The sequence below is a fragment of the Ceratotherium simum genome, chromosome 9 (assembly GCF_057802395.1).
Source record: "Ceratotherium simum simum isolate JZ-2026a chromosome 9, ASM5780239v1, whole genome shotgun sequence".
Taxonomy (NCBI): Eukaryota; Metazoa; Chordata; class Mammalia; order Perissodactyla; family Rhinocerotidae; genus Ceratotherium; species Ceratotherium simum.
Window position 1 is genome coordinate 37,121,369 of NC_141908.1, and position 72,089 is coordinate 37,193,457.

The 72,089-nt window shown below is 34.0% G+C and overlaps 1 pseudogene; it reads left to right on the forward strand.

Annotated features, from left to right (window-relative positions):
- The first annotated feature begins 25,083 nt into the window (after window positions 1–25,083).
- On the forward strand, window positions 25,084–25,180 carry LOC147916267 (U6 spliceosomal RNA; annotated as a pseudogene).
- The last annotated feature ends 46,909 nt before the right edge of the window (window positions 25,181–72,089 follow it).

A 72,089-nucleotide genomic window follows, 5' to 3' on the forward strand; every position in this document is an offset into this window, starting at 1 on the left:
AACAATAACCAAACAGAGAGGAGATAAAAAGACCTATTTTTCCCTTGTCTTTTTCTATTCAACTCATTCTTTTGCACCAAATTCTACTATGATTTGGTGCCATCAGTAACACGTATCTTTGATATATACCATTGTATCCTTGGCTAATGACTGCTATCCTAGAATAAAGTAAATGCCCAGTAAGTATTTTTTTATTGGATGAATAGACAAATGATGAATGTGTAAGTGTTATACAAGATAATTTATTACCATAGAAAGCAGTTCATGATATATTAAATTAAAATGTAGGTTACAAAACAGTTTTTTTTAGTACAGTCCCATTTTGAGAGAAAAAATATATACGTCTACATGAAAGGACAAGTATTAATGAATCTACAGTTGTTTACAGCGTGGAGTTTTTTCTTAATTTTGTTTTATTTTTGGAAAAAGAGTGTGTATTTTTATAATAAAAGTAAGTGTTTTTATGTTTGTTTGTTTTTGTTTATTTTAAAAGTAGTTCCTTCTACTACATTTCCAGAGTACTTTCTGGAAACCAGTTGGAAAGTCTACATTACAATTAGTGTTCCAGGATTCCAATTTGAAATGTAGCCTTAATCTTCTTACTCAATAGCCTCCTCTCCTTATGTCGTTTACTCTCCACTGTTATTTGTGCACAAACTGTCTCTTCCTTTAAACTGAAAGTGTTTTAAGGACCAGAAGCCATATTTCATTTATCTCTGAGTTATCTCACCCCTATACCAACCCTAGTAATCAGCTTATACATAGCCAGTGCCCAAAAGATATATAATAAATATTTGGTTAATCTTAATTTAAATTATATTTAACTTAATTAAAACAATGAGTGCAGCAAAATTGTATAGTTGTACTACTGAGTATATAAGATAAGCATCCTTTTTGAAAATGAATTGAAAATTAAAAGGCAGTGAGTAGCCTAATTTGTTAATGAACTTATTTCTATTGGTCATACCATTTCATAAATATGCCATCGATCACAACGAAAACCAGACTAGAGCACATCAATCATGTCTGTTGGGAAAAAATTTAACACGAAAAGTAATATATTGATGGTTCATTCTGTCCCTGATCACAAATAAATCATTAATTCAAGACTTATGAAAGTAGTCATTTTCCTAAATACAAAACTTTTAAAGATTAGGCAAAAAATTATAGTGTAAGAAAAATATATGAATAAACCTGAAATCATGAAGGTGGTATAAGAATGAAGAAATCTCACTGAGTCGAAAGAACTCATATATTTTTCATTTTAGAATAACGAATATCTTCGTTAATTTTTTTTGTAAAAGTTGAATACTTGGGCTCACCCGCAAGAAAATTAGAATCATAACAAACTTTTATATCAGAGCTAAACCCTACATTGTTTATGCCACCCAAAATTACCCTTTCCAGAATAATTCATGAACTGAGGTTTTCCCATTCCAATTTACTAATTTTTTTTTTCCTTTCAGAGTACTCTCTAAGCTATATATTTGACAAGTTTGTAAGTGTTCCTAGGCTGATGTGCAGTAACAGTTTAACCTTCCAGGTAACAATTGTGATAATGTCTGAACCCAGAGGAATATCTCTAATTATAGACATTTCAGGCACCGTAGCAGAGAGTGGAAATAATATTCTAAGCCAGTTTGATCTATAAGTACTTCAGGCTATACTTACTGAATAGATGCTTTTTGGTAGCAGAAGCTCAAGTAATAGTCTTCATGATTCATTCTGTGTTTGCTTTAGCCCTTGGGGTTTAGCAACCTTAGTGCTAAACAAATGTGTAATCATAAGTCAGTCCAAAATTTTCCTGTAGCGGCAGAGCCAGTTTAATATTCTAAATTCTTGAAATTGCAGAGTAGTATAAAAATGAGTAGAAGGCTACGTAAATTGGAACTACAGAATAACTCTTTAAACAAGGTCAAAGCACATCATCATTATTCTTTTTCAATCCTTTATGTAATATTTATTATTTTACTTCCTTTACCAAGAATATATAACATAATCCAAATTTCAGTACAGTAAAGAACAAACGTCAGTTGTCTGTGATAATTTTTTGAGTAGTTTTTTCAGTAAATTCATTTGGAAAAAAATAAATTTTAAAATACAAACAAGTTCCATTTCTACTTTTGGCAGACTCTGTTTCAATTACCTATATGCCTAAGTAATTCATATAAATTTCTTCTCCTTCATTAATATTGAGCACCTGAGAAAAATCATATCAGGCTTTCAGAATCCAGATTTTCACTAGATAAATAGCAAAATGAAATGATTATTATTCATGATACCAGTTGGCTTCTTTAGATACATACCTAAGACTGTAGGTATGTAAATCCACCATGTTCAACTGAGTACATCAGCACTGAAGATTGAATTACCCACAACCCAAGGATAGAAATAATTATATTAGAGCTCATTTCAGACCGTGTAGCTCTCTATTAGTAATTGTATTGGGCTATTGAGACACAATCATTAGAGACATAAAATGGTCATTTTGTATATTAGTAGTTAAAGAAAAAATCGTAAACCTTTAAGGAGAATTCATAAAATATGTACTTTTGACTCACAGTTAAAACATTGATTAAATTGCACACTACAAAAGAGGCACTAAAAAATAGGAGGCATCGCCAAGGAGGCTGACTACCAACAACCACCTTAACTTTTTACAAGCATCCAGTCACCAATAATGTAAACTGCAGAGGACTTGGAAACACACTTTTACCAAATACACCTAGAATATGGAGATGTTCTCCAAGAAACCACTGAATGCCTTGTCTGAATAGCAACCTGACAGCCAAGGAGCAACCCTGAAGCATGTTGCCCATGGCCTCTCAATTTTTTCTTGAGAAACATCAGAGATTCCTAATTAACAGTGCCATGTTATGGACTTTGCATAACAGATATCCTTATTATAATTATTCTAAGAAAAACTTATCTAATTGGACAACGATTTTTAAAGGCTACATATTGTTTTGTTGTACTGTGACTGTCTCTATACCTTAGATTTAGATTGTATTATATTGGTTCTGTGTAAACCTACAAAAATAGGTAGATGTTTCAATGTATTAACTTGTTTACTCCCTGCAACGAAGTGTTGCGATTACTGTAATTAGTCCCATTTAAAGTAGAAACAACTGAAACACAAAAAGGTGTAGGAATTTGCCTAAGGTCACACAGCTAGGAAATAACAAATTTGGGATTCAAATCCAGGTATTCTGGCTCCAGGACCCGTGTGATTACTATCCTTAGTTCCAAAGTTCACTTTGAACAGTGTTAAGAAAAATTATCACTCCTTACTTCTACTTATGAAAGTTTAAATATTTAAATGTTTAATATTTTCTATTGTTCTCAAAGAAAATTGAGACAACATAAGAAGGCCAGTTATCAATAACCACTCAAACCCCCAACATTTCCTCATCCAACCCCTTAAAGTGGTGACTATGTTGACGTGAGTTAATAGAATTGACCACTTCTTTTTTAAGCTAAAAGAAAGTAAAAGGATACATGTTCCATTAGATAATAATTTTATTTTTTGCAAATACTCCCCCAACACGCATTGAAAGGGTTAAATGTGATCTCTACAAAAATTCCCAGTGACACTGTCACTAAAATTAAAAAAGAAAAATAAAAGCAGTTAAAATTAATTATACCACGTATCTTGTAGGCAAATTAGTTCTTAATATTGAGGACTTAATCTTATGAACCACCACCACAAACTGTAGACACATATCCTGGAGTCACAGTCAGACCTAGGCAGAACTTACACCTCAGGAATGGTGTCTCCGAAAAATCGAAGTATAAACCAATATAAGCATAAACAGGACAACTGACTCAAAGAAATCATGGTACAAGAGCTGAGCCCTGACAACATGTCAGCTTCATACAGTGAGTTCCAGAGTTCCCTACCATGGAAATATAGTGAACAGGCAATCACATATATCATATAATTTCAGAAATTCCAAAGAGTTTCACAGCCCCTGTTGGCCCCTCTTAAATAAAGTCATTGATGTTACCTGCAAGTTGACTTATCCAATTCCTGCTCTCATCCTGACCAGATTTGAATCAATTTTATTAAACACCTACCATTTTTGATAACAGACATTAGATCGAGAGTTCCATCAATATTATTTTATGATTATCCCCAACTTTATAAATGAGGAAACTGAGGTACAAAGAAATCGAAGAACCTGGCTATGGTACGGCCACCTAGCCAGTAAATGGCTCAAACTCACATCTGTTGACTTTATAATATAAAAGAGGATTTTAAAAGAGTACTTATTTCAGCTTATGTCTGAAATTAGCTGTGCTTCCAAAGGGCCACCATACTCTGCTCAGACGCTAATCCCAGCAAGAATAGCCTTATTTTTTTTTATAGTAGGGCTTAGGTCTCAGTTTTTCTGCCAAGAATTCCTTGCCCTGAGCCTCAGCCCACTTAGCTAGGGCCCTAAGCCCTATCTGGCTTCTGCTAGCCTTCTTTTCAAGAAAGCACATTTCTGTTGTCTCTCTCCCTAGACACTACCCAGGTCCTATTAAGTCCCTCCTGAGTTCAACAACTGCCTATCACTTGGACTAATCCTCTCTAACCCTATTCCCGGAAGAAGGGGCAGAGGGATCAATGTTAAGGAATAGAATGAGAAGGGAGGAACAGATTTTAACTATTTCATAGTTAAATCAGACTCGATCTAGATAAGGAAATAAAAATGCTTGCTATTTGGGTGGGACATGGTAGTTTACAAGTTACGTTCCTTTTAAGAGTTTAGCTTTACCATAATTATCCCCATTTGCTAGATAAGGAAACTTAGCCTCATGAGAATTAATTTAAGATTAATTTAATCTTAATTTAAGGCTTAATTTAAGATTGTTTGGTTTATAAAGTCAGAAATTCTGGACCATTCATAACCATTGCCATCTAATCTGAAATCTTAAATCATAAATCTACTTTTTAAATAGATTATTTTAATTTTAGTTTATGTCTAAATCTTCTTGGTGGTACTTTCTATCAGACTAAATTAATCATGTTGCATTTTTTTAAAATGATACTTAAAAAGGCAGTTGGATAATGTTCTCGGTGTCTACTACTTGCGGAAGAATGCTTCAAATGCAAAAATCCTCCTATTGGCTTTTTATTTTCAAAGAATATGTGAATCTGAAATAGGTTGCATTTGCATTCTGGAAAAAATTCTTAGAGTCAAGTTCTATCGCGTTTAATAAAGCTGATCTTGTGCTCTCTTCTTCACCACTACAGAGGGCAGCAACAGACAGCAAGCTCCTTAGCATCACAGAGGGAATGTTAAAAGTTCCTAGTAAACAGGAGGGTTGAAGACAAAGTCATGCTTTAATCACTCCAAATTTTCTTTTCCCTTTATGCGTTTTAAAATTAATCACATCTATAAACTTTCATATAAGTTAGCAGGTAAATGGATATGGAAAGTACCAGTAAAGATTAGATTTTTTTTCAAAAATTGAATCTAAGACATTTTGCAATTATGCCAAAACCAGCATTAAACAATAAACACAGACTATGTGCCATGTAATACTAAGACAAATGAAATTTAGTCTGCTTATTTTCTTGTTATTTTTCTTACTCATAGTTATTGTTTTCTTTAAATCTCTGTCTTAGCAAGTGAAAGTACATTATATAAAACATTTATTATTATTATTATAAATATTATTTTTTAAATGTATCCAAATTTGTTTTGAGTAGGTAAGAACTTTAGAAGCCAATGGTTTTACAATAGGAAGATTTACCTGCAAAGTGCCTTCGGGATAGACATGATTGTGAGTAGCAGTTTGCAAGGGTGAGGACTGCACTTGCTTAGTAGCTTGGTTGCATAGGCCTAAGACTGATTGTACATGCAAAGGAGGGAAGCAAAGGTCTTATGATCAAAAGGGAAGAAATGACTGACAACACAGAGCTAGTTCAAAGGAACTAATGGAATAATTAGTCCCAAAAAGACCAAAAAGACTGAAGAATTCATGATGTCATAAAAAGCAGAGCCACTTAAATTGGATTAGAAAATAAAAATGACATGAACATTGTAAATATTCACAGATCACATCATTGACGTGTAATGTGCCGTTAAATGATGTCAAATTAAAGGGGAAATTACATGTGTTAGAACTAGGATGAATAAAAAGAAGACATTTAAAGATACATGGTCCTTCAAGTGAAAATTTCTAACATATATTACATAGATGATCATCACCCAGACAGTGAAACTGAGTGAATGAAACGTGAAATAAAGTATGGGGGGAAAGATACTGGCTAAAAACAACTCATTTTCATATATCATAAATGGTAGTGAACTTTAGATTTCAGAGGAGTTATTTTGGGAATTTGTTTTATACAAAGAAAACCCAAACGTGGTTATAGTGTATAATTGATAATGTCATTAAACTCTTAAAATCTGTCCTAGTGTCAACCCTAAGTATTGAATTGGTATATAAATTTGTCAGAAAAGGAAAGAATCTCTAGGTCTATTTTAATTTGCATAGGCTCAGTTTTCTCTTGCTAATTGTATATGTTGTTCGAATCATTTCAATGATTTTGGACTTGTTTTGAAACTTGTATAAGTGATAAAAATAGAAACAACAAGAACAGTGTATGAGGCAAGTGTAACATCTGCCCTCTTCCTGGGACTGGCTAATATCTCTTGCTGATAATCACTTAAGTTATTAACACATAACTAACCTCAATTCAAATACTTCCAAAATGCAAACAAATACTTGAATAACTTTGGGGCAAAATACAAATGTTTAGTAAAGCAACATTTCCATTCCAGACACATCTCATTTTTGACAAATACTTTAAAAAGTATAAAATAAAAATCATTCACCTTATAACTGACTTATTTCTTCCATTTGTCTATTTTTACTGTCAGTAAGTTCAGCTTTACTTGAATATTCTGTCATATTAACCAGATAGCAAGTATCTTTCTTACATAGAGGCTTATTGTTAATAACATTCAGGATATTGTACTATAGCCTTAGTACCTCAAATTGACACAAGAGCAAAGTCCAGATAAACAGCAGATTATGACACTCCTTCAAACTGATCACATCTATTAATATTTGAAATATACTCTCAGTGCCCAATAGGACTTTTCTCCATTCTCAAAAGTTCCATGGGTCTCTTCATGATATATCTGAAAAGGTAAATGTGTTAAGGAAAAAAAAAGTAATCCAAGTTTCAGTGAAATATTCACAAGAGTGCTTTATCAATAGACACAATCTCCAGCTTTAAATGAGTTTATTTAAGCATTTCACAAAGCACGTGGAACTTGATCTAGCTACTTATGCTCCTCACAAAGGAAGAACAAACTTCCACAAAATACGATTTGGCAAGCAGTGGTTGTGAAATGGTGGAGAGTGTTTCTCCCTGTCTCATTTGTGGTTCTAGTGAAATCTGTACAATAAAACGATCATTCCTCAAAAGTCAGAGTAAAACACTGTGGAGCACAAAGGGTATGATGCTACTATTGTAGTGCAGGCTAACTAATTCATAGACAGAAAAATAACATGTTGAAATGCTTAAATATTGCAAATCAGTATATAAAATGCCCATTTCTCTTTCAGCCTGACCAAAGGGTATTAATCGTTTATTCCTTCAGGCTTCGCCTACATGGAGTAGCAGAGAAAAAAGAAAACAGATTATTTTTATCTTGTTGTAGGAAAAAGGGAGGCAGTCTGCTATGAACAGGTTTTGTGCTAGTCACTTCATATATATAATCTATATGTAATCTATTTTAATATTCATAATAATGAAGAGATGGGATCAGAGAAACTAGGAAAAATTTTCAAGATCAGTCATACAATGAGCTAATTATAAAAATAAGATTTCAAGCCCATTTTACCTGACTTCAAAGTTGATGATCATTCTCTAACAGACTTATCAAAATCTTGTATTCTGTAACCACTGCATTTAAGAATGAATTTTACAAACAGACAGAATAATTGGCCTGATTTGGGAATAAAATTTTGGCTCTGGCCCCAGAAATTCCAACTTTATAGAACTCCAATATTGTTCATGGTCAAGAGTATGGAAAGTGGGAGCTACGTGACTGAAAATTTGTATCTTTATCATCAACCAGCAATTTGATCTTGAGTAAGTCACTTATGCTCTCTGTGCCACAATTCCCAACTGTAAAAATGGGATAATGATAACAACAATATTGCATGGAGTTGTTCTGGGAATTAAAGCAATTATATATACAAAAAACGTACAGTAAGTTCATTTTAAGCAATTTTAAGCAATCTTAATCCACAATTGGAAGAATTAATAACATTTTCATTAACACATCTCAGAAATTTAAGGAAAACTACAATTGCAACTGCTGTGTGGAATTTAAGAATCTTAATTTTGGGTGGGATATATTCAAAAAGATCATTGATAAGAAAAATGGAGAAAAAATATATGGAAAAAGAAGAAAATGTGAGAGAATGTAAATCAAATGAATGAATTGGAATTGCTATAATATACTATTTAAAATTAGTTTTAGATGCTTAAATATGCATTAAATTTTTCTCTAAAGAAGAGAAAAAATCAGATTAGTTTTGTATTTCTGAAACTAAAAGGAAATTACAACACTAATATTATTTTTCTAGAACTAGTTTAAAGTTTCTGGGAACACTAGTTTGATTTTTTTTGAAGGAAGAAGCATAAAAGATTGAGTTCTCCATTCACTCCCCCACCCTCTACAGGGAAAGGGGAAAGAAAAGAGGGGAAATTCACTCTAGCAATGGTTAAGTTTTTTTCAAAGTGTTCTGAACATTTTAGATTATCAGTGTAGACTATACCACTGTGGAAGCTTTTGAAGGATTAATAAATCTGCTCTGAATATTCCTACTGCAAATGTGGCAGGTGGGAAGGGTATATATGGCCTAAGGTAAAACCCTTGACAAGACAGAGGGTATCTGAATTCTGAATCGGCCTAGAATATGACAAGTGATTGTAAATTTCCTTTTGCAGTCTATAATCTTGTCAGGAACTAATGCAGTTCTCTCTGTTGCAATTTTCATTAATATTTAGACTAACTTTAATGTAGAAAATGGACTGAATACTAGATATAAACTATTTTATTGACTCAACCAGTAGATAGCTTTGTAGTTTTACCAACATTTCTAAGCCAGTTGCAATGATTTCAAAGCTAATATTATACAAAGAATTTTTATATGCATACTCTTATTTACATTCTCTGAGGGTTATTTTCTGAGTTACATTAAATCTCAAAGAAAAACAGTCCTATAACATATCCGAATGTTCCTACATTTTATCAGGTACATCAATAACTAATGGAGCTAACTGGTGGTCCATAATGAAAGCAATCTATGAAGAATAACAATGTCACATTGTTTAAGTAAATTAACCTTTTCTAGACATGGTGTGAGGAGTATAACTCAATGAAGATATTTTCCTTTTAATTAATACAAACACATAAAGTAGAGGAAATGGTCACGATGTGGACTTAACTCTACAACATTGGGAAAATGCTGATAAATCCAGGATATCAACCATAAAAAGTAATTTTCCAATCATTTTTTTTGTCTTTAAGAAAAATGCAAGGAGGATGAATGCCCACTTATGTTCTAAAGCATTCCAACTCCAAACCGAGGAGAAATTTAGTCATAGGAGATTAATATGCAATCTATGTCATCACAATACCAAGAATAAAAATTCCAAATAATAAAAATGTTTGAATATTTTTCTCAAGGTCTTTTATCAATCTTGTTCCTGATTCCTTGACTCCATATTATCCTCATATACTATACCCTCAGACATACTAGTATGAATTCATCTAAATTGATAGAATAGAGTTCCATCAAAACAAAATAATTTTCATATAAATATGTACAAAACAGAAAGTCAGTCAAGCAATAGGTCTTTATTTATAAAATTCATAATAGTATTTAAGCTAAGAGTTATTTCTAAATATAGGTGTAGTTCTCTGAGGAGAAATAATGTGTGTTTTTCTCTCATTGATGAGGAAAGAAATTCAATGATATTAGAAGTTATTTAACAAAAGAAGATGTTTGGTCTGGAATCTTGAAAGCAAAGAAGAATGTGATAGCTTTTGACAAGAACTCCTAAAGAGGGAATTGTTTTTTTTGGATAGGTTAGCACCAGAGTTACAAATAAGAAGGTTTCAGTTTATCATAAGAAAAACCCCTACAAAGATGGCACAAGATGGTTTTAGAAACATTAACCCTGACACAGTGTTTAAAATTTTATCATAAGGATAAACACCAAGAAATGGAGGAACCAATTAGAAATTGCAAGCCTTACTCTAGTAGTTAGAGTATTTTGGAAATATAAATGTAAAATAATTCTACTAAACCACAGCCAGGCTCTCACCACTTCTTATGATTCTTTTTACATTTTTTGTGTGATTTCATTATTTTTTACAATTGTAACTCTGTGAAATAATCTCCATCTTGGTCAAGAGAATAGCCCCTTTACTTTGTGCAAATAGCCTTGGCTACTACTTCACGAGAAGATGGAGTTTATCTGCTGTGAGCACCCTTTTCCACTTGAGCACCTCAATTTTTTCCCCTTGCCTTCAGTCTCTTTGTTTACTGAAGAAAGTGATGCTTCTTTCATTTGAACTTGGTTGCCCTTCACTTTCCTAGAAGCTTCAAACCTAAGCATGAGTTCTCTGCCCTAGAAAATGTCTTCCCTTTTCCTTCTGAAGATGCAACCTTATCTTTGGTTTTCTCTTTATCACCAAACATCTACAATTGTCCTCTAGCATCTCTGCTGCACATTTCACCATCTGCCCACTTTTACTCTCCTGAAATGTAGATTTCTTCCCATGACTATGCCAAAACTATTCTCAGGCAGGGTAGCAACCATCCAGCCATAAGTTAAAGTAAGGTAGAATCAATCTTGCTTGATTATTTACAACTTTCTTCAAACATGCTCTTTCTGATTTCCTAATTCTGTTGTAGCACTACCGTCCTCTCAATCACTCTGGATTGTCTTGGATTCCTCATCCTCGCTTACTCCTTCTTCCTTGAGCAGGTTCTATGACCAACCTCTGACCAAGATCAGTAGATTCCACTTCCTTTCATTGTGGAATCAGGTTATTGTCCTGAGGAAAGCACAGAAAATCTGGGAGAGAAACTTGAAGACTTATGATGAGGTAGCTAAGGAATGAAATCTAAAACTGCCAAGAGACACTGAGACTTAACTGAAATGAGAAGGAACCACAGTCTAAGGATGCAGTCCTTCATGTTCCCATGAAAGTTTGCCATACTAGACTTAGAGGATATACTGATCACCAGAAGCCTGACACTACGTTTTGCTCTGCACAATGAAGGCTTTCTAGGAAAAATGAGGAGTGGACTCTAAAGTAATTAACTTATATGCTTACTTATGTAACGCCTTTCTTAGGGCAAACTCAGTTTCAGAATATGGCTCTTACACTTGGTATTGATTCCAGTCCTCAAACTTCTCTGTGTAGGAGGGTTACCTACTATGTTGCAAATCTTTCATCACAAAGCAAAATATGTGGAACTGAATTTGAACTTTCAGTTTCTGCTGGAGTGATTTGGGTTAGATGATATGAAGACTATGATTATCAACCAGGTTGTGTGATATTGGAAAGGCTGATCGGTTAAGGCAATGGAGCTTTTTTTTTTTAACTCCATTTTTGAGTTTTAGAAAAAAGTCAATTAAATTTCTAGGATATAGCCAGAGTCCAGTTTTTAAATAAAGCAAAGTACTAAATGTCGTGCCAACCTCATTCTACTTGTATGCAATATAGATAAAACATTCTTCTAAACATCTAAATATTTTGAGCATTAGACAACTTGGTGTATCACATCATTAGTTAGGTCATCTACTTTGTTGCTCATGTAAGTATTTCTACAATTTTAGCTTTCATTAGAATTTAGTCTTAAATTCAAAGTTGATTCGGCATTAAATATTTAGAAATAAGAAATTGATGTTGTTGGTAATTTATATATTATTGTTTTATTTCTCCCATTTTTTTCTTTTATACTAGTGCTTGAGGATACATCCTTCCAGTATTATACTCTTGCAGACTACCTGAAGAAAGGATATTAATATTTTTCACACAGAATTGAGTAACACAAAATAATAATTAGATAAAACTTAGTGTCTCCCAACACAATTGGTCTAGAGTCACTACATTATCTAATTCCATGATTAAGATATACTTCATAGATTTTTCTGAGTAACAAAAAGACATTGCTTTAAATCAGGAATATTTGCATCTAGTATAAACATAAAGTGTATTTAGAGTAGATATCATTCTTTGAAATATTTTAAAATTTTGGCATATTTTTATTGATTTTAGAATCTAAGTAAAGAAAAGCTTATTTGCAAAAGAAACAAAAACAATCAAACCAAAATAATAAACATAGTTTTTTTAAGGTTATAAATTTGGTTAAAATTAATTTCATTTGCTTAGTTTCTCATTATTGACATACAGAAAATTGATAGCATTTAATACTTGTCATTTGATTTGTTTAATATTACATAGATAACAGGGACAGAGTTAAGATAGCTCTTAAAAAAGGAATCTACTTACTTTCTACTCAGTAAAGGTTTGTTTATGGAAGAAAGCAGATGCTGAGCACTAACCTGGGAATTTAATTTACTCTACAATTAATTTGCATAATTTGGGAATGAAAAGGTGTTGATTTTCTTAGCTGCAAGGATTGTTCTCAGTTTCTCACTCAAGATCTCTACTTTGTATTATTGTCTTATTAAATGGAAAACAAGTATGGAATGCACTGGAAATTCTTTAAACACAAACATTGTCAGGGACATAATTTTATTTCAGAAGTTAAGATTGCTCTCAGCCTGTCTCTAGCAGTTGACTGCCTCAATCTGAAATTTCTCAATTTCTCTCTTCTCTTCCACTCTAATTGAGCTCTTGCAAAACTGCCAGAGTAGTCTTCCTGAAAGGGAAAGAAAAATTAGCAAAGAGAAGAAAAAAAGGTGAAAAAGAAAAAGAAGAAAAGAAATTAGAGCATATGTTGTCACTCTGCTGGTTAGACATACAAGGTGCTTCAAGCTCGGTTCCCATTCTTTTTTTTTTTTTTTTTTGTGAGAAAGATCTGCCCTGTGCTAACATCTGCCAATCCTTCTCTTTTTTTGCTGAGGAAGACTGGCCCTGGGCTAACATCTGTGCCCATCTTCCTCCACTTTATACTGGACGCCACCACAGCATGGCTTGCCAAGCCATGCGTTGGCACGCAGGGATCCCAACTGGCGAACCTCGGGCCACCGCAGTGGAGCGCGGGCACTGAACTGCTTGCGCCCTGGGCCAACCCCTTGGTTCCCATTCTTGATTCATCAGCTATCACAGTCTCCACCTTCCCATGAGTCAGCCACACTGACAAGTCTCTTTCCAGAAGATACATGCCTTTTCACACCCTAATATTTATTCTTTTCTTATGCTTTTCATTCATCCCAGAATGCCTCCTCCTCCCCCCATATATCTCTTATTTAATTAAAGAACTTGGACAAACGTGACTTCTTTCAAGAGGCTTTTCCTAATAGCTCAGATAGAATGTATTGTTCCTTCCAATGTGTCCTTATTGCAACCAGATTATAAACTCCTTCAGAACAGAGATCATACCATGGTTGATGATAATAAATGCTGCCTGAGTTCAATCGAATTGAACTTCAGCCTCATCTAAAATAAGACTTTCTCCATGAAACATTTTCTGATCCTCTATTAAACATGACTTCTTTCCTTAAGTGCTGTGGTTTTCATTCTTTTATGCCACTGACTTTCTTCTTATATTATAACTAATATGTAGAAAAATCACTCCCGGTGTACATCATAAAATACTTAGTGGCAAGAAAATTGTGTTTTTCAATATGTACTCTAGAGTGACTTGCATATATTTATTACATGGATTTTATATTTTCCAGAAGTCTTCAAATATATATGTATCAATATTGAAAAACCTCACCCTCAAATCCATATGGTCAAATTAAGCATCAACTGCAACATTATGTTATCTTTATAGAATCCTAACCATCAAAAATATAACAAAAATTTGAGATTGGGTATATTTAGATGTCACTATAAAAATTTATTTTATTTTATGTTTTCTGCTATTTTTGAATGTGAATTTTTGAATTATGTTATTTCAATATAAACATTTTGAGAATTGGGTATATAGTCTTTACAACAGGATTGCTATCAGGTATTTTGGGTCTCATAAAACCTCTCCCCTAAACTTAGCATATTAATGATAGGATTAGATGCACAAAAAATGACTAATTTATGATCAAGAAAGACAAATTTTACCTACCTATGAACCTTCTAAATGGTCTTTCCCTCTCAATATATGATGCTATTCTCATTATTAAAGAATTAAATCTTTCCTGAATACTTTTGAGGTAAAAAAATAACGAACCTTCTGTTTTACTCAACAGAGAAATAATACAATGTGTTATTGTAATCTGACTTGTATTCTACTTGCAAAGCACTGGAAATTATTATTTTAAATTATGATGTTAGATTAGATTTTCTGCAGCTTAGTATATTGTAATGTAATATAATTGCTAAATGCAAATGAGATACTGTACAGCTTTTCTATAGAGTTGTTCATGAAAGCCAAGCATTTTACATATTACAGTGAAGTGCATGTTATTAAGAAACAAATTATAATGAAACTTAATTTAGTATGAAGACAAGATATTGTAGCTTTATAACGGATGACAGTACAGTAAGGTATGTATACAGCAAATCTGCCACCTGCTGAGAAATTCAACTATCAAGAGCATTAAATATGCCAGGAGTGATAGCACTGTACTTTTAAAGATTTCCACTTGCTCTCATTACTTCTTCTCAAAGTTACACTTGAAAGTTATTTTAGCTTCCAAACACTAACCAATGTTTTCTGCCATATAAAGCCTGGGATTCATCCAGTAATACTCTAGGGAGATGTGGAGGAGGTAAATTCTGCCTCTTAACTTTCAGAGTAAGAAGTCCCTGTTTCATTCATCTGTAACTAGTATTAATTGCTAATTACTTTTTTATGTGTGAATATCTTACCTTTCAACTGTATTTTAGTGGATGAAGACAACAGCCACACCTTGCACTCCTTTTTCCTAGCCCAGAGTGGATTTGCAACTAACCCAAACTAGCTGCACATGATGGGGAATTAATTTAATCTTCTTGCAGATAATTTTCTTTCTCTAAAAAACAGCTTTCACCAGATGATCTCTAAAGTCTCCTAAAGATCAAAGATTCTATGAAATATGTTCTAATAATTGCTCAGAAAAATAACTGTGAACTGATTAAATTGAGTAACAAATTGTTAGAAACCAAGGCTCTATGGGGGAAAAAGTATATCAATACATAAACAATGGAATCACAAACAATGGTACTATTTGAGATTATAGTATTCTGTGATCTCCCAAAACCGTCCTTACAGTTGGTGAGGATAAACCATGTAACTGCCATCCAATCACTTTGAAGCTTATGGCCTGCCTAACACCCTCCATTTTTATACAGATTATGGGGAGACTGTTTTTGGGAGAAAAGGAAGGTGAAACCACAGCAATTAGCACTACAAATACCAAAATGGCCCACAGATTATAAAACAAAACTCCTCAAAAATATGTTTCTTACTATTTCTTATCACAGGGTTCATTAAATAAAGCACTATTAAATAAACAAGTAAAAAGAAAAGAGCAGAGATACCAATGGGTTTGTTGCATGCAGAAGAAACCAGCTCAAAAGCAATTCATTATTAATGCCTGAATATTCTTGCTAAACAGTTTTGATTATTTCACAAGAAAGAGGTCAAGGTAGTGGAGAAAGGGATTTAATCAAATAAACTCTCACTCTCTCTCCAAATAGCATTTTCATCCAGCTGCATGTAAATTCATCAGATGACTAGCCTCCAAAAGCACAGGCAAGGTTAATCTGCTATGACTGTTAAAACTTCTATGATATGCCTATTGAATAAAGATTTAAATGGGATGAACCATGCAAGTTACCCCAAATTAGATTTTTTTTTGCTCATAAAATAAATGAAATTTCCACTGTTAAAAACAAACAAATAAGCTAAATTTCCCCCCTCTAAATTAGAGTTTATGATTAATTTCTTAAAAAGGGCTCTTTGTAATGTTGTATAGCTTTCATTTATTGGGATTTTTAGGACTTCTTGTCCTCAGGTACCAGGAATTCAAAATGTTTCTACTCTGGTTGGAATTAGCTTAAAAACATTAAGATCTCAGAAATCATATAAAAGAAAAAGATTATAATAAGTTTTACAATATTTTTTATATCATGCTAATTTACCTTTACTTAAATCCAAGATTATAAAACTCATACTTTTATCCAAAGGCAATATTGCTGGCAAACATTACCAAGTGTGTTGGTGATTTATTACTTAAAAGATAAATGTAATTTCAATTTCCAATTTTCAAAATGTAAAAATTGAGATAACATCAATAAAAAGCTATATTAGTGTGTATATTCACAGACAAGGAAAATACACATAAAGACAAAATAACTGCACAGACACAATTTTACTGACATATTTTTGTGTGCTTCATTCTCCATGAACCTTTATAATTGTGTATAAATATATTTTAAAAATTAAAATCATGTTTTAAAATATGGCAAAGCGTTCTATATGTTTTACTTTGAGGACGAATATCCCTGAATTCATTTTCTTAAAAAAATGTAGAATTATACTATATAGGTGTTTCTAGAATTAAAAAAATACCAAAGTATAAATAATCTTTGACAAAAATATATAATTTATCTTCAGTAATAAATAATTTAAATGGAATTTTCAAATGAAGCCAATATCACAACTGTGAACTTATGTAAAGATTTTTAAAGCATCTATGATCTCTTCGCTATTTAAATGCTCATTTCGTGGATTTTTTAATTTATAATTTTAAAATCCATATGAAAACATACTATACCATGGTAATGTTTAATTCAGTCTATTGCTATTTCAATAATCCTTACAATACCTTCTTTCCTGCTAAATGTATACAATTGCTTTTATATCATATATTTTATTTCCATATTTAAGAAGTCATGCAGCTGTTAATAAATCTTCTTCAAAAAAATTAAAGTGTTTTTCTGCTGGCATTCTTTGCCCTCTTAGCTCTCAGCACCTTTCTTGAATCTTAGACACCATTTTACATGAGGACAATTTCTATAAAGCAAAATATAACTGTCTAATTAAGGGCTGTGTGATTGGCTAGTTCGCGGTCTCTGTGACAGTTGTGACAAATACACATATTGGCACAGCCCTAACCTCACTTCACAGTTTGCAACACAAAGACGGTATTTTCAGAAATGTGGAGAACACTCTGATACAAGGCTTCACCTTGTCTAGTGCTATTCCATTTAATTTTTTATTAACTGCCTGAACATATGCCATTCTAGAAGAGGGTAATAGTTACAAAATGTCAGCAGAAACATTTAAACTGCTAAAATGTAAATGATTTTATAAATTTGTAATGAAAGGTAATTGTCATGTGGGAAAAGTAACAGAAAAACAGATATGTGTAAATGCAAAACTGGTAAAAAATACATCTTATTGGTTGAAGGTAGGAAAACCTAAGTGTATTTTAATGAGTACTATAAGTAGTATTTAAATAAAATTAGATTCATAAGCAGAAAATGTGAATTCTATAATATTTTATTTTCTAACATTAGGAAAGTTCATAATAATGACAAGAACTCATCGAACTTTAATGTGCTAAATTCAATAAACAGTAGGACATTAGGCTGCTTCGCCTCATTTAAAAAAAACAAATAAATCAAAGTAGGGTAATATAAATAAAAAGTGTCTTTGGTATCAGAACAATAGCTTTAAAAGCACAATATTCAAACATGATTAGTTTGTTTCTTTACTTTCCACTACGATGAAAAACAATTTAGTGATTAATCCCTTCAGCAACATAATGCTGGGTCAGTACTTTCAGATATGTCAAGAAAAAGACTCCGGCAAGGAATTGAGTATTTCCTCAGCCACCACACAGAGCAACCACCTCCCAGTCAGGTTTGCGGGCAACCATCTTTAAATGCTTGAGCTGTTCTGCGTGGCCATGACAAGATTTGCAATTCTCTGCGTTTATTTACACACCATCACCCCAACTAGACATCACATGGAAGTGGCATGGTCACAGCTGACCCCAGGGTAGTCCCTGTCTCTGCCGATCCAATTTCATCGTGCTCTGCAATTGAACTGCAGTCACACTGTGGAGGATGTATGCACAGGACTCCGTGCCACAATAAAATTAGCAGAAGCTTGTCAGGGGGCATTTTCCTGTTTTACAGTGACAGACCCTGGACAAATAGGTCTGCTTTCCAGAAATCCATAGAGGTCTGGATCTCTTGAAATGTATATGAGCCCAGCATATTTATGTCACAGCATTCTATAAGGAAAGCTTGTTACGTGATAGTTTGAGAACAATGTTAAGCCTTTGCTCTTTTTTCCCCTTTCCGTTTCCTCTTCACAGTTTTCAGGGGCTTTAAATTGTCCATGAATGGACTACTTATTTTTGATTTGTAGAAAAACAGCTTCTGTTTAGTAGAAGTAACTGAGAAAAATGTATTCTTCCTTCAGGGAAAAAATGTAGCACAGATCTATTGTATTTTGAAAGCAGAAGTTCAGAGATAAAATTTTTTTTGCGGTTTGCTAAATCAAGATTCGAAAGTCTCTTTCCTGAACCCTCATTTTCCCTGTAAAAATTAGTTATATGACAAGTAAAATCTGTTTAACAAGACACATTTAAAATATACATGCAAATAAATTTAAAAGATCCCTTGTTTAAGATAAAATGTTAAAAGAATAATATGGTAAATAGATAAATTTTACCATTCATGGGCACAACATTTTAAAATATAATGTGTTTTGTAATCTGGCCTAAAGTAATTTTATTAGATATTCTGTGCAGTTCTTACATCAAACATTCTCAGAAGCCCTGGGATCATTTTATATTCACTGGAAGACAGAAAGAAATCCAAAACCTAGTTAAATAAATTGTTCATTTATTCCTTCCCTTTTATGCACCAAGATCTACATGTGGTCATTAATTATAAAGAGACTATTATAGCACCATATTTTCATTCAATACGATGTCCTGGTATATATCAAAGAAGTCCCATAATTAAAACAGAAGGGCCACAATGACAATTAAAATTACAATCTATATGGGGAAAGAAAGTACAGTTCTGCAATTTTTCACCCTGTCACTGTCAGCTGCATGGAGCATTCTGGTCACGTCTCTTGTAAAGCAGCCTAAATTCTTCACCAATGCAACCTCAAAAGCATTATCAGCACCTAAGCAAAAGCCTATGCAAGTATAATTTAATACGAAGCCACAGTTTGCAAGTAATAGCGTATAAAGTGATATTTAAGTGGTGTTTTAAGCACACTTCTGATGGCTACAGCCGCTTTTCCCTGGTAAATGCGTTTTCCTTTGAGTAGTGATTATGAGTCCTGGGTGAAGAGGTCCTGTGTGCGGGTCTGTCTGTAAGCCTTACTTCCAGCTGCCAATCTTCACTTCACAGTGAAGAAAAAGCCACATAGCACCTTGTTCTTACTCTTGTATGCTGTCATCCCCTGAGCCTGATAACACAAAATCATTTCCACATAACACTTTCCTGCTTCTGCCTCTTAAACCTTGAGACCTACGCATTGTGCATGCACTTGCACCCTTGGCAACCGGCTCCCTGCAAGCCCCTTCCTTTGAACCATCAGAGTCTTCTGGAGGACTATTTTAAACACTTATCTTGGTAAATATCTGCATTAATGGAGTACAAAGCTTTTTGGTAGCAATATGTATTTGCTACAATTTATTGTCTATAAAAGTCACGAACAGTGAATTATTACTCTTAAAATTGTTTTTCTTTATAATAACTTTAAACTGAGCACTCATATATGAAGCATGCAATGGAGATTGAGAAGGTTTTGTATAATAAAACTGTGACATGGTCATTTTTTCCAGTTTTGCATTACAGAGACACACTCATGCATGGTGCTTTTTAAATTCTTATTATGTGTGAGGTCAGGGGGTCGAATGTCAGAAAGTACTGTTAATTTCACGGGGTTAGGGGAAAGTAAATTCAGAGGGAATACAGATCACTTAGCACAGAAAACCAGCTCCTCTGAAGTTTGGTTTTACATTTGTTAACCATATCCTTCAGCTGACGAACCATTGAGACCACGGTGACATTCTGGTCCCAGATATAATGGCTTGACATGCTGCAGTGAGAGTGTGATTCCGTCGCCCTGCTCCCGTGCCAGCCTCAGCCTTCCTCTGAATCAATGAAGCACTAAAACTCCACACAACTGGAACTGAACAAAGCATGTTGCCATTTTGGCTGTGATGTTTAAATTATAGAGAAAGCAGTCAGGATGTCTTAAAGTTCAATCTGACAAGAAATGTAAAATATATTTCTGTCTTCATTCTCTGGGAAGGTAGCATCTTACGCTGCACAGTATCACTACCCAGAGTCCTTTAAAAGTGGTTCGTAATAGAACATCAAGGACCAAATTCTTGCATTTCAGGGCTTTTTTCTAATCGGAAAGACACCTTAGCATTGAGCAAAGTTTTTGGGGGAAAATAATAACAAATAATATTGTCTTATTCGGTTGGCAGTTTAGGGATATAGTTCCTTTATTTTACTATTTGTTTTGAAAAACAAAATGACGGTGCTGGCACACATCTATAGGCACACGTTATATAACTCACACCAACAACATCGAGATGAAACAATGGTCCGTTTTACGGTTGTGAGAGAGGAGTAATAATAATCAAAATACGTTTTAGTGCGAGGATTGGGAGCATATCGAACTCAGACAAAACCTGCAATTTTATTTAAATATAGTTCACTTGACCTGTATAGACAGGTGCTAATAGGTTTAGTTGGGTAGTTTTGTTTTTATTAGTCTTTTTTTTTAAACAAGATTTTTCAGATTCAAAACTCAAACTGGGCTCAGCTGCCCCCTTATAATTAAATTTTAATGACTGAGGCTGAGTGTTTGTGTTTTGGCAGCATGCTTAATAGTGTTAGCATTGAAATGGTTACAACTAGACTTTGAGGGGGGGCAAACCCATTGCAAGTCATAGGTGAAGTTTCTCCAAAGACGCTCTGATTTACTGGATGCTTTGGGATTTAGCATGACAGCTAGCCACAGGTCATCCAGTTGTAGTAACTTGTTAAAAAATAAATTAGAAAAAAATACTACATACTCTAAATTCCACAGTAGCCTGGGGGCCAATGCTTTTCAGTTTTAACATTTTTTTCACCAGAAGTAACAGTTCTGTATGTTTTTGTATGCCAAAGGGTCTATTGGTAAATAAGCACAGTATGTGGTACTGCTCATAAAATCACCCTTTCTCAGAAAATGGCAAGAACGATCCAGGGTACACATTTTAATCAGTTCATTTTTTTAAAAGAATTATTATTAACTTTGCCGTGGTGTATTTCACTGGCTTCCTTTTATAATTAAAAACTTTTTCCCCTCAAATTCCCTTTCCAGCAAGCAGCCTGTTGCCTGAAGTTTTAATCCTTCATTACTAGTTAAAACAAAATCACCAATTAGGCACATGAACACGTCTGTATTAATCTCATTAAGGTGATGGCACCAAATAAATTGGAACTAGTTTGGTGCTTTTACTGTGTTCCTATGGCTTTATCAGGCCCTGTGGTCATATACAAAGACCTCGAAGCTTAGTCATTTAGAGTCATTCAGTTGTGGACTGAATGTGGCATTACCATCTATGGCTGAAAATTGCTTTCAGCTTTTAAACTGCACTGACTAGTCTGTAGTTAATCTTAGATCATTCACTCGCAAAATTAAATGAGCCAGAACGATGGTCTTCTTTTTTTTTATAAAATAATACATCACAAAACACTTATTTGCCCTGCCCAAAAGAGAGATCAAATTCATTTAAAATCCCATAAACCAGAGTTGTGAATTTTTAATTTTATTTAGTAGCAGAGAAATAGAGGGTAAGCTATCTTTCTACAGCACATCGTTGCTATAAATTTACATATGGAACATGGTTTGATGCTTAACCAACCTTTAATCTACCTTTGATGTATATTTCTACTTCAACGTGGTCATGTGACACCCTTATTAATGCAAATGCAAAAAAGACTGTTTTGGAGCTCTGATGTAATTAGCCATAAACTATGTTTAAAAAAAAAAAATGCCTACTTGAGTCACTGAAGTTGCATATAAAGTTCACAGTTATCATCACAGAAGAATAACCTTAAAAAACTAAGTTTAAAATTTTTACTTCATTCATTCCTTTATTTTCTCCACAAGTAACTATCGAAGACCATTTTACTCTACCAGTGATAGTCAACTAAGATTTGATTGCTAAATAATGCGTTTTATAGGAGTAAAACATCTTAATTTTTGTAGGACTTTTATCCAGCTTCTTGTAAAAGTAAAATCACACAGAGAAAAATGCTAACTGAGGCAAGAAGAAATGCAATACTTCTTACCCTGATTACCATATATCATCATCATTTCAAACACATCATCCTTTAAATGAAAACATTGGGTGCATTTGCTTGTTTTGGTTCCCTCCCCTCCCACTGCCCTACCCCACCATGTGGACCAAATGTCTATGTTTTGATTTTGGCAGTCACTAATTTTAGGCTCCAAGAAACTTAAGCTACCGCAAATGAGGTGAGGTCACCTCATAATGCCAGATGGAGGCAAAAAGTTTGGATATTTGAAGGGCTGACCCAGTGAGTCCCCTGGTGAATGACAGGACACTAAGGTTAGATATTGGAAAATAAGGTTCGTGCTACTCTGTCAGGGAGGCCAGTGCAAGCTGCCTTTTTGACAGAGAAGGTGGTGTGTGGTCTGGACCTCAAGAAAAAGGAAGTCAGCCACCCGGATCAAAAATTACCCTTTGGACCATCCACAAATGATTCTGACATCAACTTTGGGCGACAGGAAGAAAATGGTAAAAGAAATAAAAATAAAAATAAGATTGTACTTTATTTTGGGATAGTCTCAGGTAATTCCAAGGATCCATCTCAATGCTATGAAAGTTCCTGGATTAAGAATATAATTGCCAAAGCCACTTCTTTATTTCTACTGTATGTTGCAAGTGTACATGACTCTAGGTTTACAGTTCCAGAAGTTAACTATTCATCAGTTTTTTAAAATGTAGCATTATAAGCGTAAGTACAGTAAAATAAAATGCATTTCTATTTGAATGTTCTTTTTAATTTAAACAAAAGCAAAACTGACAGAAATTAATAGAAGCCACTCATTGGTAATATAATTATTTTGGAACAGAAGACATGTCTTTCTATTTCATTTGTAATAACCTAGAAAAAAAGGATTTTGTGACCAAAACATCAACTCATTTTTATTGAGACTGTCCTCCCCTTCTTAAAAACTTTCTTGAGACTCCTTGACCTGATTCTAAATATAACTGCGTTCCTTAAATCTTATTGTATTGCTACTTTAAAGGGGTAGTGGGTTTATATTTTTCAACAAACTTTAATGATTTAAAAGGACCTAAATCTGTTCGAGATTTGTCCCTTTTCTAAGAATATGGATGAAGCAAAAGATACATATATACATATATACTTTTAAATATCATCCAAATATCAGGGGACCATTCTAAATACTGCACGGTATTAGTTTTTCCATCTCAAGAGAAATATCTGTATATTGTTGTTTATTCTGTAAAATATTCCTTTTTTTAATAGCCTGAACCAAATAATTTCTCATTTTTACAGGCTTCACTTCACTTTTCTCACAGTGAATAAATTGCAACTTATTTCCATGAAATTCACAGATGACACAGATCTTTATTTTGCATAAAGGCATAAAGAAGTGTCTAATATCTTCAATATTCATCTGCTAAGTGGACATTTGCATTGGGTTAGAACAGAAAAAGAGCCCCAACCCTCCCGCAGTGACAGCTGTACAAAGGGATGACATCTGACAGCTGTGACAGTGCTGAAGGGAAACTCAGATGACTCGCAGCATCCATGATCCAATTACAGCACACATCCCTCTGACAGACCCAGCAGCTTGACTCCAGCGTTTGGAAGGACAGTATTGATCTCTTGTCAGAAACCAGTTGCCTGCCTACAATTGTGCGCTGCTGAACTTTGAAAAGCTATAGTACCCTCTTAAATGATAGGGGCAGTCAGGTTATAGTATTCAGGTACAAAGAGAGGTGCAAAGGGTATCTGCTAAATGCTCTAAACTTGAACAAATCATAACAATATGACAGTCCAATCATACTCAAGGAGCCCAGCTGATCTAGCTGGCTACTGTCTGTGCTAATGGAAAGACAGCTCTTTGTGTTTAGTGGGATGATCTTACTTGATGAAAAGGCCACTGCAATTAGTGCATGCTGGTTGGCTGTGCTTGGTGACAGCAGCATGGATGGTATAATGGCAGCTGCCAATAACCTTAACTTCAAGAAAATAGACAATTAGGCCTTTGATCCTAACACTGTTAGTCCCTTACTGCAGACCTCTGCTTGGCTTTCACTGTAACCTCACAAGGGCAATGTGGTACAACCTGGCCAAACAGAACGACTTGGTCAAGAGGTCAATTACCTTTCTCCTTTCTCCTATGTTCCTGCGTTCCTTATGGAAAGAGTGAGAGAAAGAGAGACTCATGCAAAATGTAACAAACATACATATTTCCTTTCAGCTATAGTTTAAAGGAAGCTTTAATGTTTTAAGATCAATGTTTTAAGATGCAAAATTTTAAAATACATTTTTAAAAATACAAGATGCTGAACTTTAAAATAGAGCTATCTAATAGCAAGTGATGTAATGTTTTAAGATACGTGTAGCACTGAATGTTAAAAAATTATCAAAATCTAGGATAATTAAAGGTTATTTCCAGTTTATCTTTATTACTTTAGGATTGGATAAAGATAGACGAAATATTCCGAAGATTTAGAGCATGCACAAAACTTATGATGCAAAGTATTACAGAGCTTTTCATCAAAGGCAGCTCCAGGGCAGGTAAAGGAATTAGGTAGGAGTGAAGTGGAGCACACAAACATGTGCTCACATACACACACAAATTCTGCAAGTGTAGACAAATCTATGATCAGAAAAATGACGTCTAGCGCTCCAACAAAATTGGAACGATACAGAGAAGATTAGCAATGTCCCAGCCCAAGGAAGACATGCAAATTTGGGAAGTGTTCCATGTTTTTAAGGGAATATTCTTTATTCAAATTTAGAACTTTTCTTAATTTTAAAAGTTTTTTCTGTAATTGTTGAACAGGTAATAAGTATTATTAACTCTAGGTAGACAAGTATTGGAAACCAAAACACATAGGAAATGTTTACTGTTGTAATTTCATTAAATTGTAAGTATTAAAAAAATTTAAGTTTATATCAGTTTTAGATACTTTCTAATGGAATGGGTATAAAGGCAAAACTGAAAAACTGACATTATATAAAGTATAAATATATGTTTCAAACAGTCAAATGTTGAAGAAGAGTTTGGTATTATTTATTTTTTTGTGTGAGGAAGACAAGCCCTGAGCTAACATCCGATGCCAATCCTCCTCTTTTTTGCTGAGGAAGACTGGCCCTGGGCTAACATCAGTGCCCATTTTCCTCTACTTTATATGGGATGCCGCCACTGCATGGTTTAACAAGCAGGGCTTCTGTGCGTGTCGGGATCCGAACCAGCGAACCCCAGGGCTGCTGCAGCGGAGTGTGCGCACTTAACCTCTTGCGCCACCGGGCCGGCCCCCGGTTTGGTATTATTAAAAGATAAAATAGGGTATAGAAACTAGGGTTTCACAAATGAACAGAGAACTAGAGATCAAAAGCATGAAAAAATAAATTTGGCAGAGCCTAGAAAAACTGAGATATAATAGTATCTAAGACAGAAGGAGACACACAACCAATGTGCTTCAGAAATACAAATCCTTAATATGTATGCAAAGATACTCCTATTCACTCATATGTAAATGAATGCTAATTAAAACACATATAAGATCACTCAAATGTAAATTGGATAATACAAAATTAGTGAAGGTGTGGAGAAACAGACATTCTCTTCTTGAAAGTACAAATTGTAACAGTCTTTCTTGAGATTAATGCAGAAATATCTATCCAAAATCCCTACTACTTTAATCATAAACATTCTTCACTGCACCAAGATTTATATGTAAGAACATTCACTGCAGTATTGTTTGTAATGAGAAAAAATGAAAACAACCCTAATATCCAGTAGAAGGGGATCAGTGAAGTACATCATGATACATACATAAAATAGAATAATATACAGCCAATAAAAAGAATGAAGTGGATTGATATAAGCTGATATGAAAATTTCTCCAAGATAGAAATAGAGTATTATCTTATTTGTATAAAATATACACAAAAACAAACGTATACGTAGGGATGTTTGCATACTTGTGCTTATATGAATATGCATGAGATATTTATATATGCATATATATGCTTTATGTATATTAACATTTTTAGAAATACAAACAATAAACTGGTAATAGTAGTTATCTACCATGATTTAGAGATGGTAAGGAAGACTTATTTTTTTTAATTAAAATACCTTTTTTATTCAGGTAACATTGGTTTATAACATTATATAAATTTCATGTGTACATAATTATATTTTGACTTCTGTATAGACTACATTGTGTTCACCACCAAAAGTCTAGTTGCCATGCATCGCTGTACACATGTCTCCCTTTCACCTGCCTCCCTCCTCCCCCTCCCCCTCTGGTAACCACCAATCCATTCTCTGTATCTATGTGTTTGTTTGTCATTGTTTATAGTCCACATATGAGTGAAATCATTGCTACTTGGCTTTCTCCATCTGACTTATTTTGCTTAGAATAATACCCTCAAGGTCCATCCATGCTGTTGCAAATGATAAGATTTCATCTTTTTTATGGCTGAGTAGTATTTCATTGTATATACATGCCATATCTTCTTTATCCCATCATCTCTTGAGGGCACTTAGGTTGTTTCCCAGTCTTAGCTATTGTAAATAATGCTAAAATGAACATAGGGGTGCATATATCTTTTCAACTAAGTGTTTTCATGTTGTTTGGATAAATACCTGGAAGTAGAATAGCTGGATCATATGGTAGTTCTATTTTTAATCTTCTGAGAAGTCTCCATACTGTTTTCCATGTAGCTGCACCAGTTTGCATTCCCACCAGCAGTGTATGAGAGTTCCCTTTTCTCCACATCCTCTCCAACACTTGTTATTTCTTGTCTTTTTCATAATAGCCATTCTGACAGTCCTGAGGTGATATCTCATTATAGTTTTGATTTGCATTTCTCTAATAATTAGTGATGTTGAACATTTTCTCATGTGCCTGTTGGCCATCTGTATATCTTCTTTGGAAAAATGTCTGTCCCGCTCCTCTGCCCATTTTTTAACCAGGTTTTTTATTGTTGTTGAGTTGTATGAGTTCTTTATATATTATGGATATTAACCCTTTATCAGATATCTAATTTGCAAATATCTTCTCCCAGTTGGTAGGTTGTCTTTTCATTTTGTTGATGGTTTCTTTTGCCATGCAGAAGCTTTTTAGTTTGATGTAGTCCCGTTTGTTAATTTTTTCTTTTTTTACCTTGGCTGAGGGAACATATTCAAAAAGATATTGCTAAGACTGGTGTCTCTCCATTGCATGTTCTTGGCTCCTTTATCAAAAATTAGCTGTCCACAAATGTGTGGGTTTATTTCTGGGCTCTCAATTGTGTTTCATTGATCTGTGTGTCTGTTTTTCTGCCAGTACCAAGCTGTTTTGATTACTATAGCTTTGTAGTATACTTTGAAATCAGAGAGTGTGATGCCTCCAGCTTTGTCTTTTTTTCCCCTCAGGATTGTTTTGGCTATTTGGGGTTTTTTGTTGGTCCATATAATCGTTAGGATTCTTTGTTCTATTTCAGGAAGGCTTACTTTTAACTTATATTACCTTACACATTGTGTAATTACACCATGTATATGCATTACTTTCATAAATTTTTTAAAGCTAGTTAAATGTTTTTGTGTTAATGACCTCTTGCTACGAATATAATACTATTCATGATCAGTGTTTGTGTAGATGGAACACACACTGAGAAGAAAAAAAGGCATATTTCCTAAAGAGATTTAAAATTATAAACATAGAACCCAAACAATTTGTACTCTTCATCTCTTTAGTAAACACTTATTAGACATCTATTGTAGGTCAGATTTGTGCTAGTCTGGGAATATGAAGACTAATTAGTAGTGTGCCTACTGACAAGAATCTCATGGTCTACTTGGGGAGTTTAAAAGAAAAGAGAAGATGGCGCTGGCCTGGTGGCGCAAGCGGTTAAGTGTGCGTACTCCGCTGAGGCAGCCCGGGGTTCGCCGGTTCGGATCCAGGTGCGCACCGATGCACTGCTTGGCAGGCCACACTGTGGCGGCATCCCATATAAAGTGGAGGAAGATGAGCACCGATGTTAGCCCACGGCCAGTCTTCCTCAGCAAAAAGAGGAGGATTGGCAGATGTTAGCTCAGGGCCGATCTTCCTCACAAAAAAAAAAAGAGAGAGAAGAGTACAATGATGAATGCTGAGTACCATGGTAGATATAAGGCACAGGTGGTTTAGAGAACAATAGGTGAGGTATCTCAGGCACAAGATGTCAAGGAACCATTCCTAGCAGACACTAGATTTAAGTTTCAGATAGCAAATGTGGCCAACCAAGTGAAAGGAATGCATAGGCCACAGGATTTGAAGTGTAGGAAACAGCATAGGCAAAGGAAAAAAGGAGTATGTAAGCAGTTTGACATGACTAGTCCTTAGAAAACAAACAGTTTAGTGGTGAAAGATGAATCTGGAGAGGAAAGTCAATATTTCAAAGGAAAAAAGGGTGATTAACAACCAAAACTACCTGCAAATTTTTCAAAAGTTTTCATTCATTAAGACAGTATAGAGATGCAGTTATCCAATATGATGAAAAATAAGAATTACCTGGACTCTATGTTAAAAAAACATATTCTTGGGGGCAAAAACCCAATTCATCAAATTGAACTGGTAACCTGCACACATAACAAGTACAACAGGGGATTGTTATTATCTGACAAGTTTAGAAAACACTGGTAGAAAGTTATAAAATCTGTGATGCTATTATCTTGCCAAAACTTGATCCACCTGAGAAAAATGAAATAGCCCAAATTAAAAACTCCATCTTTGCATTTATTGCTACAGAGACAAATATTAAACAAAATATATGACAATCTTAATTCCACCAAGAGTCTATTATGAGATAACTGTTTACTCTCTTGACAAATAAGTAAAAAAATTATATTTTCTTGAAAGTATGTAGTAGAACAGAAAAAGTTCATGACCTTTATTCATCTGGCTTTTCAGTACAAAGCATTACTAACTCAAATTACAAGATGCTGTAAACTTATAAACATTTTAAACTGAATGATTCTACTATAAAATTGAAAAAAGATAGATATTATGAAATTCCTTTGAAACAGAGTTTACATTTTTACTTATTTTCGATCTTATTCTATTTCCTTAAATTTTGAAATTATTTTCTGACTCTAAAATACATTAAATTTCATTAATATTAGTTTTACTCCCTCCACTGGATAGGTGAATAACTTCCTCAACAACAATTGACTATATGGTAACAGTATCTGTTTCCTATAAGTCTAGAAATACAGATCTCTTAAGGCTAAAACACAGCAAAGAAAGAAAAAATACATTTCTAGCTTCATTACAGCCCTCAAGAGGACGAGCTTGTTGGTTTGAGTATTATGCTTCTATGGTCTAATTCTAGGCATTGATCTCCTTGTGGATCAATTAACTTTGTTCTGCTCCATTTCAAAAGACAGCGCCCTTAAACCTATCCATCTCTCAAATACCTGTCATTGGTCAGAAGGAAAGTGAAGGAAGAGTGTAGAAGGTTCTCTAGAAAAATACACAACTATTCAACTTAAGTAAATTCAATTCAATATAACAAAAACTTAAAAGAATTCTATGCCACGAATGCAAAACTATGAACTATGAGTTGGAGCTCAAAGGTGTTACAGTTTATTAGCATAGATAGATATGTAAAGAGAAATAATACAGTTTAGTACAGTAAACATAATAACAGAAGTATATCCAAGGCACAGGAGAGTGAGAATTACCTAACGGGAAAATGAGAAAGAGGAACATATTTACAGACTTTAAGAAAATTCTAAAATGATAAGAATTCATCAGATTTATAGGATATTGGGAGAGGTTAATTCTGAGAAAAAAGAGTAGCATGCCCAAAAGTGTATGGACGTGTGCATGTCAAAAAACTGTAGCATTTTGGGGGCCAGCCCTGTGGTGTAGTGGTTAAGTTCGGCGTGTTCTACTTTGGCAGCCCAGGTTTGGGTTCGGAGGCCGGGCGCGGGCCTATACCACTCATTAGCCACACTGTGGTGATGACCTAGATATAAAGTAGAGGAAGAGTGGCACAGATGTTAGCTCAGGGCTAATCTTCCTCAAGCAAAAAACGAGGAAAATTGGCAACAGATGTTAGCTCAGGGCTAATCATCCTCAGCAAATACAGAACAAAACAAACAAAAATATCTGTAGCATTTTAGTATTGATGGAATGTATGTTTTGAGGAGAAAGAGAGACACTCAATCCTGAGCCTTTTTTTCAATTTTTTTGGTAGCACACCCTGCTGTGTTCATGCTCCCAATGAAAATCTCCCCAGAATCCTCATCCACCCACGTCGTCTCATGTCTTCCTAGAAGAAAATGTGCAGAGGGACCATGCTCCGCAAAATAACTGGTTCCCTGATAAAACGTGTTGGATCAAAAATATCCTAATTTAAGGGGAATTATAAAAGCAGGCTCTGTTATAATCTTAATCTTCAATTGTAAGATTTTCCAGTAAAAAAAAAAAAATAATGGTGTAAAGAAGCACAAAGCTTTTGGTGACTGTGACACTGGGGAGATCCCGGCCCAGTCGAGAACGTTAGATCCCATTCTCCTCCCAGCCCTTAGATCCTCTCCTGAAGCGTCTCAATAAAACAGTTTAGTACCTCCCAGTTTTGGTGGAATGCCCTGCAATTCCTCCAAAGCAAGGGTAGACATCCTGATAAAGAGCTTCGGCATGCAGTTTCTCATCTATATTCTATGGGAGATTTCCACAAGAGAATTTATCATCCATTTCCCTAGTTTCAGTAGCATACAGGTCTACCTTGCCTCCTTTTAGGGTACAGCTGTAGGCCTCTGTGTAAGTCAATGAAACTTCTATGTATGTAATAAACTTTGTGGATTCATTTGAACTCATTGTCTCCTCACTAGCTGAATCTATGAAAGTGTGGCAAGTAAATCTAGCAGCTGCCACCACAGCACAGTTTTTGGGCTGCTTGATCACTTGAGAGACTTAATAATTAGTCCTAACATCCATCGGAAATATTGCTCCACCTTGAGGGAGAAATTATGTTTGGAGACACAGCTAATGTTAATTTTTAACTAATATTCTATGTATGTTCTTATATACAATATCTTATATAGAATATTCTTATATAGATATCTTCTATAGAATAGAAGATATTCTATAAAATAGATATTCTATAAAATATCTTCTATAAAGTGAGCATATTAATGTTCTATTCTATGGTATGTTAAATCTTATTAAACATGCTAACATCTATTGGACTGTTGTATGTGCCAGCCACTATTCTAAGAGTGTTTATAAGCACAATCTATTTTAATCTTCATACAAACTCCTTTATTAGTACAAATTTACATATGAGAAAATTGGGGTTTGGAGAATTTAAGTAACTTCCCCACAGTTAGTATAGAGCTAGAATGAGCCAGAACCAAAGTTGCAATAGAGGCAGTCCAATTCCAATGCCCTCATTTTTAACTACAAGGTGATGCTGCCTCCCCACTAACAGTATTCACACTGAATCTGATTTGTGCAAACATCAGAATTTCTTACTATGGATTCTTATGTCAAGTAAAACTGATCACTCTGTGTGATCAAATGTGATCACCCATTTCCTCAGAACATCACTTTCTCTAGTAACAGTCATTTAATCAATTAGATTAATCTTTTCTACCAAGTTTAGTTTATGTGCTAATGTAAGAGAGGCATCAACACCCAATCCCTGATCCCATGATCATCTTCTACATGAAATTTGAACATTTTAATAGGGTTCTTTTTAAATTGCATTATTTTTTCTTAATTCTGGTCATCTAAACATGTCACATTTATTTAAGCCAGATATAGACCCATCCTTATGAAAACATAGGGAACATGGCAGTGAGTAATCCCCAGGAATGGATAGCCTGTGTGTCCAAGATTCAACATCAAATATCTACTCTGAAGATTGTGTATCATTTGTGTGTGCTGTTACCTACTTTCAGCTTTTCAAGAACAAAGTTCCCAGGAGAGCTTTCCTTCCTATGTCCTCTGTACTGTAGGGCTGTGTTAGAAAGAGCTTGACTTCTGATCTTCAGCCGCTTTTTGTGTTCCCAATTTCATTAGAATTAGGTTATTCAATCGTCATCATTTAAAATGACCCCATTATTCCCCATCAAAACAGAGTCCCATGAAATTCAAGCAAAAGAAAAAATAAATGAAAGGAAACTATTTTCAGAATTAATTTAATCTCTTATTTTATAATGTTTATAAGCTCTTTGATTTAATAAATGCTCATGAATGCAAACAAAAGCATATTTTTATAGTTGTTTTTTAGTAAAATATTTTTTTAAACTATGGCTATATACCATGTTTTTCAAGGTATTAAGAATTTTCCTAAGTAAGTATAGAACAAAGTTTGCTAAGAAAACTACAGAAAATTCAATGTAGAATTTGTACTTGTCAAATTGAATAAAATATTTGGCCCCATAAATCTTAGCAGAATTGACCAATAAAGAGATTTGATAAATAGTAAGAGATGAATACTTGACAATCACAAGTCCAGAAACTTATATATAAGACATATTTAAGATGGAACATTTTATCATGCAAACAAAAGAGATAAAGTAATTGCTCAAATTCTTGAACTTTAAGAAATAAAAAAACAGGAATAAGGAATTCTGAATCAGATTCACATAAAAAGAGTTACTCTTTAGATTTTGTGTTGACTTTTGTAATTCTTCATCAAATTCCTTTTTATAAATACTCATATTTGAAAATTCATAACAGAACACACAGAGGATGATATTTTGTTATTGTCAACCTTTGTTTTATAGTTAATGCACAAAGTCATACTAATTTAAATGAGTATAATAAATATCTTAGTACATTGAAAATTGACAGAATTCGTTTTACATATTTTTATTCATCTGTTTCAATTTATGAACTGCAACCCATGGCCTCTGAGTACATGTGCATGATAAAATTATCAGAAAACAAATTATAAATAGTAACCAGTGACTTCTTTCTCAGCCGCTGAACTTTATCGATGGCCTGACCCAAGATCCCAGGCCTGAAGGCCAATCAACTTGTACTCTGTCGGCTCATAAGGCAAAGAAATTTCTAAATACAATCCCCTACATGAAGAACTGCCAACCTCTAGTTTGATGAGGCTGAGATTCACTGATTGCTGCCTGTAGTAGCCATATAGCAAATTTTAATTGTGAAAATATAGAAGCAAAATTTACTATAGTGATTTTAGAAAAACTAGTTTATGCAATTAATTCATTTTTTTCTAAATCAATTTACACAAATAAACACAATTTGATCATTTAGGATTTCCATTCTGAAAATAAGTTTATTTCAAGAAATATAGTTTCTTTTTAATACAGTTCTTCATGTTAACAGAATTAACCTAACAGCAATTGGCCTGAAAGCTAAAATGAATTCTAAATTTCTCGGCTACTGCATTCTCCACATTTCAATATAGTGACCAGAATTCTGAGAAAACACAAAACAGCTACTTGAAATTTTGAAATAAAAGGAAATACTTGCTTTTTATAATGTTTAATAATTGCAGCTATTTTCCTACATTCATCCATGTGTTTATGCTCTTTATAGCGCTTTGATGTTATTTTAAAAATGTGGAGGCCAGCCCAGTGCTGTAGTGATTAAGTTTGCGCTCTCTGCTTCAGCTGCCCGGGGTTTGCAGGTTCAGATCCCTGGCACGGACCTACACACCAATCATGAAGCCATGCTGTGGTGGCATCCCATATACAAAATAGAGGATGACTGGCACAGGTATTAGCTCAGGGCCAATCTTACCAAAAAAACAAACAAAAAAAAATGTGAAGGACTCGCTCATTTAGGGCCTCACTCTCAAAGAATATGGAGGAAAAAGGTGATAAGAGACAAGGACCTGTGAGGGAAAGAAAGAACAAGGAGAGAAAGAAAGTCAGAAAATTTGTCAAGACCTTCTTTAAAACTTTAAGTGAAATGGAATCTCCTGCATTAGATGAAAACAAACCAGGAAAAAGTGAAGAATTGAGCAAAAACTCAAGGTTTAAAAAGAGTTCTATAAGTATTCAGAATGTGTACTACATGTAAGGAAAAATTTGACATATTAAAGACAGAATTTTTTGGAATAGGCAACGAAAGAGAATCTATCCTAAGACTAACACGAAAAGATAGACAATATTTATACGGAGAGGCAAAACACCCAGAAGAGCCAACACAATATTTAGGGAGAACAAACTTGGACGGCTGATACTACTCAACTTCAAGACTTACTTTATAGTCTTGCTTTACAAATAGATCAATGAAATAGAATAGAGATCTCCAAAACAGACTCAAATACATATACTCAACTGATCTTTGAAAAAGGAGCAAAGGAAAAACAATGGAGCAAAGATAGTCTTTTCAAAAAATGGTGCTGGAACAACTGGACAGCCACATGCAAAAAAATGAATCTAGACACAGACTTTATACCCTTCACAAAAGTTAACTAGAAATAGATAATAGACCTAAATATAAAATGCAAAACTATAAAACTTAGGAAATAACATCATAGGAGAAAATCTAGATGACCTTGGGTATGGTGATGACGTTTTAGACACAACGCCAAAGACACAATCCATGATAGAAATAATTTATAAGCTGGACTTCATTAAAATTAAAAACTTCTGCTCTGCGTAAGATCCTGTCAAGAGAATGAAAAGACAAGCTTCAGATTTGGAGAAATATTTGCAAAAAAACACATACGATAAAGGACTGTTATCCAAAATAGACAAAGAACTCTTAAAACTCAACAACCACAAAACAAACAACTCAATTAAAAAAGGGGCCAATGAGCTTAACAGACACCTCACCAAAGAATATGTACAATGGCAAATAAGCAAATGAAAAGATACTCCACATCATATATTATGAGGGAAATGCAAATCAAAATAAGGATTAGATACCACTACCCGCCTATTAGAAAGGGCAAAATCCAAAACACCAATAACACCAAATGTTAATGAGGACGTGGAGCAACAGGAACTCTTGTTCATTGCTGGCAGGAATACAAAATAGGACAGCTACTTTAGAAGAGAGTTTGGCAGTTTCTTACAAAACTAAATATACTCTTACCATACAATCCTGCAATTATGCTCATTGGTATTTATCCAAAGGAGTTGAAAACTTATGTCCACACAAAGACCTGTACATGGATGTTTATAGCAGTTTTGTTTATAATTGCCAAACTTGGAAGCAACCAAGATGTCCTTCCACAGGTGAATGGATCAATAAACTGTGGTACATCCAAACGATGGAATATTATTCAGTGCTAAAAAGAAATGAGCTATCAAACCATGAAAAGACATAGAAGAAACTTAAATGCATTTTACCAAGTGAAAAAAGCCAATATGAAAAGGCTACATACTGTATGATTCCAAGTATAGGACATTCTAGAAAAGCCAAAACTGTGGAGACAGTAAAAATATCAGTGTAGGGGAATCTATCTGCAGTGTATTTAGTAATATGGTACAGAAATGTTCAGAAATACTCGACTTTGGAAGTCATGTCCAAGCCAGGAGACAATGTTAATATCCAGTTTCAATTTTCGTTACAAATTAAGATATTTTAGGACTGTTGTGTAATTAACCCATCTGCAAGTACCACGTAACATTCTCTTTTCTCCTGATTTCCTTATCCACTCTAGAAGTTGGATTGCTACTAATCCTCTAGTCAAGTGGACTGTTTCATCTGGAGTATATCATATCTGCATGGAAATTTAATAGTGTTTATATCTTTTTAAGTTTGTATTTGTGTGATATAGCTTTTCTTTTCCCGAAATGAAGGCTTTATTCTTTCAGTACTTATTGTTGAAAAGTTGGAGTGTGGATGATATGGAACTCAAATTGAGGCACTTTGAAACTTCCTTAAGTTTGGTCATATTGCATCAAAAATTAGTAAATTACCAACCAATTGGTAATTAATTGTATCTTAATATGACTATTTAAAAAAAGCAAAAGAGAGATATGCTTGTGATTGTGAAAACAGTAAATCAAAAAACAAAAAAAAAAGTCTGTTTGCAGAATACAGTAAGTTCCAAAGATGAGAAAGCTAAGACTTTTCTCATACTATACCTCATAAATATGATTTGAACTACAGACATCCTCTGATTGCAATGCCCTTACTGGCAAATTCAAATTGTTGACATTAAAATGAAAGAGGAAAAAAAAGTGCTGAGGCAAGCAAAGTGTAGCATTTTTGTTCCAGAATGCACTTCTTTTCTCCAAATTTGGGCATAATTGTTGGAGTAGTATAATAACTTCTCTCAAGAATCATCGTTCGGGGGCTGGCCTGGTGGCTTACTGGTTAAGTGCACGCACTCTGCTTCAGTGGCCTGGGGTTCGCAGGTTCGGAACCCCAGGGGTCAACCGACGCACCACTTGTCAAGCCATGCTGTGGTGGTGTCCCATATAAAGTAGAGGAAGATGGGCACAGATGTTAGCCCAGGGCCAGTTTTCCTCAGCAAAAAGAGGAGGATTGGCATTGGATGTTAGCTCAGGGCTAATCTTCCTCACAAAAAAAAAAAAAATCATCGTTCAGCCTCAAATGTTGTTAAAAAAGTTATGAGTTTTAAATCTTGGCAAATGAGCAAATTTGGAACCTTAGGATAGGGTACCCAGGTAATGGACTTAATCTTTAAGAAATGAATATTTAGCAAAAAAGAAACAAACCCATTTATTCAGATGATATTATTCCAAATATATTTACTTCTTATTGGGGATTAGTTTCAAGACTAAATGGTTATATCTACTAATTACACCTACTAATACCATTCTAAGTTATTTCTGATCAAAAAACCACACAGACAAATATTTTCAGTAATCTATATCTTTATTATAAAATAATGATAAATTTTATTGAATCTAAATTTAGCAAGAATACCAATAAATCTATAAGCTTAGATTTTAAAAATTTCTCTGATTTAAAGTATGCTTCTTATTCAATTCAGGCTCCTCTCACCCCAAATATTCGTGATGAGATAGAAACAACATAATAATTAGACGCTAGTCTAAGAAATGCTTTGGTTGCACTGAGAAGTCTAATAAAGGTAAGATACAACCTCAATACGGTTAAGACCAGAGCACCACATGGAGAGAATACAAAGCAAAATCTTTCACTTGGAGTAAAAATCTGTACAACTACAATGACCCTTATTCTTCTTGAAGGGGGAGATACAAATAGTCATTTTATCTGTAGGACTCAAGCTAAAAATATATACACAGAATTGGACAACTACTGCTGATTATTATTCAATCATTACTAATTTACATCACTTAACAACAATGAACTGAGAACTGTCAAAGTTTTATTTTAGTATACAAAGAGGTTTTGTATTAGCCAGAATGTGGTCAAAACCACAACATGACAGTGGAAAGAGAATAAGACATTGCCAAGGCGTTACCTACTCTGTTAAAATTTTATCAGTTATCTATTGTGTAACAGAACTCCACAAAATTTAGTCGCTGGAAACATTTATTACTCTTCATGAATCTGAAGGTTGGTTGTACAGTTTCTCTACTGAATTTGCTCTCACTACAGGGACTGCTGGGATAGAATGTTCAAGATAACCTCACTAATTATTCTGGGATTTGGTTCTGGCTCAGTTTTCCTCCATTTAGCTTCTCATTCACCTCTAGGTTAGAAGGCCTTTTTTTTATATGGCAGCCTAAAGGCAGCATTTCAAAAGGGTGAAAGCCAAAGTTGCAAGACATCTTGAGAACTACGCTGCGTAATTCACACAATGTGATTCCCACATTATATTGGTCAAGACGACCAGATTGAAGGGATTAAACAATAGACCACATCTTTCAATAAGTGGCAAAATATTGTGACTATGTTTTTCAATCTACCACAGAAATGAATAAGGTTTTTTCATGAGTACATAATAGATAATAAAATCTTGGTTGATTTATAAAGATGAGAACTAAATGAGCAAGGAGGACAGCTTTTTTTGCTTACTCTCTCTTTGATTATTGCATTTTTACATCACACTAGTTTTATTATAATGAAACTCTGCAATATGGCAAGCCTTTGAATATTCCTTCATATTCTTATGAAATTGAGACAAAGGAAAATAGAGTAGAAAATATTAAATCGCTTAAAAAGATAATAAAGAAATTTGTAAAGGAATATGTGAGAAATGACTATATCTACAAATAAAAATATTTTTTATATATTCTTTGGCAGTTTTAGAAAAGGCCTTTAAGTATAAAACTATTTGATTTGATTCTCACAATAACTCTGTGTGGAAGAGAGAAAAGGTATCATTACCCCTATTTTACAGATTTAGTTCAAGTATTTCAGTGATTGTTCTCAGAACACATTCCTGGTAGGTGGTAGAGACAGATCTGGAATCCAGGTTTCCTAAGTTTAATCATTGATCCATTATTTTTTATTAACTTTGGTTTTTGCTGAGGCAGATTCTCCCTGAGCTAACATCTGTGGCCAGTCTTCCTCTATTTTGTATGTGGGTCACCGCCACAGGATGGCTGAGAAGTGATACAGATCTGCACCCCAGAACCAAATCTGGGCCGCGGAAGCAAGGTGTGCTGAATTTAACTACTAGGCCACCAGGCCAGCCCCTCCATTATGTTTTAATACTAAGTACAGTTTATCTCTTTCATATAATGAAAAGTTACGTAGAATATGCATCTTTAGACTATTTTCTAGACTTTTCTTACTTTTTATGGCTGTGCTTTATGTTTTTTTTTTTTAATTCTCCGTTATAAGGAAGAGAGTCTGATTTTTGCTTGATTAACCATTAGACGTAAGCATAGTGGTGTATTCCCAGTGGGTGGTCATAACTGTCTAATAATTATGATAATGTCGTATACCAGACGTCTATGGACAAAACTAATCTAATTTTTTTTCAGAGGAAGATTTGCCCTGAGCTAACATTTGCTACCAATCTTCCTCTTTTTGTATGTGAGCTGCCACCTCAGCGTGGCGACTGGCAGACGAGTGGTGTGAGTCTGTCAAGGCAGAACGCGTGGATCTTAACCACTAGGTCACTGGGGCTGGCCCTCTGATTATTTTAATTAATCCAAAATTGCCTATATCATCTGTGTGTTATTGTTTGAGTACTATGTTTTACAGATAAAAAAATAAAATATCCTCACCTAATTACCAATTCAAAACAAATGCAAAAATCTTAAAATAGGCTTTATTTATTTCAGAAATTTTGATGCTAATTTATATTAGTATAGACAAACACTCTGAAAGAAATAATATCCTAATTAAAATATCTATCATAGAATATTATATCACATATTACACAAAACAATGATTATGTATCAAGACTATAAATTTGGTGTTGTCTATTTCAATATTTCATCAACTTAGTGTCAACCATGATTTTAAAACTTTTGACAGATTTTTCATTGGATATTAAAAATTAACTCAGGAAAATATATGTCAAAGTATATTAAATTATACTTAAGGAAAACTAACAAATAAATCACATTAGGAGCTTCTTTATAATTTCTGAATTCAAATTTATATCTAATTTAGTTTTTTTTCTTTTTTTTGCCAAGGAAGACCGGCTCTGAGCTAACATCTATTGCCAATCCTCCTCCTTTTTTTTTCCGCAAAGCCCCAGTAGATAGTTGTATGTCATAGTTGCACATCCTTCTAGTTGCTGTATGTGGGACGTGGCCTCAGCATGGCTGGAAAAGTGGTGCGTTGGTGCACACCCAGGATCCAAACGCGGGCCACCAGTAGTGGAGTGCGCACACTTAACCACTAAGCCACAGGGCCAGCCCTAATTTAGTTTTTAAATAACTTGTTTAGACTAAAATATGCTGAATATTCAAGAGTGAAGAAAATATCTATTTGCCACTTATGATTATGAAAATTACTGAATTATAAACTGCTACAAAGGATCTGTGTCCCTGTTCATTTTTTAAAAAATTACATTAAACAAAATGACTCGTGGAAAGTTAGACACACAACAACACATGAAACAAATAAAGGGTTTTATTATTGTATGAAGTATGCTAATGGAATCCCTATATTATGAATGTATTAGTAGAAGCATAAAGAAAATATTATACAATGACTTGACTCTAGCACATTTGAAAATTAAAAACAATATTTTGACAGTGAAAGTTTTCAAGGAAATATTTCATATTACCTGTTCTTATGCAAAATCCACTTCTGTTACTGTGTTTAGCCAGTAGTTAAGCAATAGATTACCACCAGCATGCAGTTCTCATAAGTTTAAAAAATGATAACCTGTCTATCAACATGTTACAAAGTATCTGTCCTCAAGAAATAATACACTCTAAAAAACGTTAAGTAAAAAGAATGAACAATGATAAATCACATAATAAATTAAATGATGCAAAGGTAGAATTCAAGAAGAATATAATGAGCAAAAAGAAGAGTGTCATATTACATTAAAACAAGTATAACAATTATCTACCTTCATGCACTGAATAACATAGCAATGAACTGTATAACAAAAAAAAGTGAGAGAAAAAGAGAAAGAAAATTAAAAATATAAACAGAACTATAGAAAAACACAACCATAATAGGAAATTTAAGAATCTCACCACCTAATAAAACAAGTAACAACAATAAAAATGATAAAGATTTAATTAATAAAATCAAGTAGTATGAGTACATTTATATACATATATCAAATCATTTACCTTACCAACAATATATAAAACATCTTTTGTATATTTGTGGAGTTTGTATGATTCCAGTAACAGGAGTTTCTACTGTCAAACTGAGCCTTTTACAGATAGTAATTATAAGCTCTGCACAAAATATAAAAAACAACTATTTAAAGACACTGAAGAGTGACTAAATGCAGGTAGGAACAGGAGCGGATCCTGATCCTTGAAAGAAGGGCACTATACTGGGTAGGACTTGCATTTATACAACTCTTCATCTGAGGATATTCTCTAGTTCTTGCAGTACAGGGCTGCTAAAACTCAAGTAGAAAGTCACAGTCCTTGGTCTTAAGGAAACACGATAAAATTTAGGGTTCCCTAAATGAATGGAAAGTGAAGAAAAGGAAAAATCAGGAAGGATATAGCCACAGAAGGAGAAGGCATAAAAGACATATAAAAGCCACTTAAATCCTTGTCTGCTCCCTAATCTGTACATGCAAGAGGAAGATTTCAAGGTGAAATGCCATATCTGGAAGGCTGAAAACTGAGCAGAGGTTTCTCCTTTCAAGTAGATGAGAATTGAGTTTGAGTTCAGCTAAGTTAATTGCATAACAGATAAGAAATAATACACTTCAAGAGAAGATAAAATCCAGAGATTCTACAACATATTATCTAAAATGTCCAGTAATCACTCAAAAATTACTAGACATGCAAATATATGTAAAATTGACATATCTCTAGCTTGACTGACAATGGGAAAAAGAGAAAAGGCATTAATAACCATTATCAGAAATGGAAGAAGGGAACCTCACTACAGGCCCAAACAGACATTAAAAGCATAATGAGTGTTACAAACAATGTTTTGCCCCTAAATTTGACAACTTAAATTAAAGAGAGCAATTCTTTGAAAGACATAAATAAAAAACTCCTTCAAAAAGAAATAGATACCTAAATAGTCCTCTTTGTATTTGTAAAAATGAAAATGAATTGCTACTTAAAAATCTTCCAACCAAGAAAACTCCAAGCCCAAATAGTCTCACTGGCAAATTCTACCAGACATTTAAGGGAGAAAAATACCAATGCTACACAATCTTTTCTAGAAAATTGAAAAGAAAGCTCTTCAAAAATCCTTTTATAAAGTCAACATTGCTCTGATATCAGCACTAGACAAAGACTCTACAAGAAAACTATAGGCCACTATCACTAAAGAACATAGATGCAAATCTCATTCACAACACATTAACAAATCAAATCCAACAATATATAAAAACTATAACACATCATAATCAAGAAGTTTATCCCAAGAATGCAAGGCTGATTCTATATTCAAATATCATTTAATGTAATTCACCATATTAACAGACTAAAAACACACACAAACAGACACACACACTAATAGTCTGTGGTCAATTGATTTTTGACAGAGGTGTAAAGGCAACTCAATGGATAAAGGCTACCTTTGAACAACTTGGTGCTGGAACTATGGGGCAAAAAAAGGACCGCGACCCATACCTCATACCGTATACAAAATTAACCCAAAAATGCATCATAGAGGCAAATGTAAAACATAGAACTGAATATGTTTTAGAAGAAAACTTTGGAGAAAACCTTCATATTCTTGAGTGTGACAAATAGTTCTTTTTTTTTTTTCTTTTTTTCTCTCTTTTTATTAAATTTTTTGTTTATTGCAGTAACATTGGTTTATAACATTGTAAAAATTTCAGGTGTACATCATTATACTTCTATTTCTGCATATATTACAAATAGTTCTTATATATGACAGCAGAAGCACTATCCGTTAAAAATGATAAATTGGGCTTCATCAAAAATAAAGAGAAGGTTTTGCAAACAATCTATTAATAGATTAAAAAGATAATTTATAGATTAAGAGAAAATATTTCCAGTCACATATCTAATAAAGGACTTGTATCTAAAATATATGAATTACTCGGAATTCAATAATAAAAAAACAAACTTCTCTATTAGAAATGGAAAAAATATTTGAAAAGACACTTCAGTAAAGAAAATATATGAATAGCAAATAAGCACATGAAAAATGTCATTAATCAGTCATTAGGGAAGTACGCTTTTTATTTTTATTTTATTTTTTATTTATTTATTTATTTTTTTGTGAGGAAGATCAGCCCTGAACTAACATCTGCCAATCCTCCTCTTTTTTGCTGAGGAAGACTGGCCCTGGGCTAACATCCATGCCCATCCTCCTCCACTTTGTAAGGGACACCACCACAGCATGGCTTGACAAGCGGTGCCTTGGTGCATGCCCGGGATCCGAACTAGCGAATCCAGGGCTGCCGCAGCGGAGCGCACGCACTTAACGGCTTGTGCCACAGGGCCGACCCCCATGGGAAGTGTACTTTTTAAATAGAAATTGACAAGCTTTCTGATATTTTTATGGAAAGGGAAAAAACTGAAAATGACCAAAACAATATGGAGAAAGAAGAGCAAAGTGAAATTCACGCTCTCTGACTGTAAGTTTTAACATAAACCTACAGCAATCAAGAAAGCTCTACATAGAGTCCAGAGATAGCCCCATATTTACATAATCAATTGATTGATTTATTTTTTTTTTTCCTGAGGAAGATTCACCCTGAGCTAACATCTGTTGCCAATCCTCCTCTTTCTTTTATGTGAGCTGCCACCACAGCATGGCGGCTGACAGACAAGTGGTGTAGGTCTGTCAAACCAGGGCCACTGAAGCAGAGTGTGCCGAATTTAACCATTAGGCCACTGGGGCTGGCCCTATAGTCAATTGATTTTTGAGGAAGCCCTCAAAGGAATCCAAAGGGACAAACTATTTTCAACAAACTGTGCAGAAACAACTGGATATCTATGTGGAAACAAATTTAAACTTTGACTCCTACCTCAGACAATACCCAAAAATAAACTTGAGGTAGTATAAATTTAGCTTTAATAAGCAAACAAAAAACATCTTCTACAAGAAAGGATAGGAAAATATCTTTGCAATCAAGGAGTGGGCAAAAATTTCTCAGAAAAGACACAAAATACTATCTATACATGGAAAAACGGATAAATTAGAATTTATCAAAATGTTAACTTTTCTTCATCAATAGATACTGAAAAATTTTGCTAAGCATGTATCCGATGAAAGATTTACACCCAGATTATATATATTAAAACAAACGAAAAAACCCAGCTGCATCTCAATGATAAAATAAAAAATAAAATTAAAAATAAAAAATAGGCAAAAAACTTGAATAGACCCTTACAAAGAAGATGTGTGAGTGGACAATGAGTGCATGAAAGAGAAATTAGCACTACTAATAAATCAAGGGAGCAAAAATTATAAGTATAATGAGATTCTAGATTTTATGAATTATGATGGACAAAATTTAGACAGTTTGCAACACCAAATGTAAGCAAGGATGTGGGATCATTAGAATGCTCATAATTTGATAATGGGAATGTAAATTGGAACAATAAATTACAGAAAGAGTTTCGTAGTTTCTTACAAAATTGAATATATGTTTATTGTATGATCCATATAATTCCACTCTGAGGTATTGATTCAAGAGAAACAAAATTATATGTTCACAAACGTTTTATACAAGAATAGTTGTAGAAACTTTGTTCATAATAGCCAAAAATTGGAAAATGTTCAAATGCTCACCACCAGGAGAATGGGTAAACAGATTATGGTATATTCATGAAAAAAAAAAGGTCAGAAAAGTAGCTTGAGAATGAGAGGGTAATGTCTGGAAAGGATCCTAAGAGAACTTTTTTATGTAACAAAAGTAGTCTATATCCTGATAGGGATGGGGCTTACAGGAATGTTTGCTTTTGGAAAAACTAATTGAACTGAATGCTTAAGATATATGTATTTCACAAAGAAGAACAGTAAACAAACATCAAATTCCTTTTTGTAGTAATATGAGTTAGCAATTTTGAAACTACTTTCTCTGTGTTCTAGGCTTGAGCAAATGAGCAAACATATTGACAGTAATGAGAGCCCAGTTTCTCACTTTTGGGAATTTGAAATATCAGTATGAACTCATGGTTTTTAAGAAGGCAAAGAAATAAGTGGATAAATGTGAAAATGATATTATATATGTCATAATCCCTTTTTCTGCCCCCAAAGAGGGACTAGAAGCAATGACACAGGTATCAATGAGCACAGCTAACACTGTGTTTTGGGTGTCTAAATACCATTTTCTACTAAATGTTGTGAGGCATTTTTGGAGAAAAAGCTGATTCCAGAGCTGGCATGTGGAAATTAATAAGTCTTCTACTGTCTTCCGTAAGAAAGTATTCAGAGAATGATGAGGACAAATCAATAGAACACAAGAGCCAGATTTCAGAGGGTCCCACTACACAAATCTAATATAAATTGAGCTTCAAAAATGAATAACAATATTAAAGGAATATGATCTATTGCATAGAATAAAAATCCATGAGCTATCCTAATGTAAATAAATAGACAACTCGTTATAGTTTATCAAGCATTCATAGTTGTTTTTAGTAGGAGGTATCTATTTATTCATACTGGTGAAAATGGAATTTCTTACAGTCTGTTTTGAATTTCTAAAACATATAGTATGGACTTAATAAATATTTGTGGATTCTAGGAATACAGTACAGTAAAAAAAGTAAACGGCATGACATTCATTCAATGGTCTTATTTTCAACACAATATACTATTATAAATTTTACAATAAATGTTGAAACAATTTATCCAAACTACATGTTTTTATCATCTTTTGAGTAACAGCTTACCTAGTCAACCATATAAAAAACTACTCCTGCACGCTGCATGCTTCCATGCCTGATGCTTTCCATGATAGAGTTCCCAAATATTTCACTAGGGAATCCCATACAGAGAAAATGAGACACACACACTGCCAGAAATGGGACACTAGGGAGCTTACTGGGATATTAATACCTGTGAGTTACAGCAAATTAAACTAAATGAAGAGCTGTCACATAATCTACTGATTGCATATGAACGATTCTGAACGAACTGCCAGCTATCACCTATTCACTCGGCATCAAACCAAGAAACTAATTTTTGCTTCAAGTTGTAGTGATAGTAAAGAATAAAATCTGAGTGGTTTTTGTAACTTAGCTCCTGCTATATTCTCAAAAAACACTGAATATGCATTATACACTGTTGATTACTTTAGTTTTAAACATCTGGTCCCCCAAATTGTATCATAGTCTCACAATTTTGTTAACCTAGATGCTTTAAAAAATTGGTATATGTTTCGTGTTTCAATTTGTTATGATTATTTTTTCTTTATAATACTTTTATTCTTCCTGATTCTCATATTTTTCAAATAATCATATTCTTTTCTCTTAATTAAAACATATTGGAATTTAATATGCCCTTTCAGAAAAATAAATGACAAAAGACAGCCACGAGGCAAGTTGATTAACCTGGATATCTAATGCTAGCTAAAGCACTGCTACGCTAAATCTAAGCCTCAGCTGATCTTTTTCTCTCTGTTAACTGACCTTTACAATTCAGTGTAAGGAAGTGATTGGTTTCATCTGCTAACTTTGAAGTCTACATCACAGCTTTACCTTTTATACTGAACACCTTATTCCATTCTAGTTCTGTTACATTAGATACCATATTTGGGAGACAAAAGTAAATAGATCAACTTTTATACCATTGAAAACCTTACATCCTCTCATGCCTTATTGATATAGCCTCATCAAGCATAAGCATGAAATAATAGGAAGTTCCTTGCATTTTAAGAGTTAAGGACCAAATTCCAAGGCTAAACAAATTAGGTTAAGCACACTCCTTAATATTAACAAATTAAGCAAATATTATCACCTCTGTGGGCCTGAGTTTTCTCACTGTTAAAATGAGTGTTAAACTAGATAATTCCAAGAGTTCGTTGTATATCTAAGTGTGAAATATATTCATATAGGTAAAATGAAATAAGAGAAATGAGAATAAAACGTTACATGAGACTTTCAGTTAAGATGACCCTCTGAGTTCAGGTATAACACACTTCTCTTACTAAATAGCACACATATCTTCAGGATACCCTCAAATTTACAGTGTGACTCACTTCATGTGACACATATGCCATATGCCATATGAAGTGCCAGTCACTCACCTTTGGCCACCTGCGTATGTCAGCCAGCCAGCTGCACACCTGGAGTTTCCAGCCCTAATGACATTTCCAGGCTTGGATGAAACTCTCTACCAACAAGCTTGGGGTTGACATCTGAGCTGCTCTCCAAGGGATGATGCAATCTTCAAGGACAAGGAACTTAACACCTAGTAGGATGAACTTTAACCCATAGACTGAAAAGACAAGTGGGAGCCTGGGAGATAAATTCCCTTTCCTTACTATATCAGTCTACAAAGGCTGCCATAAGAAAGGACCACAGATTGGGTGGTTTAAAGAGCAGAAGTTTATTTTCTCACAGCCTTGGAGGCTGGAAGTCCAAGATCAAGGTGTCGGCAGGTTTGCATTCTCCCAAGGCTTCTCCTTGGTTTTCAGACAGCTGTCTTCTCTCTGTGCACTCGCAGCCCTGGAGTCTGTTCTTCTACTTATAACACTATTCCTATTGGATTAAGGCCCCAACCTTATGACCTCACTTAACCTTAATTACTTCCTTAAAGGCTTTATCTCCAAATACAGTTACACTGGGTGTTAGGGCTTCACCATAGGAATTTGGGGGGAACATAATTCAATCCATAACATGTACTCCCTCTCATGGGAGATTCTAAGGCATGGTTGTTCCAGAGGAATCCTGTGTACTGATTGGACATATCTATTGAGCTGTTTCTCTTTGAGGCTTGTCATGAAGCAGTACCCATCTTGGTAACGTATCAGTTAGCATCAGTTTAATTTTCCTACCTCAGTTTCCTTTCCCCTCACCTTTTCCTCTTTTTTTTTTTTTTTTGCTGAGGAAGACCGGCTCTGAGCTAACATCTATTTCCAATCCTCCTCCTTTTTTTTTTCCCCCAAAGCCCCAGTAGATAGTTGTATGTCGCAGTTGCACATCCTTCTTGTTGCTGTATGTGGGACGCAGCCTCAGCATGGCCGGAGAAGCGGTGCGTCGGTGCACGCCCGGGATCCGAACCCGGGCCGCCAGTAGTGGAGCGTGCGCACCCAACCGCTAAGCCACGGGGCTGGCCCTCACCTTTTCCTCTTTAATCCTTCTCTCAGACTATATTTTCTAGAGCGTCTATAGCACTGATAGATAAAATGTATATATACATCTTCCCCAGGACCTTCTACAGCAAGCAGACAAAATGAATTAATAACCTATAGAAGATTAGAACAACATAGTTAACTCATTCCGAGCCTCATACTAAAGAAGTAGAAAACACATTCTTTTCAAGGCTACATACAAATTTTCAACTTAATTAAAAAAAAACCAGTATCATATAGACCCCATTATTGACAACATTTACATTGGAAGTCAATAATAAGAAAATACACTGAATATACTAAAATAGAAGGTTCACCAAATCAAAGAAATTTGCCTAATTTTTCACTGATGTACTCCAAAGACTTAGAATAATTGGCATACAGTAAATATCTAATCTTTTTTTAAATGAATGAATAAACAGTTACACTTTAAAACATATCTAGAAAGTTAAATATAGACTCAAAACATTCATGAGCTAAATTAAATATAACTATTTAAAACTAAAGAAAATAAAAGTACTTTGTATCAAATCTTGTGGGATGCAGGTAGCGCTCTTTAGAGGAAAATATGTGTCTTAATTGTGTTTTTAAAAATATCAGGGAAGTCTAAAAAGTAATAAACTAAGTCATCAATTCAAGAAGACAGAAACAAAACCAGAAACCATACGCAAAGAACTGGAAGAAAGAAAATAATAAAAGATTAAAAAGTGGTCAAATAGAGCAAAATTTGAAAAACTAAGAATAGACACATTTGTAGTAAAATTAATCAAGAAAAAAATAGCAGATATGGGAAAAAATTAGAAGCAAATGAGTATATCAAGAATGGTTTCTTTTTATATTTTATATTGCTTCTATTAGATATGTAAATATTTGTAATTAATGTGTTTCTAGTGCATAATAACATTATTGTTAAATATCTACTTTAACTTCTTTTTAAACTATTTAAAGCATCATGTATTGAGAAATATTTAGTCTAATATTAGTGTTGTACATTTCCATAATTTTATTTAGCATTTACCTTGTATAAATTTTTACTTTTGTTTTTTAATTGAAAATGAGAATTCCTTCTTAAAGAAATGTAGCATTCAATTTTACTGTGATTGTTAACACATTTAGTTTTATTTCTACGATACTTTAAAAGTTTTCTTTGCCATTTTTGAAGTTTTTTTAATGACAGACTTTATTTTTAGAAGAGTTTTATATTAGCAGAAATATTGAGAAGATAGTACAAAGAATTCCCATATGCCACCTCCACCCCTACAAGCAGTTCCTTTATTATTAACATCTTACATTAATTAATACAGTACATTTGTTGCAATTAATGAACCAATATCAATACATTATTATTCACTAACATCCATACTTAAGAGAGATTTCCTTTTTTTTTCAATTAATGTCCTATTTCTGTTCCAGGATCCCATACTACATTTAGTTGTCATGTTTTCTTAGGCTCCTCTTGGCTGTGATAGTTTCTCAGCTTTCCTTATTTTGATGACCTTGGAAGCTTTGAGGCATACTGGTCAGGTATCTTGTACAATGTTTCTCTGGGAATTTTCTTGTTTTTCTCATGATTAAACTGGTGTTATAGGTTTCTGGAAGGACGATCACAGGGCTAAAGTGCAATTTTCCTCAGTAGTCAAGGGTGCATGCTATCAACATGATATCACTGTTGATATTGACTTGGTCACCGGGCTGGGGTGGTGTTTGTTAGAATTCTCCACCATAAAGTTACTTTTTTCCCACGTTTCAGTACTGTACTCTTTGGAGGGAGGTCACTATGTGCAACCCACACCTAAGGAGTGGGGAGTTATGCTTCCCCCCCTTGAGGGTGAATTATCTACATAAATTATTTGGAATTTTTCTCCATGGGAAATTTGTCTCTCCTCCTCTATTTATTAATTTATTCAATCATTTGTTTATATCAGTATGAACTCATTTACATTTATTTTATACTTTGGGTTATAATCCAATACTACTTTATTTTGTTCTTCAATTTTCTAGCTTTGGCTATTAGGATCTCTTTCATTTAGCTCCTGTGTCCTTCTGGGATACCTCATTGTACTGTGTGTGTGTGTGTGTGTGTGTGTGTGTGTGTGTACTTCCTTAGTTTTTGGCACTACAAGATGCTCCAGGTTTATCTTGTATATTTCCTGCTCCAGTCCTATTATCAGCCATTTCTCCAAGAATCCCTGGTTCCTCTTATAGGACAATGGTACTAGAAATCAAGATCTTGGTGTTATGTGTGCTTCTGCTACTGGGGCATCATTTTTTTAGGTCCTCTCAGCTTCAGAGCAAAGAAATATATGTGTGTATGCTAACATGTGTATATACACATGTATTAATCATACCTTTTTATTTTCTATATTTCTAATGCTTTCGCATCTTGGGGTCTTGCTGATCCTGCAGAGCCTGCCCCTCTCAAGGCTAGCCAACTCCTAGGGATAGTACAGGACTCACCTGCAAGTGTGCCTTTCATATGCACATCAACCAATCCAAAGCCCATATCTCTAACGACATGCCTTATCAAGCTCTTACATGAGGGTCTCTATTCCCCTGCTCCCATCACCCAAGGCCAGGTACCAGACAACTAGAGACAGCCCCTACCCCCCAAGAGCCTGCTGAAATTGTTCAAACTAGCCAATCTGAGCCTGCTTAGCCTGCCTCACCCATTTTTTCCTGTGGAAACCACAAAAAAGAATCTTGCCCACAATTTCCTACCATTCTCCCTACCTCCTGACCAGCCCTGGTGCTTCCCCATATGGCCACCTGCATAGTAAAGAATGATGTGCCCTCTCCCTTTTGTGATGTGAATAACAAACCATCTTTTCAATGGCAGTCATCTCTTGATCTGTTGGCATCACCGTACTTGAACAATAATAAAATATATTTTAAAATAACACATATCTACAAATATTTGTATATGTAAACATTTGTGTCTATATTAACTTAAACATGAGTTCTCATGGATGTCTCCAACTCTAATCCATTATCGTATGGATCATTCTAGCCTCCTCTCCTTGCTGATTTGTAAATTACCACTCCAACATTGAAAAAACTGACTCCTACCTTTTGTTATCTGTTTACTTAATTGTTCAATTCCAGTATACATGTTCAGTTGTATCATAATTGTTAACCTATACCCTGTGGGAAACAACATTATTGACTAGAATATAGTATTTACATATAGTACTTGTGCCTTTAGTCTTACAGACTCCATTCATTTCTAAAGTTACTTAGTCATCATCTTTTTCCCCTTCCTCTTCAATGAGGTTGTTTCAGGCATTTGTAATACAGTTAGATTTTCTTGTTGCAGTCTGCATTCTTTGCTGGGATACCCCAATCTCCTAAATTATCCTTTTAAATTTGCATAAATTAATTTTCACTGTTTGTATTGTAAAGTTCTATAGGTTTTGAAAAACATACAGTGACATGAATCCACTATTACAGTATCATCCAGAATAGTTTCACCACTCTAAAATCTCCTGTGCTTAACCTATCCCTATCTGCCCCTCAACCACTCCAAACCCCTGGCAACCACTATCCTTTTTACTGGCTCTATAGTTTTGCCTTTCCTATAGAGTTATTTGGTTGAGATTATACAGTATGTAGCCTCTTCAGACTGGCTTCTTTCACTTAATAATGTGCCTTAGAGGTTCCTCTATGTCTTTTTGTGGCTTTACAGTTCATTTTTTTTTATCACTCAATAATATCCTATTGTATGGATGTGCTAGAGATTACTTATCCTTTCACCTATTGAAGAACATCTTGGTTGCTTCAAGTTTGGGGCGGTTATAAATAAAGCTGCTATAAACATTCACATGGAGGTTATTGTGGAGAAATAACTTTTTAACTCAATTGGGTAAATCCATTGGAGTGTGATTGCTGGATTGCATGGTATGAATATGTATAGCTTTGTAAGAAACTGCCAAACTTTCTTTAAAAGTGGCTGTACCATTTTGAATTCCCACCTGTAATGAAAGCAAGTTCCTTTGCTCTGCACCCTTATCAGCATTTGGTATTGTCAGTTTTTTGGATTTTAGCCATTCTGTTTGTAGTGATATCTCACTGTTGTTTTTAATCTGCAATTCACTAATGAGAAATGATGTTGAAAAAATTCTCATATCCTTATTTGTCATATATGTGTCTTCTTTGGTGAGGTGTCTGTATAGATACTTTGATGAGTTTTTTAATTGGGTTGTTTATTTTCAGATAATGTCAATCCTCCATCTTTTCTTTTCTTTTTCAATACTGTGTTGGCTCTTCTAGGTTTCTTCACCTTCTCTATAAATTTTAGAATTAATTTGTCAATACCCAGAAACTACCTTGCTGGCATTTTGATTGGGATTGTGATGAATCTATAGATCAAGTTAGAGAAGTAGATCAAGTTAGATAAGTAGACCAATTTAACAATATTGAATCTGCCAATCAATGAACCCAGAAATCTCTCCATTTATTTAGATGTTTGATTTCTTTCTTCAGAGTTTTGTGGTTTTATATATATAGGTCATGTAAATATTTAGATAGATTTATACTTATGTATTTCATTTTTATGCTAATGTAAATGATATTATGATATTTCTTTCAAATTCAAATTGTTCTTTTCTTTATTTAAGCTTAAATGAGTCTTCTTTCTCTATTATCCTAAGGCAGAAGCTTGGCTATTTGATATTAGATATTTCTTTTTTTCTAATATATTCATTCAATGCTACAAATTTCCCTCCCTGTTCTTCTTTTGCTGAATTCCACATTTTTTAATGTTATATTGTCATTTTCATTTACTCCAAAATATTTGTTTAATTTGCCTTGAGACTTCTTTGAGCCATGCATTATTTAGAAATGTTGTTTAATTTAATTTAATTAATTCAATTCAATTGATTTCTAGTTTAATTTTATTGTGGTTCAAGAATTTACTTTTCTATTCTTTTGAATTTGTTTGAGTGTGTTTAAGGCCCAGAATATGGTTTATCTTGGTGAATGTTCTATGTGAGCTTAAGAAGAGTATGTATTCTGCTGTTTTTGGACAAGGCATTTTTTAAATGTCAATTAGATTCAGTTGGTTAATGGTGTTAGTTCAAATTCCTACTTGTTTTCTACCTTTTGGTCTACCAGTTACTGAGGGAGAGCTTTTAATTCTCCAACTATAATAGTGGATTTATCTGTTTCTCATTGTAGTTTTCTAGTTTTTGCCTTGTGTATTTTGATGCTCTGTTGTTAGATGCATACATGTTCAAGATTGTTATGCTTCCTTGGAGAATTGACCCCTTTACCATTTTGTAATGCTCTTCTTTATTCTTAATAATTTTCCTTATTTTGAAATCTCTTTCTTTCTGAAATTACTATACCTACTGCAGGTTTCTTTTGATTAGTATTATCATGATATATCTTTTAACAACCTTTTACTTTTAATCTATTTGTCTTTTTATTTAAAGTGTATTTCTTGTAGACAACATACAGTTGGGTCTTGTTTTTCTATCCACTGTGGAAGTCTCTGTTTTTACATTGGTGTATTTAGACCATTCACATGTAAAGTAATTATTGATATAGTTGGATTAATATCTACCATGTTTGTAACTTTGGTTCACACTTGTTCTTTATTTTTGTTTGGTTTGTTTTATTTTCCTCTTTTTCTGCCTCCTCTGACTTTAATTGAACATTTTATATGATTTTGTTTTCTCTCATTTCTTAGCATCACTTATACTTATTTTTAAACAATTTTTGAGGTTGCCCTAGAGTCTGCAATAAACGTTTAAAGGTAAACTATGTCCACTTTCAAATAACACTGCCACTTCACGAGTAGTGCAGGTACCTTATAACAAAGTATTTCTAATTTCCCCCTCTTGTCCTTTATAACATTGCAGTCATTTATTTCACTTGTCCATCTGCTATACTCACACAATGCATTGCTATTATTTTATTTTGAACACACAATTATCTATTAGATCAATTAAAGATAAGAAAATAACAGATGTATTTCACCTTTATTCCTTCTCTGACACTTTTCCTGTCTTTATGTAAATCCATGTTTCTGAACTATATCATTTTCCTATTCTCTGAAAAACTCCTTTTACCATTTCTTGCAGGGCAGTTTTGCTGGCAATGAATTCCCTCAGTTTTGGGTTTGTCTGATAAAGTCTTTATTGCTCCTTCATTTTTGAAGAATAATTTCACTGGATGCAGAATTCTGGGTTGGTGAGATTTTTTTTTTTCTTTTGATACTTTGAATATTTCATTTCACTCTATTTTGACTTGCATGGTTTCGGAAGAGAATTATGCTATAATTCTTGTTTTTTCTCCATAGGTAAAGTGTTTCCTCACCTTTGGCTTCTTTCAAGATTCTTCTTTGTCTTTGGTTTTCTAAAGTTTAAATATGATATGCCTAGGTATAAAGTTTTTGGTACTTATACTGCTTGGCATTCTCTGAGCTTCCTAGATTTGTGGTTTGGTGTCTGTCATTAATTTTGGAAAGTTTTCAGCAGTTATTACTTCAAAAATTTCTTCTTCTCTGTTCTTTCCTTATTCTCCTTCTAATAATCCCAATGTGCATATATTATACATTATGAAGTTATCCCACAGTACTTGGATGTTCTGTTCTGCTTATATTTATTTATTACTTTTTCTCTTTTTCTTTCAGTTTGAGAAATTTCTATTGACATATCTTCAAACTCATTGATTCTTTCCTAAGCATGTCCAGTCTATTTAGGAGCCCTTCAAATGTAACTTTCAGGTTTTTTTTATTTCTAGCATTTTCTTTTGATTCTTTTAAGAGTTTCCTTCTTTCTGCTTACATTATTCATCAATTCTTGCATGTTGTCTACTTTTTCCATTAGAGCCCTTAACTTATTAATCATAGTTATTTTAAATTCTCTTCACGATAATTCCAAAATCTCTGTCATTTCTGAGAGATGCTTTATCTTTCAGACTGTGTTTTATCTTGTCTTTTAGCATGGCTTTTAATATTTTATTGAATGTTGGATATAGTATATTGGGTAAAAAGAACTAAAGTATAGAAGTCTTTCCTGTGAGACTTTATGTTAATCTGGCTGGAAGTTGGACTGTGTTTAATGGTTGGGATAGCTGTTTTTCCAGGAGTTTCAAGTTCCTCTAATGCCCTTGGCTTTTTTCTCCCCCATTGTCTTTGGCTTTCCCTAAGAACTCCTTCTTAAATAGAGTCTGTACCTTGCAGCTCCTTTAGCTGTAATCAACTGTTAAATTTACTGAAGCCCTGCTAATGTGGCAGCAAAGTGTGGGGGAGGGGAAGTATTCTATAATCTTATGATTAAATCTCAGTTTTTTAGTGGGCTTATGTCCCTTTCACTTTTTTTTTTCCTTTCCTCCTTCTTAGGCAAGACAAGAAGGCTAGAGCTCGCTGGAGTTGGCTAAGTGCCCTTCTGCAGACTAGGTGAGATAAGTCTCTGATAAAGTCTTTTTTCACTGGAGAGTAGGCCTTTGTTATATAAAACTCACTGGACATATCTCAAATGTTTACTTTTCCCCTCCTCTGCCAATGACTGGAGGTGCTTTTTCTTGGCTCTTCACAGTGAGAATCTGGTAGAATTCCTGGAAGCAAAACCCATGAAAGCGTGGCAACCTCCTGAAGATTTGACTCTTCAGGAATTGTTCATTCTCAAGCTAATCCACACTCAGCCTCTAGCAATTCATCAAAATTACTATTTAAGTCTTCCTACCAGTTTATGGCTCCATTGGCTTCTGCTTCACTAACGTGGTTTCAGTGATGCTTCGCTGTATTCACCTCTCTTTCCGGATTTCAGGGTGGTGATTTGCCTTGTGACCACAATTCTTTGATGGGTCAAAGAAAGGTCATTGATTTTCAGTTTGCTCAGGTTTCTTCTTATTGTAATAACAGAAGTGATGATTTTCAAGCCCTTTACATTTAGGAGCTTTCACCAGAAGTCCCTGGAATGAGTTTTTTTAAATAAGAAAGTATCATGAACTATTCTATGCAGATAAATCTGAAAACTTACATGTTATAGTTATTTTTCTAGGAAAACATGAATTGCCAAAAATTGACTTACAATGAATAGGAAATATAAATAAAATTATACTAATAAATTTAGTTAGTGATTTAAACCCTCCCACAAAAAGACACTAGGCCAAAGAGTTTTACAGTTTAATTGTATAAGCCATTTAAGAAATAATGAATTCTTAGCTATCCTAAATGTTTTTCCAGAAAATAAAGAAAGAGAAACTTCCTATTAAGAATCTAGGAAAAGAAAGGAGCTTTCTTAACCTGATAAAGTGTATTTAACAGAAACTTACAGCAAACAAACTAAAGATTGGTGAAACTTAGAAACATTCCTATTAAAGTCAGAAACAAGCCAATGATGCCACATATCACCAGTTACATTCAGCGTTTAACTAGTAATAAGATAAGAACAATAAGTATAAGATAGACATTCCTTATTGTTATTGGCAGAATTCAGTTCCTTTATGGTAGTAGAATAAAGTCTCCATTTTCTTTCTGGCTGTCAGGCAAGAATGAATCTCATGTCCAAAAGGCCACTTTGAGGCCCCCTCCATCTCAGCAACACAGAATCTCCCTCACATCAACTCCTCTCAAGCTTCGAATCTCTCTAACTTTCTCTTCTGCTGAAAGCCTGAGAAAACGCTCTGCTTTAAAGAGTTCATGTGATTCAGGCCCACTCACTATCTTAATGTCAACAGATTAATAACCTCAACTACATCTGCAAAATCCCTTTTGCTATGTAACATAATCACAATAGTAACCATACCAGGGGATGGAGATCATGGGGGCCATCTTAGAATTCTACCAACCACACTACTCATACCACTGTCAACCATATTAGAATGATATTTAGTGAAAGTACAACGCTCATTGTTGCTTCATTAAAATATTTTAGTTGTAGCAATAACTAATTCACGAATGAGCTAGCAATATAGTCACTCACAAGAGCCCTATAACTTAGTTCTGGTGTTGCTCACATATCCTCAGTCACCTGTGGATGGATTTTGAAAGGCAGTATTAATAATCATCTTCATGATCTTTGTTACACTTCTCTAGGTTATGACAGTTGGTGAAAATGATCTTTTCAACTCAATTTTGAAAAACAAATAATCATTTCTGTGAAATAAAGCCACTTATCTAAGGATTTACTTCAGTTGCATGAAAGAAGCATATCTAGATATAAAATGTAAGTATAAATGTTTGTGTTATCCTTACGCTAATTTCAAAATGGAAGGATAAAAAGGAGTAAGCAACTTATCGGTGTTTTAATACACCATGAAGTAGAATTGATGCATTGTAGAAATGTGTCTTCAGACTGAACAAGGACATTAAATTCTCCTTTAAGACATATTTCCATTCTGGGATAATCTGAGAAAATGTATTCTGTATACCTGCACAAACTAGACATAAAACGATAAGAAATATTCTTGCTCCCTGTGAGCTCCTTGAAAGTAGGAAGCATTTCTTTTTTTTTTTTTTAATAATTTTATTTATTTAATTATTTTTCCCCCAAAGCCCCAGTAGATAGTTGTATGTCATAGCTGCACGTCCTTCTAGTTGCTGTACGTGGGACGCGGCCTCAGCATGGCCGGAGAAGCAGTGCGTCGGTGTGCGCCCAGGATCCGAACCCGGGCTGCCAGCAGCGGAGCGCGCTCACTTAACTGCTAAGCCATGGGGCCGGCCCAGGAAGCATTTCTTTGAATCTTTTTTTCCTTCAGCTTTCAGTGCCTAGAACAGTCAACTGATCAGAGAACTCTAATGATAGTCTCACCATTGTCACAAACCTTTGCTCTGGCCCAGCTCATAGACTTGTCTTCTTTGGACCATGCAGCAAGTTTTCAAAATTAGAATTAGGTGTCAATACTTTTAACATTAGGAGATTTCCTATTTTTCTAAACAAATATAGATTTTTGGCTTATCCTGAAAAATTGGTAGGTCCAGCAACACAGGATCCACATTCATACATACCACCTATCCTCTGAAGATGCTCCAGTCAGCTGGGGCAAGCACTCTCCAGTTTAGCACAGCATACCACCAGGCTGTTTTGCTTATTTACTTTACCTACCTGGATCCTATAGGAATTTGAGTTTTCTACCCTTTCTTCCATCTAAATATTGTTTTTATGATGTGTTTCAGATATACTAGTCTCAACAGATGCTCTAAGGAAGAAAAAAAAGCAATATATTCAAGGTTATTAAGTAAAGAAACGTCACTAAACCTGTTATAGCCAACATTTTCCCAACACCATTGGCCATTGGCTGCAGAGTACTTTAATGAATAACACTTAGTAATATATAACAGAACTGGCAATTTATGGTACATACTACATATTTATATTAGTAATTTAATTGTTCTTACCCATTGAAAAAATATGACACCTTCTTGTCTTAGCCAGGTTCCTCTAGTGTAAGGCAAAATTTACATGCTAAAACTTTTGGCAAAGGGAGAAGATGAGGAAGATTTACAATCCTTGGGCAACAAGAGTAAAGGAAAAAGGAGAGTAAAACAGAAAACAGATGAAGAAAAACTAATCCAAAATGATGCTTGAACAAGCCAGTTAACGCTTTTTTACAAGAAAAGTTAACTCAATGCTCAGTAACGTGAGATATTACTGTACCAGACATATGGAATCATCATGCTTCAGGACAGCCATTGCTAGTCCCTTCTTGTCCCCTATCTCTCACTGGTCAAATTTCAGGCTTTTTTATGTTGGTTACCTGTCCCCCCCAAGTAACATTAGGAAAGCCATATCACAGTAGAATGTTTCATCAAAGTCTGACAGTGGTGGGAGGTTCCAGAAACTTCAGGGTCGTGTTGGGTTGGATCTACAAGCCAAAACTACTGGCATTCTCCTATGACAGGCACAATTTAGGCCTTGTTGGACATCTACACTTACCCAGGGTCAGGCTTATGTAGCCAAAAATGTTAGGACCACTGGGCAAGTGGTCCAGAAAGCAAATTAAACCAAGCAAATTGGGAAGATAGATGCTTCAAGGTTAATACATTCTCTATCAGGTAATACTTAACTCTGAAGATTTAATACAGCAGGAAAAAAGCAATAGATTTAGAGAAACTGGGAATCAGCTTTCCCTGTTATAAGAATCTTCTGCAATTAGATGTTTGAACCCATTTTTCTTTAGTATTTTTTTCATAGTTTACTCATTTCCTTTACATATTAGAAATTCCTCTAGTTTTATGTAAAGTGACATGACTTTTCCAGTTTTTATCTTTGTTCCCACTAAGGCTTTGACATTGCTGCTTTCTATGACTGCCTATCTTCTATCTCTACATGAAAATAAAAACACTGCAAGTTTATTCACAATAACTATCTTTTAAAATTGATTTTATGTCAAGAATATTGTGCAAAAATGTTGATGGTAACATCAACACTGTTTTCTTCACTGATAGACAATAATTCTTTGAAAAATGATGACTAGGGGCCGGCCCAGTGGCGTAGTGGGTAAGTTCGCGCACTCTGCTTTCGCAGCCCAGGGTTCGTGGGTTCGGATCCTGGATGTGGACCCACACACCACTCATCCAGCCATGCTGTGGCGGCGTCCCACATATAAGATGGAGTAAGATTGGCACAGGTGTTAGCTCAGGGACAATCTTCCTCAAGCAAAAAGAGGAAGGTTGGGGGCCGGCCCAGTGGCATACTGGTTAAGTTCACTTGCTTTGCTTCGGCAGCCTGGGGTTTGCAGGTTGGGATCCTGGGCACAGATCTACACACTGCTTATCAAGCCATGCAAGCATCTGACATATAAAGTAGAGAAAGATGGGCACGGATGTTAGTCCAGGGCCAAATTTCCTCATCAAAAAGAGGAGGATTGATAACAGATGTTAGTTCAGGGCTAATCTTCCTCACCAAAAAAATAAAGGGAAAGATTGGTAACAGATGTTAGCTCAGGGCCAATCTTGCTCACCAAAACAAAAAGAGAAAATGAAGACTAAACATCATATCACATTTACAGGATCTAAGTTTGAAGAATATTCACATATACCATAATATTTTCTTCTAATTACATGAAGATTTCACAACTGTCTTTTAAAAAGAGAATTTTGTAGCAAGATAACTATTGGTGAGGAAAGTATGAAAATTCAATTCCTTCCTTTTCTGATAGACATTTTTTTTTTTCTGCTTCATTTTTGTTTCTCTTCTCAATGGGCTCTCTATTCTTTTCTATTAATCTATTTGTGTTCTTTGCCAATACCACGCTGTCTTGATTATTGTAGCTATATAGTGTGACTTGAAGTCAGGTAGTGTCAGTCTTCCAACTTTGTTCTTCTCCAATATTGTGTCACCTCTCCATATAAACTTTAGTATCCAGTTTGTCAATATCCACAAAATAACTTGCTGGAATTTTGATTAAGGTTGTGAGGAATCTATAGATCAAGTTGGGAAGAACTGAAATTGTGACAATATTGAGCCTTCCTATCACAAACATGGAATATCTATTTATTTAGTTCTTCTTTGATTTCTTACATCAGAGCTTTTTAATTTTCCTTATTATAGATCTTGTGCATATTTTGTGAAATACCTAAATATTTCAATTTTGGAGATGTTAATGTAAATGGTATTGTGGTTTTAATTTCTAACTTCACTTGTTCATTGCTGATATGAATATTGACTTTTATCTTACTCTTTAAACAGATGGACTTATTTAGTTAATTTCAAATTAATTTGTTTAGTAACACCTAGTGAGGAAGACATATAAGTTAGTTCCAGTTATTTATTTCAATTCATTTTACTTTTTGCTTCTTCTCATTCCCAAAGATAATAGCTGCCCCTGAGATAATATTAATTATCCTGTATCCATAGCCAGTGCCTAGGTCAGAAAGGAAGGTCTAAATCTTACTGTGTGTATACTATATGTTAGGTTCTGAGCTGGGGGCCTATTAAAATTCACAATAATAAAAGATGAGTGTTCTTATGCTCTTGGTACAGATAAGACAGCTGGATCTCAAAGAGGTTAGGTAACTTGGTCTGTGTCACATCAACAGAACATCTGTCCTTAACCCTTTCCTCCACTTCTACAAGTCACAGCCCTCAGTGATCACAGTATGCAGTAATCTGCAAATAGACATCAAAAGTTTAATAAAGAGTTACAGCTACTGTACAAGTAGAGCAATGTGTCCACCTTCAGTACCTGAGTCTTTTCAGAGACATGATTTCATATAAAATCATTCTTGATAACCTGTTTGCAGGCTCTGTGCATCTGTTCGTCTTCTCTGAGATGAACTGACCCGAGCCAGAAAGTCAAGTTCTGAAGTCCCTAAGCGTTTTATATACTTTGAAAAGGGAGAAACCGGTGTCACGTTTTCCCAGTCCTCTCTTCTCTGCCCTCAGAATATGACCACATCACGAAACATTCCAGAGAGCAATTAGTTTTGGGAATTCAAGATGACATTGCTTCCCCCAAACAGCACTAAAACCGAGACAACTTTAATGAATTTTCAAAGACTGAGAAAGTTAGTTCTGGCAACATTACTTCTTACCTGTTGGAACGTTCAGAAATTATGTAAACTCTAAGAGTGAATATTCCGTTAGAAACAGGCAATGGTTATTTCGTAAAGGTTCTAAAAGTTTTCTGTATAAGTAGAAGACATTTTTATTGTACTCTGCTCTTGCACTTGGCTTCTATACTCATTCCATTACTCTAATATTTGGTATTAAGGCCAATGAAATTGCAAAATATAAATATTGGTTTACACATTTTTTAATTCAGAAAAAGTATTTGTACAAGAAGAAAAGTTGGAGTAGTGAATCATCCACTTTATAACACCATCCACTATAGTATTCCTGTTCCAGTGGTAAAAAAACATGTGTGTATTCTCAAACTTGTCTCAAACACCCACTCCATCTCTTTATGTAATTGGAACTTTGCTTTTGGAACTTTTCTTTTCACACTACATGTACTTTAGCCAGACTTTCCTTTATATCCGTGGCTTCAGTTATCATCTGAAATTTAGCTTCTAAATACTGATCATTGCCAAATCTATATCTCCAGCACAGAACTCAAAAGATAATGTATTTTCCAATGTGATCTACTTTTACTTTGTTTGTCTTTATTTTTAAAATTTCTCTTTGGCTCTATTTATTCTCTCTTTTTTCCTATGTCTCAGAGGATGCTACACTATAACTTTCACGGGTTTTCCCTCTACGTTGATCCCTTCTTCAGCCCTCGCACTGGTTTCTTTACCTTAGCTTGCATTAACTCCTTTCTCAATGGTGGCTTCTTCTTCTAAAACTCAAAATTTTCTTCTCAGAGATTAATTGAATAATGGCCATGAAATTCTGAAGAAAAGGATTTTAAAACTATATTTTTGTAATCAACAGACCTATCTTTAAACATGGGCGCAAACTTTTCAGATATGCAAACTCAGAAATTGTATCATCCACATATATCTAGAAACAATTTCTGAAGAAAGTAATTGCACCAGTAGATGCCAACAAAATAAAAAAGAATATCAAACATTGAAGCCATAGAATACAAGCAAAAGGGATGAATACATATTAATAAAATTTATAATTAAGATAAAATACTTGTTACTGTTATGACTGTGTGATTTTTCTTTCAAGTGGATATTTCTAAAATAGAAGAGACATAAAATGGAAAACATTTCTTAACAATGTGAAAACAAAATTAAAAGAAGGGATGAGCAGTAGATAAGTTGAAGAAAAAGGTCATGTCTTATTTGAAAGAAAGTTATACTTGCTGACTATAATATGTCCTTAAATTTTTTATAATTCTTATAAACCACTAGAGGAGAAAGAGCAACAATTTTAAAAAAGTAGGAAAAGAAAAGCAGGAGAAAATAGTAGAAGAAAAATAAAACAATGAGAAAATATAAATAGAAGACATTGACTATAATAGCAGACATAAAACCAGACATATCAGTGACTAAGTATAATATTACACATGAGACATAACATATCAGTGACTATCATAAATGTGAATGTTTAACTCTCTTTCCCTGCCGCCCGCCACATCTAAGACATTCAGAATGGAATGCCGTGAGCCCCTTTCCCAGGCCCCACTTCCCAAACGTGAATTTCCTGGTGTGGGATACCAGGCCTGGGATGTGAACAAGGACTGGCTGTTTGTGGGGGGAGGGGAAGTAGCTGGAGCTTGGACTTCCAGACCTGTGGTGTCCACAGACGTGTGCAAGGCCTATCACGATGCAGGATAATGGAGCCTGAGGTCAAAAGAGAAACGCAGGCCAGGGACGCATTATTTACATGAGTCAGAGTTCTAAATGACCTAAAAGTCCAGATCATTTGAAAGTACCTTCTTCAGGGAAGGAGATTAAGTCATATTTTATTTAACAGCTTGTTACCTTAATATGTAACTTTTAAATATTTAGACACATGGTATCTAGGCCTTCATCTGTACTTCTTCTCAATGCCCTACTAATGTCACAGGTGCGCTTGTATTTGGAATTACAAATGGGTTTGACAAATTTTTGCACATCATTTCTTACGGTGTCCTGCTCCTTCCTTCTAAAACTAATTTCTATTTTGACGACATATATATTTAGTATCTCCTCTAGTGAGGAATGTAAATTGGAAATTTTCTCAGTCTTGGTCTGCGAATGCCTTCATTTTGTCTTATACTTGAATCATAAGTGGAAAATTCTGGATTGAGATATTTACCTTCATGCTCAAGATATAATTCTAATGTTCCTATTATTTACTTTTGTTGGTATGAAATCTGCTAACAGTCCAATTATCTTTTCTTCTAGGCTACCTCTCATTTCTTCTTTCTTTTATGATTTTCTCTTTACCTTTGATGTTCTGCCATTTACTACCTTGTGACTGTGAATTTTTTATTTATTCTACTTAGCACAAAGCGTCTTTCTTCAAATTGAAGATTGATATTTTTCTTTGATTTCTGATGTCCAGCCTTATACAAATAAGTCATTTACCTCACCAAATACACCAAACCAGAGCAATTGGATTCTTCTCCCAGTGTAGGCATTACAGCCCAGACTCTCAAAAACTTCCAGAAGCAAAAATTCCCAAGAGCTTTCTAGCTTTCACATATTCACATCTCTTCCTTTTAGACCCCTCTTCTCTTTAGCCATTCTGGAATTTCCTTTTCTAGGATTCAAGTTAGGCTCAGTATTTATTTATATTTCATTCTACTTGTCTACATATATAGCTGGTTAGGGTATTCAGATCCGTCCTCATCAGTTTGACTGGTCTGCACTACTAGTTCAAAATTTTATCCCTCCTTTCTTATTTTCTCTACAAAGTATTTTCAGTCTGGGAATAAAATTTTTGTTGGAATGAAAAGAAGTTCTGGAAATTAATTTTCATTTCTTTACTACTTTTTCAGCACGGATTAAGCAGGGGAAAGATGTATACTATGCCCTCATCCTCCCACCCCCATTTTTAATAGTAAACCAAAGAAATCTATATCCTATCCTGTAAGTTACTCTGGGTGTTGTGCTCCATATATAGTCCCATCTAATAACATGTCCTTCTCTCTTTTTATACACACAAGGCACTAATGTCTATGAAGTGTCTTTAGTATACTACAAGGGTTTTAGTACTCATCATTAGCAATAATAGCAATACGTGAGACTGGCCGTAGTGGGGTGGAGGAGAGAAAGAAGCCCTGTATAAGGTTATTTGGCACTTGATCTTGGGCAGCTCTATGCTTATTTCCAGGAACAGGTGGTCACTAGCTACTGATTTATAACATCCCATTTAAAGCTTGAAACTTCCCTGGAAGCACCTGCTTGCCGCCATTCTTTGAGGATGTGTAAATCGGTGTTTTGTACTTGGTTTAAATGGTTACCCAGCCTGGTTTTAGCTGTGTGATCAGTGGGGCAAAAAGCCCCCTCTGCAGGTGTGTGCTTGGGTTCTCTTGAAACTGAGCCATCTCGCACAGATCTTGGCATTACATAATCTGAATCTGAAGTGTGTCCTGTGCGGCTGAGACAGATCCCGAAGGGCTGCGCTTGGAAGTTTTTAGATCTCTTTGTGATTGCCTGCTCTTTCTTTCTCCTGTCGTGCTGTATACTTTACCTTTCTTACAGTCTTTCATGAGTTCACCCTGTGGAGTCTTGTGAGTTCTTTCAATTAACCAACCCAGTGTAAATTAATGCAGGTCTAAACAAAATATGTAAAACATCACTCTATTCATTGTAGGTATTTTAAAAAGGAATGTAAATCTACTTCATTTTACAGATAGAGAAACTAAACCAGAGAAGTTACATGGTTTGTTCAGTATACCACAGCACATTTCAAATTATTGTATTAGTAAAAAGATTGTAGAGGGGAATGGTCACTGAGGTAAGAATAATAAGAATCAGGTTTTGACTTCAGCTCTGCTATAAGCAAGCTATGCCACCAGGAAAAAATTGCTTAATCAGCACATTCCTCATATGGTCAATTGAAATAATAATACAGCCTGCATCTGCCTCAGTGTGACTGAGCAAAGATAGAAACATTTTCACAATAGACAGGCAACCATCTCTCTTTCAGGATGACAGATGGTGGAAACTGCTCAGAATCAGCTGATGAAAACTGATCAAGATGTTACAGAATAAAGTATGTAACTCCTGATGAAAAGCATAGATGCGCGTGTGTGAGTGTGTGCGTGTGTGTGTGTGTGTGTGTGTGAGGGAGAGAGAAAGAGATTTGAGAGTAGAATTTGTGACTATTAAAGAGCAGATGAGAGAATTTTATGAGAAAAAAGGAGTATTTCAATATAAAGGTAAGGCAATATTTATTGATACCGTTGATTATTAACAAAAAAGAGTGGAAGGAAGTGATAAGCTAAGAAGTTAGAATAAGAGAACTCAAAAGACCAAATTACAAACTTACAAATAAACTGAAAAGTTTTATTTTGGGAAATTGAAATTTATGAAAAACTTTAACTAAAAGAGCAAGTAAGAGTCTGTCAGAACAAGAAATCTAATCTGCAGAGGAAAAAAAATGATTCAGAAGCAGATAATATCACAGAAATGAATAATGTTAAGCTGTTGAAAGTCACTTAATGATTTAGTGATTTTGAAATATTTGATCCTATTTTCAATAACATGAAAGATAGAAGTGAATTGAACAATATAAATGAAAAACAAAAATGCACTATGCAAAGGACATTTTAAGTATAAATGTGTATATAAAGAGAGATGGAGAATAGAAGACAATAAGGACTATTCTCATCATCCTCATGAAGGAACCCTAAAGAAAATATATTTCTTCCGCAGATTTCTTGCTATAAAAATCTGTATATAAGAAACAAGAGCATTGTGCTGATAACTAGTGGAAAAAGTCAACTACTTGCTACAAATAGAGACTTGAGAAGGAAACTTTCTAACTGAAAGTCATAAAAAACTTTTTGATCAAGCTAACCATGATTCTCCTTTTAAAATCATTTAAAAGCATCTAATATTAAGCAAGTACAAAGAGTTTATACTCGTTTTATTCCTATAATAATAGTAAAAGAGAGTAGCATGCAAAAGTTGAAGTGTGTAGTGTAATGGTAAGTGTTGAAGTGGGATATAACATTATAACTAAAACATCAGCAAAGGCCTAGAACTAGAATCATGACTATGTTGTAAGTAATTGCCTATGGTTTGAGGGAACTAATAAATATGTGTACAGAATTATTTTATAATGTATTAAATTAAATTAAATTAAATACAAGCATAGTCTATAGTAACTAGTGGAAAAAGTGAACTATCATATATTTATGATATTTTTGTTATTATATTTATTGTTGCAAATACAAAGAATTATAATGCTTAGGTAAAATTATAGGGCATTTTAAATTATTTAATACAAACTGGTATAAACATTGACAAAACAGAATAGTTCAAAACATGATTTTGCCTTGCTCAATATAGAAACACGATATAGAAATCTAAACTGAACTCCACTTTATATTTCTTTCAGAGGATTAAACTCATTTAACAGGTTGTCAACAGGATCTAAGACACTCAGGTTTTTGAGCACACTATGCTTTTATGTGAAAAGTCCAAATCTGAAAATTTCCACTAGATTTTATGACATCCTGTTACACTCTTTCTAATTTAGTCATTTTGCCTTACAATGCCGTACAGTCAGCTATTATATCCCTTGGGGAAATGTAAAATTTAAAGAGACATTAAACTCAAATAACTTCACTGCCTATCAGAAAAATGACAGAAACATCAGGAAATACTATTACACATCATGTCACTTTATGACACTTGAGATTAAGATCATATATATATATATATATATATATATATATATATATAGAATGCTCAGGAACTGTGTATACATATTCTCAAATTTTTAGAGAGACAAAGAATGATAGTTAAAATAAGTTGAATGGTAAAAATAAAGTTATAGGTGGAATCAACTTTTACACTTGGCTGTGCTTCAAATGTTGGTAAGAGAACTTTTCGAACTTTAGAATGTACTTTACGTAGGATAATTTCATAATTGTAGATAAGACCAGGATGTCCACAGTAGATTATTTCAACCAAAATGGGACTAATTTATAAATCCTGCAGTACCTGTTGGAAATCTAGACATTACAGACAGGAGAGAATAAGACGGAAATAAAAGGATGCCTAGGTATCATTTGAAGAAAAAAATTAAAATGTGTAAAACATTTTTTGGTACATATCTAAATATTCTACACCGCTTTTCACTCCAAAGTTTCATTTTCTTTATGTTTTAAAGCACCTAATGCGCTCACGTTGCCCTACATTATTTCCCAAATTCTCAATCCTATCCCACGTGACCTAAAATTACGTACCTCACCTTCCCTCCAAATTTGGAAACTACTTGTCTCAGAACAGCTAGTCTCAATTATATATTAGATGTGAGTTAATCTTATTAAACTAATTTAAGGTTTTTCAAACTTGATTGATGATAATAATCCTCTGGGTTGCACATTAAATTTTAGAAATTTTGAAACTCCCTGGCCCCATTCCAGACCAATTGATTGATCTGTTTGAATTAACCCATGCCAATGGGTTATTTTTGGGTTTTGTTTTTGTTCATTTTAGAGGCATTTTATTTAAGAACTAAAACCGAGTAGATGTTCAGAAGCCCTGCAAAATGAAAGAGAAATCAAACCAATTACTTTATAATGTATTTTCTCATCTTTACAACTAAAGCAAAGAGGTCTTTCTGCTTTAAGGGAAAAGTCAGAAAAATAGGCCAATATATTTTTCTTACTCATCATAGCATAAACAGCTACAAGAAATCTAATTGTAATAAGAGAAATTGGATGTTGGCTTGCACATATTCACTAAAAAGACAACAGGCCATCATACCCCAAGAGCATAACTTCACCTGCCTTCATCCAATACTCTTGAGGTTTCACTTACAGCTAACACCAAGTTGGTTAGTTCCAGCATGAGAACGAATTCACATTCCCCATTATTTACTGCTCATGTTTGCCTTAAGCAGAGAGTAACTCCGGAAGGCCGATGCTTTTCTCTGCTTGCATGTTTTAGTTCATAAGTTGTACACTATCTATGGCATATGCCTGATGCTCAGGCCTTAACTTTAAGAGTTGAATTATAGATGGAATCTGAATTCTCTGAAGCGATTTCTTCTAGCTTCTCTAGTGTAGCATATATATACATACACACACACACACCATGTTATAAATACTAGTAATATGCATTTATTTATACTATGCAAATATACTGTTATATATAATTGTATATAACATAATATATATTAAAATAGTATATAACATAAATATGGCAAGGCATAAAATACGTTTATTAATGAAGTGAATGACATTTAAATTACTGCATATTTAAAAAATGTACTATAAATGACACTATGATGAACATCTTTATACATAAATATCTCTTTGCATTTGTGACTTTTGCTTTTGCATAGCTTTCTGTGTAGAAGCAATAAGAAAAATTAGCTATTAAATGCTTTACGGAAAGCCTGACACTGCATCTGCCTTTGTTATTTAGAAAGGTGTATAATTCATATCAAATAAATGGCTCTTTATGGGAGAAGATTCCGTGGAAGACTGTAAGTGTTTAAAAGGCAAAGTGCTTGAAGGAGAGGGCAGAAAAAAGGAGGGCAGAAACATCCTACATATAAAAATAAGAGGAATTCAAAGTTTGTACCCGATAGTTTGAGAGAGAGAGAGGAAAAAAAAAGAGGGAAAGAAAGATGCTGAAGAGAAATTGAGAGAATGGATTGAAAGAAAATGAGAAGGAAAGTGTCATCTGAAAGAGAAGAAGAAAAGGAAGGAGAGAGTTGAGCAACATGGTAAGGAAAAGAAGATCAGGTAGAATCTCTCATGGTGGGAATGGAACAGAGACTTTTCTATGCAGGAGTTTGTATATATGTGCAATATATGTATATCTGCCTGATTCTTATTAACTGTGGGATAAATTCTCTGGTTTTTTGGTAAAAATATATTGTTGAAATTTCCCAAAATTTAAAGCTTCTTATAATTTAATAATTTAATTGTTGCATAGTATCCCTCTGTAGGCTTTCCACAGTGTGTTTGACTAATATGATATTATTTGACCAGAGAAATATAATTTTACCTATTATAAATTATGCTTTGGTGAGCATTTTTGTAAATGGTTGTTGTCACATATCTTGATGATTCCTAAAATTTGACATACTGTAACATACGTTGTAATTTTTTTTTTACTTAATTGAAATTGGTCAATGAGATAAGGGATATTTTAAAAACTCTTTAGTTTACACTTCCAAATTTCCCTCTGGCCTAGTAATGCTGCATTATTTTACACTCCATCTGGGGTGCATGAGTTTGCCTCCTAACTTACTCACACTTCACTAGGTACAGGAAGCTTTTCTTTTTCTGTTAGACTTAGTTAATTTGAGGTGAAAAAATATATCTCAATGTGAATTTGGGATGCAATCCTCTGAATACTTTTTGTATGTTTATAGACCATCTGTATCTCTGTGTTCCGTTTTTCATGAATTACTTGCACACAGAAAACTTTTTTCTCTTGGTGGTGGTCATGTAAAAGCTTTTTAAATATGAAGATTATTAACAATTTATGTGTTAAATATACTGCAATAATGTCTTCCAACGTTATCATTGTTCTTTTAATTTGGGTAAGGCATACACTTTCTTTTTTTATGTTTATGTCATAAGCTATTATTTTTACTTCTGCCTTGTATATTTTAAAAGGTTGTGTATTCTTCTGCATAAGAGCCATTTTATCCTCCTAATGATGCCTAATGGTTCCTCCTAATGATATTACAATTTTATTTTCATCTTATTAATTTATCTTTAGTATACCTAGGACTTATTTGGATAAAAGGTATGATATCACAATGTAACTATATCATTTTCCAAATTGCAAAATCAACTGTACCAATAACGTTCATTAGAAAAGCCCCCTCTTCCTCACTAATTTTAAATACCCTTGATTGTGTATAAAATTTTAATGTATAATATCAGTATTGTACTATTCTTACACCAGAATCAAACTTTTAAACTATTTTAACTCTTTTATCCAACAGTATTAGAAGAAAGTGAACATAGTGAGGAAACTTAGATGCTATCCAGATAGAAGACAAATCAGTATTCCTGGAAAGTTTAGCATTTGATTTGGAGAAGAGAGGCGTTTCTGTGATAAAATGATTTTTTTTTGAAAAATTCAAGAGTGTATGTTAAATAAATCCAAAATGCTACTTTGGTATTTCTGTTGAGAATAATGCAGTTAATTTCCTTTAAATAATTAATATGTTGTGTCACATTAATAGATTTTCTAATATAATATTCCTTATGTTCCTGAAATGAACATATTTGGTCATTTTGGGTTATTTAAAATATGATACACTAAATTAGCTAATATTCTATTTAGAATTTATTTCCTAAGTGAGACTGACATATACTTTTCTTTATTGTCTATATTTTAGTAGAAGAGTTATACACTCATGATAAAATAAATTTAAGATTTTTTTTTAGTTTTTCTCTCCTCAGTATATGTAGCAAAGAAATTAAGATATTGATATTTTAAACTTATTTTTTATTCAGCTACCTTTTCAATATTTTTATTTAACCTAATGAATTTCCTTTTAGACATCTAAAATTATATACGTATATAATCATATTTTCATCTTTTATTTTCAATTCACTATGCCTTAGAACAATAAATAGTCCATAAGAAGGTTACGTTAATATGATGTAGTTCTTCTTACATGGTTTATAATTTTAATGAGAATGCTTCTATTACTTTATTATTAACATAATAGTATTTAAATAACATATTATTTGTATATTAATAATATACAATGAGTTGGATTTTTTTAATTGATTAAAGGCTATATCATTTTATATGTTGTTTGCCAAAGTTATTTAAAAGCATTGAAATACATCAGCATCTATTGATGTTACAGCTTCTCCAGTATACAGTTTAAGAGCAGCTTCCCTGGAGCTAGAGTACCTGGATTTGAATCCCAGGTCCACCACTTGCAGTGATGTGATCTTGGGCGGTTTGGTGAACTCTTTTTGTCTTAGTTTGCACATGTGCAAAATAGGATGATCATAAAACTATTCACCTCACAGGATTGTTGTGAGGTTTAAATTTCTTAACATATTTCAAGCACTTAAAACCATGCCTGTCACATAGAAAGTACTAAATGTGTTTGTTATTATTTTATTATGAGATGCAATAAAATGATTGATAATATTTTCTAATATTAACTCCTTTAATCTACTTGATAATGTATTTATATGTATATATATGTCTCTATGTCTATATCTATATCTATATCTATATAGACACATACAGAGAGACAGCACAGCACACACATTTATATTCTCATATATACTGTGAATAATATATTAATAGGCATTTTAGTATTCATCATTCTTATATTACTGTGTTTACACTAATATTTTCTTTGTGTGCTATGTCAAGTTTTGTCATGTTTACACTACATTTACGTGTCTTTATTTTAT